Source organism: Theropithecus gelada, chromosome X (genome assembly GCF_003255815.1).
Source record: "Theropithecus gelada isolate Dixy chromosome X, Tgel_1.0, whole genome shotgun sequence".
Taxonomy (NCBI): domain Eukaryota; kingdom Metazoa; phylum Chordata; class Mammalia; order Primates; family Cercopithecidae; genus Theropithecus; species Theropithecus gelada.
The window spans coordinates 29,468,373-29,540,461 of NC_037689.1; the positions used below are offsets into that span (position 1 = coordinate 29,468,373).

Genomic DNA, 72,089 nt, shown 5'->3' on the forward strand with positions numbered 1-72,089 from the left:
TATTTGTCACATTTTGAAAACCAAGGTTCTGAGTGCAATTGACATTTGTAAAATTTGTGGTTTATATATGGGTACTCAACACCAATATACAATGTAATTTTCCCATTCAGCAACATAATATGTCTGGTATCACATAAGCAGATTTAATGTGCAGAGTTTTTGTATGTATCTTGCACATTTTCTGTGTGTTGCCATTTTTTCGCTATTGTGATTGCATTTTTCTACTGTTAAAATTTCTGCTGATATAAAGTATTATTAATTTCAATATATTCTTACAGACATTTGAATGAATCCTTTAACTTCTCATATTACTTTTTCAATTGATTATACTGAAATATTTAGGCATTCAGTTATTTATTTATTCCTCAATTATTGAGGACCAGTGGTGTGTTAGGTCATGTGCATGATGCTAGAGACAATTTACAATTTACAAATATAATTGTTAGGTTTTGAAGGGAAGCTGAGGGTTAAAAAAAAGACACACACACAGAAAGAGGGTGGCTCAACAGCAAATGCAGGGTTTGTGTCCAGTATAAAACCTAAAGAAGTGGGGGACCAGCTTAATGCCAGAGCCCACCGCTGCTTACAGGCTGGGGGTACTTATAGGTATGGGCGGGAGGGGTTTGGGCAGTATGGCTTGCTGCCCGGTGGGACATTGATAAGATGTTCCCACAATGAGGGGGTTCTGGTCCTTGTTCTGGCGGGATGTCATCGTGGTGTTCCTTGTATCTTTGCCCAGCAAGATATGATAGGGACGTTTCTTTAGTTGGGGCTTTGTCTGCCCTGTGATCAGGGCAGGATGTTTCTCATGGCCCGAACCCCGCGAAATGTTTCACTTTGATCAAGGTCAGCATAATAGCGGGGAGCTTACATAAAGGTGCAGTTTGGACTCACATTCTTGCAAGGTTTGCAAAATTGCGGGGAGCTTACAAAATGGTGCAATTTCGACCAACAGTAATGATTCCGGTATTTTGTTCATTTTATTAGTTTTTCTTTTTCTTTGTTGCTGCATTTTCTAAAGTCTTGCAGAACGGTATGTGGAATAGCAGAGATGTCAGGCACACGAGCCTTATCCCTGATTTAATGGAAATGCTCCCATGCTTCATGACCCAGAACGAGGCTTGCCATTTGATTGTGAGTTTTTAAAAGGTATTTTATTGAAACTTCTTTTTATTCTTGAGTATAGCTATTTTATTAATCTATCATGCATATTGAAAGAAGAGCATTTTCAAAAGGATGGTCTGCTTTGACTGAATAAAACCAGAAAAGGGCAGTGTTGTGTCTCCAAAAGAACTGTATGGGGATGATGCCAATCTCTCTGATATAACACCTGGAGCATTACAAACAGTCCTCACAACATCAAAAAAGACTTTTAAAATTTACTATTATTTTTATTATTATCTATGATTTTACATTATTTGTGCCAAAAGCATATTAAACTAATCCAAAAGGAAAGGTTTCTAAAGATCAGTCCCGATAGCACTAGCACCATCAGACAAAACAAAACTACTGTGAGCTAATATCTGCAACAATGTCTTCAAAACAGCAGCTGGGCCATCATGGCACAATCCTGTAATCCCAGTACTTTGGGAGGCCAAGGTGGGAGGATCCCTTGAATCCCTCCAGGAGTTCAAGGCCAACCTGGAAAACACAGCAACACCCCATCTCTACCAAAAAAAAAAAAATTCTTTCTTTCTTTCTTTTTTTTTTTTTATTAGTTGCGTGTAGTGGCATGCACCTATAATCCCAGCTACTCAGAAGGCTGAGGCAGGATAATCATTTGAGCTCAGGAGTTCAAGGTTACAGTGAGCTATGCATTCACTGCATAGTGTCACTGCACTCCAGCCTCAGTGATAGAGCAAGATCCTATTTCTAAAACTTAAAAAAAAAAACAAGAAAAAAGGCAGCTGATTATGATTGAGCAGGTATAATCCATATCAAAGTCATTGAAGATGTGCATTACAATAGTAAAAATACAATAACTTCCCAGCAAATGGCAATAAACCTCTTGAGGAAATAAAGTCATTTTTTGAATTAACGCAAGGATACCACTGGGAGTGAGGATGGCACTGATCCTGCTATGCTTTTTGTGAGGCCATCTTCCCCATTAGTCTATAGCACCATAGACTATTTTATTCTACTTAATTTTGTAATTTAATAAAATCCCCATTTTCAACCTTGTTTATTGACTCATTTACTTGTTACTGCTTTCTCGCCCAGTACAACAAATATTCCCTTAAGTCAGGAACCTGCTTTATTTGTTCACATCTACATATCAAGCATGTAGCACAAATCCTGGCACATAGTAAATTCTCAATAAATATGTATGGAATAGACCAGAAAGCAATGATTAAATACCTTCTTTCTGACCCTTCTAATACATAGAAATACTTTGCAAATCACTGATATTTTGAAATGTACATTAAAACTACATTGGTACCCTCTCAATCTTCCCAGTTATAGTCAATAATTTAATTACACCATTTAAGATGACAAGGAGGCTAACCAGTAAATTGTAGCCACTAAGCAAATGTGATAGATCAATATGGAACATGGATTGAAGAAAGATCTTTATGCAAAGTATTTTACAATGTTGATTGCATATTCTAACTCCATATGCATTCTTTTTTTAACAGTAAGTTAATTATATTTCACTGACAGAGATAGTGAAGGTATTGTAAAACACAAAAATATAATATAGTGTATACTGTTGTTATATAAAATAACAACAAATGAAAATGAAATCAATTGCACTTTTTCATGCTAGTAGCCTGGTGTACTAAATTGTTCAAGGACAATCTAGCCAACTGATTTTATGTTTATTGTTGCAAGGTGACAATGACCTATGTTAGATATAAAGTATTTGCACACTTACAGGTATATTTACTTTATCTTATTGTCCACAATGTGGCTAAAAAATAAGAATACTTTTTGGTTTATATAACTAATTGATTAAAGAATTTCATCATGGAATGACTATCACCATTTAAGTAGCTTTATATAGATGAAATACATAAATTAAGGAATTTTTATTCATAGCACTCATAGAAAATAATCATGCTTTTGAGTAGAAATAATTTCTATGAGATATTCTGTAGCCATAAATTTAAATAAAACATATCTAAGACTTAGGAGAAAGAAAAGGAAATTATTTAAAATAAAGTACTAATTATTTTTGGATGTCATATTTTTTGTAAAATCTTTTAAACGCAAGTTGAGAATTTCAGTGTCTGTGTTGTTCTAAGTTTGCATTAGAATGTTTTCAAACTGCAGACTGTTATCCATTAGTGATTGTGAAATTATTTAAGTGTAGCATGACAATTTTTACAAATAAAAATGGAATAAAAACCTCAAAAAACATTACACATAATAAAAGTGTTTCATAAAAATTATTTTTATTTATGAGTATGTATTTACATATTTATATTTGCATATATATGCCTATATGCATATGGAAATATATGTGTAAAATATGTGCATATATTTATTGGATTACCTTATAAAACAGGTCAGGCCAGGCGCGGTGGCTCACGCCTGTAATCCCAGCACTTTGGGAGGCCAAGGTGGGCAGATCACTTGAGGTTAGGAGTTTGAGACCAGCCCGGCCAACATGGTGAAACCCTGCCTCTACTAAAAATAAAACAGGTCATATTCAAGAAAGATTGGAAGTCATTGAAGAAAATGTTGTACCAAACATTAGAATACATAGGTGGCTATAACATGCAACCAAAATGTATTCAGTTCTTAGTGTGTGAGGAGGATTTTTACAAAGACTGTCAGCTAAAAACAACTTCATGGTGAAATGTAAGGAATGATAATGTGATAAGCCATTTGATCTCCTTCAGCTCCTCCTCTCAGTTTCTGAGCGTTAAGGATGTATTTGAAGGCGAACACTCCTACTCTTTTACCCCACACATAAGTTCTAGTTAAGCACCAGGTGCCTAGTTGGGAGACAGATGACAACCTCTCCTGTTTTAAAGACACATGTCAAAGCTGCGTATCTGTAAATGACAACCTAATCAAAGCCCCTTTATGTTTCCTTTTAATGCTTACTTTAGGAGGAAAGACCTAGGTACCCTAAAACAAGCACAACTGTACTGTCTTACACAGGGATTTTTTAACATAATAAAGTAATAAAGAAATAATTGTTAAGTCCTCATCTGCTTTTTCACCAGTTGTTGGGCAGTTATTTATGTACAGTTCATCTTTGAACAATATGGGGGTTGGGGTGCTGACTTCCCCGTCCACCACTCCTGTGGTCAAAAATTCACATATAATTTTTGACTCTCCCAAAATGTAACTACTAAGAGCCTACTATTGACTGGAAGCTTTACTAATAACATAAACAGTCAATTAAGACATGCCTTGTATGTTATATGAATTATACACTGTATTCTCACAATCAAGCTAGAGAAAAGAAAATATTAAGAAAATCACAAGGAAGATAAAATATATTCACTGTTTACTTAGTGAAAGTAGATCATCATAAGGGTTTTTGTCCTCATCTTCACACTGACTGGGCTGAGGAGGTGGAGGAAGAGGAGGGGTTGGTCTTGTCTCAGGGGTGGCAGAGGCAGAAGACGTAGAGGAAGTGGAAGGGGAGGCAGGCACACTTGGTGTAATTTTTACTGAAAAAATCCACAAGGACCCTCATAGTTCAAACTCGTTTTGTTCAAGGGTCAAGTGTACATCGACTCTAAGTGGGGTCCTTTAGCAGCAAGTAATAGACCCTGGCTGTGTTAAGTCACACAGAGCAGGTACTGGAAGGATATGATATCAACAGTTCCTATTATTGGCAGCTGGTAGGAGAACGGGCTTTTAAAATTCAGCTATTTGACATCAAGTTGGCCATCCTAGGTCACTGTGGTTGCCACTGTTTCTAAGGTGACATTGACTTTCCTCAATCATTCTCTGTTCCATAGTGGCTTCCTTTTCAGGCACAGGTCAGGTGATCAGAGTCCATTTTCCAGTGGCATGACCCAAACCTTAGGTCCTCAGGGATATGTGCCCTTGCTTCTGCCATATAAGGTTGCAATGGTTTCCCACTAACTATTGCACTAGTGCTGGTTGTAGGCTGGATAACTGCAGGGGTTACCCCAATTTCATGCACATTCTTCCCTATCCCCATCACATGGCAGCAAATCCATCTTCCCTTGACAAGTACAATAAGATCATCCATTACCAGGATTCTGTTCAGCCAGTAGAAGGAGCAACCAGAAATGGCAAAGTAGAACAGATCTTTTCCCTCACTGGGAGTGACTGGCACTAGTAACCCCCTTGGATTTGAAATTGTCAAGAAATAGTTCTGACTGAGGTTGATCAGTAGAGCTAAATTGCCTAGTTCCATGACCTTGCCAGGAACCAAGTTTTGTGGTTGATGTGTCCACAGTGTCGATAAGCCCAGTGATCACTCCTTGGACCATTTTACCTTCTTCCTGGAGTAACTTCAGGATTTGAACGCATGTCATCCTGAGCCTTTCCTCCAGGGGGTCCTCTTGTGAGTGATGGGTGCCCAGGTGAGTGGTGGGTGAGGGGTAATAGTGAAGTCCCTGTCTTGGCTAGCAACAGACACCGGCACATCTCACTGTCGGACAAAAGGAGAAGCAGCCACCATAAACCTTCCTCAAGCTTCCTGGCCCTTTCACATTGCTTGTGTGGTCTGAATTATCTCACATGTTTGTTTTCTTGGTTGCTCAGGTGAACTCCGTGAAGGGAGGGATCCACAAAAGTGTCCGGTAGACTCTTTGCATGGCCCAAGTTCAATCTTGCAAGGGACAGTTTATGAATCAGGGACCCACCTGCAGGGTCATGAGCTTGGCCATAGCTGGAAGGTCATGTTGCAAAGCCATTGAACCCATCAAGGGAGGGCTGATATTCTTGGACTGGCTGGAGCTGTGGGGCTTTCCAAAAGAGTAGAGTACCCATATGCACTTTACTAGGTCTGCCCACAAAAGTGGATCTGACTATACAAATGTTAAAGAGCATTTATAAACTCAGTGAAATAGAGCATTACATAAATGCTGTTTCATCTCGGCACAGTTAAAACGCAGCTGCTGTGACATGTTTTAGGTATTGCATATGTACATACATATATATGTGCAAGTATGTTCATATTCATGTTTTTCACAAATTATCTTATTTCAAGATTAAGTTGGATGTGATATTATGACTTGTACATGACTATGTACTCACACATGCTTTCTAAAGTATGAATAAAATTAAATCATATTTTTCCCCTCTAAGTCAGTCAAAATGGGGAAATTATACTGAGTTAGTGGATATGTGCGAGGAAAAATAAACGTGTGTTATCATTAAGTAAGCAGAGCTTCGAGTTGTGCAGTTAGAGAAAAATTGAAGTGCAGAAATAAGCAAATAAATGGTGAATTCTGCCCAAGGAAACTGTCAATTTGCAAATCAGAATCATGATAACTGTCTAAAAATCTGTACACTTTTCATGAACTGCAATAATTGCCTTCCTTCCTACTTTGAGTTATTTAGATAATTACTTCAACTTCTGATTTTATTTTGCTATCATGTAGACAAAATTTAGGCAAGAAAAATCCCAAAACACTGATCTTCCATAGTTAGGCTCCTCAATTGTAAAAGTAATAGACTGGATCCAAAAACTTTTTACAACTAATATCTATAAACATGTTTTTATGTAATTGTATTTCTCTTTTTTAATCCTCAAAAAAATTAAAAGCATAATCACTAATATCTGCGTGTTTTGAGTGCTCATGCTTGTTTAGAATCAAAATTCAATGCCCAGAGTGGTGTGACTGTATCTTTGCAAGCTTCTGGTATACACACCCCGCACCTGATACTGAGAACCCAAAATTAACAGGTTTTTTTCTTTCCTTTTTTAATATACGGCTTGTTCCTTTAGAGCACTGTTTAACTTCAAAACCAAATCTATTTTCTCTAATTGTCAATGGAAGGAGTTGGTTACCATAGTTACAAAATAAAGCGTGTTATTGAAAAGAAGAAAAGGAAGACTAATGACATTTTTAATGACAGATTCCAAGATATAAAGAAATTGCCCCCACAGAGAATTGGGAATGTATCAAGCCGCCAATCACAGCAATTATCCTGCAAACATATCAGTATCTGGGTCAGAAAGTCCTTTCAGATTTTCTACATGCCAGTTCTACAATGCCTCAAAATTTTGATCCCACAAGTAAGGCAGATCCTGTTGTGAATGCCTGTTTTCCATGAGTATGGCTGCATGAGCACACACTCCAGCAAAGATAAGCAGAGTGTGCTTGGGAGCATGCTCACAGGAGAATTGGTGCACCAGCCCCAGAGAGTGCCTAGTGTGTACCAAGTGTGCGTTTCATTACACCGCTGTATTTCTCTCATGCAGGAAAGTTGCTGCAGACTGATATGTCAATGATCTTACAATATTTTTAAAGTACCATCACCTGGGTGATAAATTAATCTTTACAACAAATCACCATGACAGAAGTTTACCTATAACAAACCTGCACACATACCCCTGAACTTAAAATAAAAGTTAAAAAGAAAAGTACCATCCACCCACAGGGTCAAATACATATATAGTCAATACCAGATACTTCAAAAAAGTCTTATACAATGAGATTTGGTTTTGCAGCTTAAATTTCTTCAAGTTAAGGGTACATCAATAAGGAATTTATTGAAATACAGTGTATCATACAAACAGAATATTCACACAAAATGATCAAAGGAAGGGGTAAGGATAAAAGTATTAAAACTGAAAATTTACCTAGTGAATAAGTGGACATAACAATTGAGAATCTATCCACTTCATGTCACTTATGGAAACAACACATTAAGATTAAACCTCATGTTAGCTAGAGTAGGAGAAACTACATACTACAGGGACCATCATTATTCTAGAGTGGGTCTGTGCAGAACTCCTCAAAAAGAGGCCATCTTTGGTGTTTATGTGCTAAAAAATTGTGTATTTTGCCTTCTGAGAACCATAAAATTGACTCAAAAATAGTTTCAAAGGGTAAAAGGAAAAATGCATGACAATTGAAGACATGGAATTAAATTGGTTTGTCTCTAACTGCCTCGTAGTAATCAAGGGTTCATACTTGGCAAAATCTCATAAAAACAGATTTAGGATTTAAGACAGTGTGAGTAAATTAGTACAAGCCCATACACAAGTCCTCAAAGTGATGGAGAACTACTCAGAAAGTAAAAGACCTGGGATCAGTATATGATTTAAAAATGAGAAGTGAATGATTATTCTGGATTTAATTCTTATTTACTAGGCTACCTGGTTCTTTGTGTTTAGTAGTATTTTATCTATTTAAGTTCCCACAATAGATATATCCAATATATAGAACAATAGCTAAATACTCAGAGAGGTATGGCCTTGGAGAGACAGAGAGAGAATGAATGACAACCAGCCTGATAATCTCCTAAACTGGGGGGGGGGGGTGGTTTAGGGGAGGAAGATGAGAGGGGATAAGCCTCTTCAAAATCTCCTAGGTTTCTGGATATCTGCCCTTAACTGCACTGGGAGCAACTGCACACACCTGTGGAAAGCAAACTGCTATGGTTTGGCTGTGTTCCCACCCAAATCTCATGTTGAAGTGTAGCTCCCACAATTCCCACATGTTGTGGGGGGGACCCAGTGGGAGGTAATTAAATCATGGAGGCAGGTCTTTCCCATGTTATTTTCATGATAGTGAATAAGTCTCAAGAGATCTGGTGGTTTTATAAAGGGGAGTTTCCCTGCACAAGTTTTCTTCTCTTGTCTGCTGTCATGTGAGACATGCCTTTCACCTTTCACCATGATTGTGAGGCCTCCCCAGTTATGTGGAACTGTGAGTCCATTAAACCTCTTTCTTTTGTAAATTGCCCAGTCTCAGGTATGTCTTTCTCAGCAGTGTGAAAATGGACTAATACACAAACCTTTGTTTCTCCAGTCCTGATCAAAGGTCTTTAACCATGAGTCACCTATTTCTCAAATCCTTCCTCTCCTACCCTGTGGCCTGGGTCAGCCTGAGAGCCTAGTTCCTTCAGTTCCAGAGCTACAGGGATACAGCTAAGTCATGGAAACACCCATGCTTCATGTCAAGATCATGCCACACATTCTCCATGGCACCTAAGTGGTGGCCCTCCATTTTCCATGTTCCTCAATTTACCCAAAGAGCCTATCCTCCTCCATTTTTTAAAGGACATGACAATTCACCAAAAATGATTCCTTATCACCTAAGTGTATCCTTCTTAATGACATTGTCAAATTCTAATAAAGTGCCTCTTACATCCTTGCACTAGGTAATAATTCAAATATTAAAAATAAACACAAATATTACAAGGAGTAATAATACAATTGAGAGTCTTGATAGATTTTCTAAAAAGGATTTGATTAGAAACTTCCATCAAAAACTATCTGAAACATGTTTTGCATTATAAGCTTTTAAGCATTTTATTCAAACCAATTTTCTTTAAGTAAAAACTTAATAGTGTCATCAAAACCACATTGATACAGAGATTCCATTTTCCTCTTGCTTGGGGGAAAAAGGGCTTGGTTGAGTCTCACCAGGTTTGCCAGGGACAACTAGAATAAAAAGACTGAAATTTAAGCTGTAGGATATTGCAGTACAGGAAAATATACACTATTTTTATAATCTAGGTTTTCTTATCACAGATACAATTAGCAGTAACAAAAAAATCAGTAGGAAAAATTCAAATTTCAGAAGTTACCTCCACTGATACAGTAAAGGAGGGTTTCTCAGCCTTGGTACTGCTGACATTTGGGGCCGCGATGTCTTAACTGTGTGATGGTCATGTGCACTGTAGGACGTTTAACACCATTCCTGGCCTCTACCCACCAGATGCCAGGGGCACAACTGGGACATGATAACCAAAAATGTCTGGGTATGATATCATCCCACGTGGAAAACTATTAGACTAGATTAAGGCAATCAGTATTTTTATGTCAATTATTCATTTGGGTCCCTAAGTTTTTCTCGACTATTTTTATATATTTCATTACTTCCATCTTTCTAAGCAAATAAATGGTTTTATTTAAAATTGCTCTGGGCCAGGCGTGGTGGCTGAGGCCTGTAATCCCAGCACTTTGAGAGGCCAAGGCAGGCGGATCACTTGAGCCCAGGAGTTTGGGACCAGCCTAGGCAACACAGTGAGACTTTGTCTCTGCAAATAATTTTTTAAAAAGGTAGTCGGGTGTGGTGGCACGTGCCTGCAGTCCCAAGTACTTGGGAGGCTGAGGCGGCAAGATTACCTGGGCCTGGGTGGTCGAGGCTGCAGTGAGACATGATCTTGCCACTGTACTCCAGCCTAGGGGACAGAGCAACATCCTGTCTCAAAGAAGAAAAAAATTGCTCTGATATCCTACCAAGTTTATTGATGTGAAAAAGAAGTGACAGTTAATAAGCAGCAAAAACGGGTGGGCATGGTGCATGTCTGTAATCCTTTGGGAGGCCAAGATGGAAGAATCACTTGAGTCAGGGAGTTTGAGACCAGCCTGGGCAACCTAGTGAAACCCTGTCTCTACAAAAGATAAAAAAAAAAAAAATTAGCCCCACGAGATGGTGCACATCTATAGTCCCAGCTACATGGCAGGCTAAGGTAGGAGGGGTGCTAAAAATAAAATAAAAATAAATAAAAATAAAAGCAGCAAAAAGACTTAATGCTGACAGTCCATAAGAACCCAAGTTCCTATGCCTGATACATGTTGTAAAGTATTAAACAATACACTAAAGAGAAGATGCAACCCCTACCTACAATTATCAATGAGCTTCCAGTGCTTGGGAAACACGTTGAAATCTGTGGAAATTTTTAGTAGATCAGGACTCTTCATATATCACTGAACATAATTACTCACCATGATATCCTGCTTGGCGATATTAACATACAGATCCAGCTGCCCTTTGTCCTGCGGGGAGATGTCCAGTCGTCCACTGAAGGGGGAGATGGTCACAGTCCGGCCGACGGGCAGGATGGGAAGAGCGTTGGTGAGGCCTCCGTCCACCCACTTCTGTGGAAAGAAACATCTCACGTCAGCACATGTCAACAACACATCCCGCACAAAGAAAAGCAGATTCTAATAGTATGTGTGCTTTGGATATGCTTTTAAATTGCTATTTTTGAGGACTAATCCCATTGGGGATCTGTTTTGGGGGTAAAACAAATCTTGGTACACATATCACTTACCAATATAAGAACAACTCTGGACAGAATTTAACTAGATTATTGTCTGTAAGACTTGAATTCTTACTGATTAGAGTGCATGCCTAAGAAGTCATGTGTAATTAGATTGGGGCTCATTATTCAATCAAACTAAAAAGTCAAATTTACCGTGGATGCTGAACAAAACATCCACCACCAGAGGAGGTTCCATTTTTATTATAAGAATTGGAAACTGGCATTTTCTGTGGCAAACTTAAAAAGTAAATACAGCAACTAGAAATGCTTCTAATTCCAAAGTGGTTCTTGTGCTCTTGAAGCAAGGGGCATGTCCTGAAGCCATAAGGAGTGGGAGTGCTGCATCAAAGCATACATTCCTCAGTAGGCACTCAGTGCTCTCAAGCCCACCTCAAAGGGGAGTGAGTGATGGAGAAGGCGGAGGACAGAAGCCTCCCAAGGAAGAAAATGAAACAGTCTTGGGGCAATGAGGACGGACAATGAGGTGCTCAAGGTATGTGCAGCCTCAGTCCCTAGCTCTACAGAAGTGCACGATGAGGAATGGTGACAGAAGAATCACACAGACAATATTCCTTCTGCTGTCTATTCCAAGGCCAAACAGTCTCAATGCAGCCATGATCTGATGTATTCACATGATCAGCCATAGCAATCAATAAACACAACACACATGGAAATAACGTCCAAATTGTCTAAGTTTATCTGTTATTAAAAATAGCCTTCAGATAATATACAAAAAAAACAAAAAGTCTGGTAACACTTGAAAGTCCTGTATGCAGGAATCTTCAGTGAAGTTTGTAAATTGAGTTGTGCTTGAATGTGTAAAATGAAATGCAGATAAAACAAATCTTTGTTATTCAACATAAAGATGGCAAGAGGAGGGAGAAAACAGGCCAAAATAAAATGTTCTCAACTCACTTAAAACCATGCATTCATTTCTTCCAATGTGTCTTTTTCATGTCCTTCTTAATTGTGTTTATTTATTTATTTCATTTTTTTTTTTTTTTTTTTTTTTTTTTTGAGACAGAGTCTCGCTCTGTGGCCCAGGCTGAACTGCAGTGGCGCCATCTTGGCTCACTGCAAGCTCCGCCTCCCGGGTTCACGCCATTCTCCTGCCTCAGCCTCCCAAGTAGCTGGGACTACAGGTGCCCGCCACCACGCCTGGCTAATTTTTTGTATTTTTAGTAGAGATGGGGTTTCACCATGTTAGCCAGGGTGGTCTCAATCTCCTGACATCGTGATCTGCCCACCTTGGCCTCCTGAAGTGCTGGGACTACAGGCATGAGTCACTGTACCCGGTCAATTGTGTTTATTTCTAAAGCTGGTGACAAAATGAGTGGTATTACATTATTTACAAAGGCCCTAGCAAGCCACGAACTCCTCCAAAGGAAATAAAAGTAAATAAATAAAAGATAAAAATGGGTTGAAAATTCCTTTTGAGAGAATTGCATTTTGGTGGAGGAGAGAGTATAAGTAGATTGGATTAAAATAAAACTGACCTGTATAATTTGCATATTGTCATTATGTTTAAAAGAATATGAAGATTATGATATGTGTATTACACATACTTATTCGTATGTGTATGTGTATATGCATGTATATATGTGTTTGTGTATGTGTGTTTATATATGTATGTATATGTACACATAAAATATAGCTGGTTATATAACTGTATTATCTAAAAGGGAGGTTTGCAAAAAAAGGCTCGAAAATATCTGATTCTGTCCCAGAACTTGCTTTTTTCCCTGATTGCTTTAGGTGTAAATATCAAATTCTGGAATAGGATAATACCCAGAAGGGAAAAGAAAGACAGCTTCCAAAATTATTTCATATTGTCAACAGAAGCTGTCATCAATGATGTAAAAATTCATATAGGTTTCATCAAGAAAAATTAAAGATATGAAACTTTAAGTAACAGCTCTTCTGATTTATTCAACTTAATGAAAAGAAGGGCAATCTGGCTCATTAAATTGGAAAGTGTTCTAATTTACTGTGGGGTTAATGACTGCTGTTTCAGGGAATTGAAAATCCTTTTTCCAAATTTTGTTCACTCTTGTTAGCTTATTCTGATTAGATAAATGACAAGGGAAAATGTACAGCAGCTTATCAAACTACTTGATTAAACTTGCAATGATATCAGCTCCTTCTATAACCCTTGATGCTATAGCCCCACTACTCAGATATGCTAAATGTGGTACTTCTTACTCCTGATTTATGCTCTCATGAGCTGTATCACTCAGGACAATCACACATTCATTCAGGCATGCAGATTCCAGCAAAGTTTCTGGAAACAACTGTCACAACAACAAATATTCTTCAACCTCCAAATTAAAAGTAGAAACATTTTATATCTTGTGCTCTACTGATAGTTTAAAATCTTGCATAGTAAACACTTCTGTCCATGAATTCTCTGGCTGTTCACAACATATGGCTGTGAGTCATTCCCATCTTCTTGCTTCACGGGCAGCATTCTACATGCTGATAGCTACTTCTATGAGCTTCTGTGACTCCAAAATTGTCCTTAAGAAAAATAGCTGCTGGTCTAAAGTTTTCCTGTACGTGTGTCAGTTTTCATCACATAGCACCATCATCCTCAAAGGAAAAGGTAGAGCAAGTACATAAAAATTCCAGAGCAAAATAGTTTCAAAATCATACTCGTTACAGGCTGTACAGTGACCACCTCTCGGTCCCACTGCTAGACCTACTATTCTTTTCTCTAATCTTTGGCCATATTCTAAGTGTGTTCCACATTCAAGTCAATGCCTGAGTCCTAAGACATAGAAATAAGCAACTGCTCAATAGAAAAACAGAAACAAAACAAAAAACTCATGCCCAATTGTGGGGCAGACATCTACTGTGATTGTTCTCTGAAAGTTACAGCATTGAAAACTACAATTAGTGGAATCACTTCTAAAGAGATAAGGCTACCTGTTACACCTAAACAGGCTAGAATATTCATCTGGCAGTACTTGTTAAACTTTGCTTTATACATTGGTGTGTTATGGGTACCTATTGAGAACATGCCTTATGAATTCAAGAAACTGCTATTATGTAATGTAGGTGGAAAACTTAAAAAAAGGACTTGATGAGTTAATATCCACTGAAAGGGCCAGTTTATTCATTCAGTAAGTGATCCCTGAGCATCCAGTGTGTGTCTGGATGTGTGGTAGATGCTGGGGATATGTTTGTGATAGAACTTCAATGAAGGGCTCCATTTTCTTAAGGTATATTTCATTCAAAAAAACAAGTGAATAAAAAATACTTTTCTGGAAGAATGAATAAGATGTTGCTATCTATAATTACTATAAATACCATGGCACAGGGCCTAATAGTGCAAAAGTGATTTCACATGTATAATTTAATATGCTCTTTACAAGAACCCTATAAGGCAGAAAGGTCATGCTCGTATATTCAGTTACCTCATGTTAAAGAAGAAGAAACTGAGGCTTGCAGGTTTCCTTGCTATAGTTCACGGGGTGGCAAAGTACGGCCCATCATCTGCTTCAGTAAATAAAATTTTATTGGCACATGACCAAGACCTTTTGTTGAGATATCGCCTGCGACTGCTTCCCTCTACAACAGCACAGTTGAGTAGGTGTGTTGACAGAGACAATGCTGAGGGTATTTACTGTCTGATACTTTACAGAGAATGAAACATCTATTGCTACCGAATATACAGGCAAGAAGGGATAGAGTTGTCTTTTCACTTCAGGTTTTTTTTCTCAGACACTGTAAAATTCAGGGATGCTCTATGGGGCAGGGCAAATTAGAATTGATTTCTGAGGGGTGAGAGAGAAGAACATGTGCTTTGAACAATAATTTCATATTTGCAAACATGTCTGCATTGCTTTCATGAGACAGCCTACAGATAGCAATGCCCAACAATGCTCTTGATTAGCAATTCCTAAAATAAAAGGGAGAGGGAAAGAGACAAAGAGATACCCACCTCCTTGGACACAGGTGAGAATCTCCCAAATATGGTGAGAAGAAGACAGATAAGATTTTTTAATCAAAGAAAGACAAGTAAAAATACAATTCTAAAAGAGAGGTTGAGAAACCTGCCATACTAACCTCTACTAAGTATTGATTCTTGGTGCATTGCTTTCTTGGTTTTTGCATGTGTGAAGGATGATTAAAAATGATGACTCCAGATACCTACTTTTGAGAAGGCTCTAAAGGGTTATTTAACAGTTGACCATCTATAAACACCATATAGAAAATTTTCCCTAGAGGACTAACATGTTGTTTCAAAAATTAAACAGACAAACCAAAAAAATCTAAAAAGTCACTGAGGAATAATAGCGTCTATTTCAGAATAACTAGAAATTGATATCCAGGTTTCCATCCAGCCAAATCTAGCTGGTGACAAGGCCAGCTACCACTGTTTGTTATGACAGTGACAGAGCTGCATTTCTATGTTAAAAGTCTAAGCCATGAGGAAACAGGAGCCTAAGGACCACAGTATCAACCTCATATAAAAGCACAGTTACATGGAGTATTCCACAATTCTGTTTCCGACAGAAGTGTCAAGAATGAAAGAATAAATGACCCATAAGGCCAAATTCGCATGGACTAGGATAATACAATGGTGCATTTTCATGTTCCTGTAATAGTATACACTTAATCTTAGCCAAAAGGCCAAGAAGTGATCGTGTAATACTACAGAGTCAAAATATTACTTGAATTCCAACTCAGATGAAAGGAAACAACGCAAAATCCTACAGCCTTTCTTTTCTTTTCTTTTTTTTTTTTTTTCCAGACAGAGTTTCACTCTTGTTGCCCAAGCTGGAGTGCAATGGCGTGATCTCTGCTCACTGCAACCTCTGCCTCCTGTATTCAAGAAATTCTCCTGCTTCAGCCTCCCGAGTAGCTGGGATTACAGGCGTGTGCCACCACGCCCAGCTAATTTTTTGTATTTTTAGTAGAAACAGGGTTTCACCATGTTAGCCAGGCTGGTCTCGAACTCCTGATCTCAGGTGATCCGCCCGCCTTAGCCTCCCAAAGTGCTAGGATTACAGGTGGGAGCCACCGTGCCCAGTCAATCCTACAGCTTTTCTTCTGATCTGAATCTGCCAGTTCTGGAGATGATTTTATTCTGATATTTTAGTCACCTGCCAATGCTAATTCTCTTTTAAAACAAATCAGTTAAGAATTCCTCTTGAAAATTTTCATTCTTATTCCAAATTGACAAGAATCTGTGAAAACATGGCCTAAATGTGTGAACATTCCTGTGGATTTATTCTACCATTGGAAAGAGTTCATATGTAGTAAAGAAAAATCATTAGTCAAAAATATAGGACTAAACTTCAATTTATTTCCATTCATTCACTGACACATCTATTAATGAGTATGTACTATAAGTAAGGTACTAAAATAGTCATAAGATGAAGCCAGAGAAAACTACAGAACTTTTTTAAATAATATTTTTTAAAAAGCAGTTTTTTCTTTTTCTTTTCTTTTTTTTTTTTTGAAACAGGGTTTTGCTCTGTTGCCCAGGCTGGAGTATGGTGGTGTGATCATAGCTCACTGCACCCTCAACCTCCTCAGGTTCAGGTGATCCTCCCACCTCAGCTTCCAAAGCAGCTGGGACTATAGGCACATGCCACTATGCCTGGCTAATTTTTGTATTTTTTCGTAGGAACAGGGTTTTGCCATGTTTCCCAAGTTAAAAAGAAAAAGTAATTTTCAAAGACATCATTCCACTTTAAACCACTGGTAGAGGGTTTTGAAAGGACTCATACTGGTGTTTGCTCTAGTTGAAATTAATCTTATGTATTATTAAGGTATGATTCTTCTAAGCGATTAATAAAAACATTTTAATGCACATATTGGATCCACAAATATATCTTAATAAAATCCAGCAATACCTGCAATGTAGAAATGAGGAGGTCTGTGTATTTAACAAAAGTCACAAGTGGAGAGAATAGACTCTGCCCCTGTTTCCCGAGTCCCACTTTGTCTGCCTTTCCTGACTCAATGCCACAAACATAAGTAACACTAAGTCTCTTTTTCCCCTTCTGCCACCTCCACTTTCGTCACTTCAGAAAAACAACCAAAGACAACAAATACATCAAAACCTGAGCTCTATGAAAACATGAAAATCTAGAAAACGAGAGGTGCATTCAGCATGACTGAAATGTTTAAGTAATTTAAATCACATAAAAAGCTTATACTAACATTAAAACACTGCATTTAAAGCAACCTTCACACTTCCCTGAAAACGGAAAGGAAAGATTCTAGAAAACAACTCGGCATGGAAACCCTATTAGAATGTGGGAGGTGATCAGGCTTAAGGAGAGTTAGTGTTAAGCAGAGAATGGTACTTCTAAATTGTCGCTTTCTGGTGTTATAAACAATGCGAGGCCGCTGTGGCTCTCTTATCAATCATGTGCGTGAGGCCCCCTTATTGCAGACTCCATTAAACAACAGAGGAAAACTGAATGCTTTCAGGAGACATAAGGTTCAACTCTACAAGTATTTATAATGTGCCTCCTATGCACAGAAACCACATGATCAGCAAGACACTGTCCTGGGACATTGCCCAGGGTCAAGGGGCTTGGGTGGGTCGCTTTCCATCTTCCTCACAGTTCTGGGCCTGTGCGTTCCCTGCTGTTTAATTGTGGCTGTCACTCTATGTTCATGTCCAAAGTACTCAATCAAATCATGGAAAGTTCACTAGAAACTCTGATTCCTCACTCATGCCCTTTTAAACATTGCTAGTCTTCCTGTCACACACCCACGACATGGCACTGGGGCTGGACAGGAAGAAAACAAGGAATGCATTGTTTGAAAAGAACTAAAGGGCAAAGCAGAGTAAGAGGCACAGCAAAGAGAGAAACATTAAGGACTATCTTGGGGAAGTTGCCCCCTTCTAAGCTCAGAGACTTCAGTGAAATAGACTGACGTCTTTACATCTCAATTTCCTCACATGTAAAATTGGAAGTAAGAATCCCTACAGCAGATAGCACTGGATTCTGGTGTATACAATAATAACAAAAGTTTTAGGCTGGGCACGGTGGCTCACGCCTGTAATCCCAGCACTTTCGGAAGCCAAGGCGGGCGGATCATGAGGTCAGGAGATAGAGACCATCCTGGCTAACACGGTGAAACCCCATCTCTACTAAAAATACAAAAAATTAGCCGGGCATGGTGGCAGGCGCCTGTAGTCCCAGCTACTCAGGAGGCTAAGTAAGGAGAATGGCGTGAATCTGGGAGGTGGAACTTGCAGTAAGCTGAGATTGCACCACTGCACTCCAGCATGAGTGACAGAGCAAGACTCCATCTCAAAAAAAAAAAAAAAAAAGTTTTACTTCTTTTTTTCTGGTAACAGGAATATCGAGGGCAGGATGGTAAGGCAGACTCCTCAAATCATTTAGGACCTGGGTATTTCCAATTCACTGTTTGGCCATCTTCAGGGTGTGATCCTTGACCTCATGATGAACAATAGCTGCTGGAGCTCCAGTAATCATATCTAAGTTCTGGGCAACAGGAAAAATGGAAAGGTATACAACTTTCCTTGTACTGTAAGTCCCACAGTTATTCGGCTCACATGTCATTGCCCAACAATAAAACAAACGGCCACACCTAACTGCAAGGGAAGCTGGGATATATAACCTAGCTGCACAGCCATAGGTTCAGATATAAATTGGGATTCTGTTACTAAGGAAGAAGAAGAAAGTGTATATTGGAAGAGAACCTGGAGCCTCTACCACCTGCCTCTCCTTCTAAGATAGAAACACTTAATTTGTAAGTGAGAGACTGGCATAATAGGGACATAGAGGAAAAATATTCTAATTACTAAGTGGCAAAGTAATTTTACTTGTCAATTCGACATTTCATTAGGTATTTCAAATGACAGCATCCGAATATGTGGAATTTTACCACTCACTCTCAACCCATTACCTTCTGCTCTATCAAAACATACATTCTCCATATTAACTGAAGCCTATTATGATTTGCACGAGAGAAAAGAAAAATTCCAAAGTTCAGCAAAGCTCAAGGAAAGACACTGATGAGGACCAATGAGATCAGAACAGAGACACTGCCTCGATCCTATTAGCCAAAGGGTTTGTAAAACTCAGTTCTTTTGTTGAGAGACCATCAATTCCTTGAGCACAGGCCTGGTGCTGGGCCCTCAAAGTGAGTGAATGAATGAATGAATGATGGTTAAAGCACTTTGTATGTACTCTTTTATTAATAAATAAATATATATTACATATATATAAAACAAATGTAATTTATTCATCCTGAATGTATGCCTGATCTGATATATGCTAAATACTTTATTAGATATATGCTAAATACTTTCATTATAAAATATGTATCTCTGATATGTATTAAATATCTACACTATTTGATTATAAAACATATATCTCTGGCATGTGTTAAATAGGTACTATATTTGATTAAAAAATACATATCTCTGGTACATGTTAGACAGATACTCTGATTATAAAATACATATCTCTGGTATGTGCTAAACAGATACCCTATTTGATTATAAAATACATATCTCTGGTATGTGTTAGATATCTACTCTAATTATAAAATATATATCTCTGGAATGTGTTAAATAGGTATAATATTTGATTAAAAGATATATATCTCTAGTACGTGTTAGATAACTCTGATTATAAAATACATATCTCTGGTATATGTGCTAAACAGATACTCTATTTGATTAGAAAATATATATCTCTGGCATGTGTTAAATAGCTATTCTATTTGATTATAAGATGCATATTTCTGGTATGTGTTAAATAGATACTGCATTTGATTATAAAATGCATATCTCTGGTATGTGCTAAACAGATACTCTATTTGATTAGAAAATACATATCTCTGGTGTCTGTAAAATAGCTATTGTATTAATTATAAAATGTATGTTTCCATCATATGTTAAATAAACACATTAAACCAAATACTACATTTGGTTATAAAATATATATCTGTGACATGTGTGAAACAGACACCATATTTGAGAATAAAATGCTCATATTGAACCTGTGTCCACGCAATGGGGGAGCTGCCTCGGATAGAATGGTGAATACTTAAAACAAACTCTGTGTAGATCACAGAAGGAAGCTGGGTCACACTCAGCGCAGACTTTAGGTGCATGCCCATGTCTAAATTTCCCTAAAAGAACTGGCATCCTGTCTTAAGTGCCAGCTCCAAGAGAGGAGCACTCTCCTCAAACAAAACGGGTTTTGGCCTTACAGTGATCAATGTGTCTGGGTAAGTAGAGACCCTTGGAAGGGAGTGGGTCATCCCCTAGCAGAGGGGCTGAGGGCAGGCTGGAAGGAACCCATGCTGCATTGTCTGGGGGAGGACAAGGTGTGGAGCCCTGAAGCCTTTTCTCACCCTGATGGTGGCACAACTCTGCTTAGAAGGGGCTGTGAGTAGGACTTTACTATGTGGGGAAAAAAAATCATTCACTGCCAATAACAACAGCAACAACAGAACATATATATATATACATACACACACATATATATATGATGAAAATAAGAGCATCACAGTCAATCATTCCCATTCACGAGATCTTGATGATAAGTTATCACTGGCCCTGTATTTTTTTTCCTCTTAAAGAGAAACAAAGCTATTTATGAGGAAAAAAACATATAAACTGATTTGAAGCCACCAGAACAATTATAAAATTGGATGTTTCAAAAGAAACATATTAATATGGGGAGGAAGGTAATTCCTCAGTTATAACAAGCTTACCTGCCCTTTGTATTCCACTGGCTTCAGTCCTGCATAAATGGGCACAAAACTGCTGGCTAGGAGGACCTAGATGGATAAAATAAAGCAGCTCATGACTACATGCATGAACATTCAGACAATACAGTTGATGTAGTATTGACTAGCAAAATCTCAATAAATAAGCCCCACAGACTTCAAGTGCAGCACTGCACATAATTACATAAAAGATAACACTTTTAATAACAGAAAAGACTCTAAACAGATAGGTACAAGTTGACACACTCAGAATCAATCAACTTCACCTGGGTAAAAATCAGCATTTTTATAGTAGACACACAAGTTATTATAAACCAAAATTTAAGGTAAGTCTAAGTTCCTGAGTATGTAAAGGTACAGAGAAATTATTTGTAATGTTCTATCATATACTGTAAAAACCATGTTACAGTTGCACTCCTACTTTCTGGAGGAACAACGCCCTCTGATTACGACAGGAGAGGTTAGTCCACAGCTCAGAGATGTTCTCATTTATGTCACCAGGATTTGCAAAGGGAATGACATATTTTATGTTCCAATGACGTGGTCAGGATATGTAATGGAACCCTGGCAAGCAGTGACATCAATTATGCTTTAGCTCCCATTTAAAAAGTTGAAAAAGATTGTCATTTAGGCAATTACCATTCCATACGTCATAAGAAGTTGGGCTCTGATAGCTTTTCTGAAATGTAAATGTTTTATTTTGCTGTGTAGTTTCCAAATCACTAGTATTCTATTTGAAAACATACAGCATTAGATACTGAATATTTTTTAAGCTATAATCTTTCAACTGATAAGTGAAAGACTCTGGCTGTTTGTTGTCAAAGATTTCATGAGACTTTTTTTTTCATCATACATTATTCAGAAATGGATTATGGCTCAAATGCTGACTTGCAGATCATCCATTTACAATTATTTAGAACTCAAAAGGCATTTCCTCTAAAAATCAATGTTATAGGTATGGTTTTTGGGTCAGCTCTCAAAAGCCTATTTATTCTGAACGGCAACTAAATTACCAATTCAGTCAGCAGCATAACAATTTCCATAGGAAAATCCTCTTTTGAGCTGCAACCCGACACAGCTGGAACCTACTCTTGCCATTTTTATTTCTGCACCATGTACAGGGAACTTCCATAGCTTTCTTATGCAGTGGTTCTTCCTTGGACATGTCTCCTGTTTCCTCATTACCAAAAACCCCACTGAAAGCACAGGGACTTGTGTCTCTCCTGGTATGTCCAGCCCTTGGCAGAGCTCGTACTCAACAAACATCTGTTGGGTATTTCTCTCCCTTCTCTGTGATGTGAATGGACCCAACACTCCTCCACCTACCTCAATAGTGGGACTAAAGAAGGTTGCCCAGTGCTGTTGGTGGCATGCTGGTTGCAAAGGCACAGGCCTGGTTGTAACAGCTCCTATAGCAACAGGCTCCTGACAAATGCCCAGAGAAGTTTCTGGGGCCTCAGGTTTCAGCAGTGGCAAATTCAAGGATAACAGCACAACACAGGGACTCCAGCAGGAAAGAAGGTAAGAAATAGCCATGTGTGAAAGGGTTCTGTTGCACCATGCTGGCACTAGGTGCCAGAACCAGCTATATAATTTCTGGGTCCTGTCCAAAATAAAATAAATGCAGGGCCCCTTGTTCATAAAGTATGGAGAATATTGAGATGTTGGCAGCAGAGCATTAAACCAACGGTGAGGCCCTTTGGATAGTGGAGCCATGTGCAAATGCACAGGTCATACACTCATGAAGTAGACTTTGCCTCAAATATACTGTCTAATTTAATTATTTCTTGGCCCTGTCTCAAAAAGATAAAGTTGCTCAAAGATCTCTCTGCTAATACATGGTTGAGACTGCCCCCGGCATCAATTTATTTTAATATAAAATGTATATTTTACCAGAGCCAACATAAACATTTCAGATTTCTCACAATGAGTCTTTTTTTCATCTTTTGGTCAATTTTATACACATCTATCTCAATCGCTTGTTTATTGAAATAGTGAAAGCACGCTAGTTTGCAGCACTGTTTCTCAAAGGAAAGTAGGCACTTGTATTTATTTTTTATGTGCTTGTTTATTTATTGATTACAAGGCATAATAATAACCTCACACAAGGTCTGTCAACCTTCTACAAAATATCATTGCGGACATGCCCGCATCACAACATTCTTCTCAAAATCTCAACTTTAAATGGCCCACATAATGCAATACTGTGACATTACAGCAATCATGCTTCTTTCACAAAGAGGCAAAGCAGGAGTGAGTAGCACCTTGGGTGATTTGGTGAAGATCACTTAATAAATCAATAGGAGAGAGAGGACAGAAAGCAGGCATCTTCAACTCCAACCTTCTCAGCCCACTGGTAGCAATAACATCATTGGCTTCAGAGAAAGGTTGTTTACGGTTAAGGTAACTGCATTCACCCTAACTAAACCCAGCCTTATCAGCAATTGGCTACACTTTTAAAAAAATAATCACAGACCCTAGGTATGTTTTGCAAGCACAATGTAGCTATTTAATGAACTTATTCAGCAAATGCCACACCACAAAGCAATAACTAGAGCAATTTGTGGATAGCACACATATTGTGAAATTACAGTACTTAGAGGTCTTTAAAGAACCAAAAACACTCCATAAATATAATGATTTATTTCATTATTCTGCAGAGAGACATGTGAACTGCAAAAAAATCACTAACCTTAGAATTACGGTTTGTTTTATTTTCTTTTCCCTCGTGTCAAAGTAAAATGTAGAGTTCACAAGTTAATGCTTGGAACTATTTTGAGATATTTTGATGAAAAATGCTATCCAATTACTTTCCTACAGATAATAACAGTAAGAATCCTCCTGAATGATATGAAAAGTGCAGTGAACTGGAAAATACTTGTCACTCCTCCAAATAAATGTATTTGTTTTTGTCATAGCTGACTCTCCCTTTATATGGACTGATGATTTGTATATCAAACCAAGTTTAGTGGGGAAATTAGCTTTAGATAGTTAAGAGCTAAGTAACTTTTCTTATTTGTAGTCAGCTTACTGCCATTTTATTGCAGGCAAATAGGATTTCCTAAGAAAGGAGATAAAGACTGACATTCTAAGGTCATATAATAAAATATTATGCCTAAACATATGCTTTTAGTGTATTTCACCTCACAATATTCCCAGTGAAATTCACCTTGCCAATGAACTTCAACACGTCTACGGCACTTGTTCTCAGCTGGGGGTGATTTTACCTCCAGGAACGTTTATCAATGTGTCTGTCATAACCTGGGGTAGAGGGTGGGGGGCGGCGGTGTCCTACTGGCATCTACTGAACAGAGACCAGGGATGCTGCTCAAATTCTTACAAAGGATAGACAGCTGTCACAAGAAATAACTATCTGGGGGGCCGGGCGCGGTGGCTCAAGCCTGTAATCCCAGCACTTTGGGAGGCCGAGACGGGCGGATCACGAGGTCAGGAGATCGAGACCATCCTGGCTAACATGGTGAAACCCCGTCTCTACTAAAAATACAAAAAAAATTAGCCGGGCGAGGTGGCGGGCGCCTGTACTCCCAGCTACTCGGGAGGCTGAGGCAGGAGAATGGCGTGAACCCAGGAGGCGGGGCTTGCAGTGAGCTGAGATCCGGCCACTGCACTCCAGCCTGGGCAACAGAGCCAGACTCCGTCTCAAAAAAAAAAAAAAAGAAATAACTATCTGGGGAATAATCTGGGTCCCTACTGCCAGGAGTGCAGTGTTTGTGGCTGAGAACGCTGATGTGGAAAGCAGGGGTGTAGTTTTCACACCCTATCACTTGGTACAGCACTTTAAATGTTGGACATATGTGAAACCACTGATTTGTGTTCTTACTAAATACACAATGATAAAAATGAGAGCTAGTGTCTTCCTATAGCAACAGTATAAAACACTGCCAGGTGCGCATTCTCGACACGTTCTGATTGACTCTCTTCATTTTGCATTTTATAGAAAAGAGGTGTTTAGAAAATTATGTGGCCTAGCTTCCTTAGGGATTAAATTCTCAACAAGTTTCATTTATGCTTAAAGTTTACTGTGGACTTTAATGAGAATCTAACTGTTTATACAGAACCTGCTGGTATAGTTGAAATTCAAAGACAGATTCAAATTTATCTTCCTCAGTTTTTCCAAGATAATGACCAATCTCAAATTCAGTTCTTATTTCACCTTCACAAGGCTAAATGTGAGAGGATCTTGTTAAGAGCATTCTCACACATGCGAAGAAATTCAGGACATCACTGCAATAGAGACAGGGCAGAATTTTCTCAAGATGGCCAGGGACACTACTGTGCAGGAAAGGCTTCCTGGGTACCTCTATCCTACAGCATTCACACGTGTCAAAAGACCCTTTTGGAAAACACTTGTGTATCAGTCTTAAACATGAAGAATTCAATGATTCGTACCAATTCAGGGAAGTAGTGGAACTCTACCACGTCACTGCACTGTTAATTTTTTTTTTACACATCATTTTAGCTCAGCCATGGAGGTTGCATATTACTTTCTTTTAACCTAGGGGCTCACCTCCCTAGTTATGCTTTGCTGAAGGCTAACATTAAAATGTGTTTGGATTTCCTAGTTGCATGCATGCTTCTAAAGAAAAACAGCCCACAACAAAATCTGGAACTCGAAATGAATGCGTTGGTATGCAAAATGCGCACACTTGACACTCGGGGGATACTCTGTAGAGCGGCACACCAGGAGAGGAATCAGGAAGGAATCATGCAAAATAATGAACAGTATGAAGAGATGGATGTCTGGAGAGTGGAGGCACTTGAAGGTGACCATGCACATCTGGTATGTACTTAAGAGTTGATGAAATACTTTCATACATACTTCATTTGGCCTTGTTCTGAAGGTATCCATCTTAAAGATGAAGAAACCAAGGCTCCAAGAAGTTGAGACTCACCAAAGGTCCCAGAGCCCACCAATGACAGGGTTAGGTGGATGTGTACCACCCCTCCATGACTCTTTTCCATCCCCTAAATTATCTGCATTTGCAGGAACTGATCTCATCTTGGTTTTGATGTGTTGGTGACCCACAGACATAAAGGGTCATCCTTGGAGGGAACATTTTTCTGGGTGTGGCACCCGGAAATCAATCTCTCAGATGGGAAATAAAGATATGATTTTGGAGGGGGGCCTCCTGGGGCTCTGGTTAACTCTATAAAGGGGTCTCCCCTCTGCAGGCTGCCTTTAAGTAGTTGAGCAGCAGACACCATCTGTGTTTGCCTTTGTTAGTACAGTCACTATAAGGGAGGAGCGGAATGGTTGACACCAATAAATTCTGAACAAAGGAATGCCTTAAGGCCTGCATCTGTCTTATAACGGTTTATAAAGTAGAAAAGACAGTTAAATCCTCATGAACATAAGATTCAAAATTCTGTGGAAATTCAACTCTAAATAAAATGAAGAGTTGGACCACACAGTCCGCAAGGGTTCCAGGAAAACAATCAACTAGCATTGCAGCTTTCAAACGAGTGATTTTCCATGCCACTACAGGTGAAGCTCACTAAGATAAATTAAGTATGAATCATCATACAAAATTATTTATTTTAAAAAAGAAGGCTTATGATGATGAGCTGTAAAATCAAATGCCTAAAGGTGGCAAGAACTCAGCAGCAACCATTTCCTGAAGTATTACAGATATCAATTAGCACATTGTTCATGAAGACAGGTGATAAGTAAGGGGTTAAAGAGTAACATTGATAAGAAAAAGTAAGTCCTATTCAACCTGAAGAAAAGAAAGTTGTGACTGAACATGGCTTTAAAATATCATGACAGATTCAGACAAGGGCGCTGAGCAGGGGTGTGTATGGGTTATTATTTGTTCATTATTTATGAAATATTGGCTCCATTCAGCATGCATAAAGGGCTTTACCATTTAAAACACACTTTCACATGCTTTATCTTATTTATTCTGCACAGTAACACTAGTTAGTATTACTGTGCGAATTATTCTATTTCAGAGATGAGAAAACTGAGACTCAAAAATAATCAGTCCAAGAGGACGACGTCAGGAAACGACAGGCCTAGACATGATCACCAGGACACTCATAAAACAAGTAACCATCCTTGAGGAGATTCAAAAAGACCTCAAAATACACACACACACACACACACACACACACACACACACACACACACTCACTCTCTCTCTCTCTCACACACATTCTAAGCTACAGGTTTCTAGTTGGATTTTCAGGTATGTAGGCACACTGTCTGTAACAAACAGCATCAGTCAGCTAGTGGATAATGAAAAACTAGGCATTTTAAAAAAATTCAACTATTAAGTAGCAGAACAAATGAGTTAATGATAAAAACAGACAGAAAATACAACATGGAGCAAAGTTTAAAGGAGGTGAAAATCATCAGTGTTTAGTATTTCATGCTCTCCCATGCTCTTTTCTCTAACTTGAGTTTTAATCAACCTCTCTCTTTCTCTCTGTCTCCCATCCCCTCCATCTAAAGAATATCCAGATACTGGGAAGTAGACTTGTATTAGTTCATTTTCACACTGCTGATAAAGACATACCCGATACTGGGTAAATTATAAAGAAAAAGAGGTTTAATGGCCTTACAATTCCATGTGGCTGGGGAGGCCTCACAATCATGGTGGAAGGTGAAAGGCAGATGTTGTGAGACTTATTCACTACCAGGAGAACAGTATGGGATGGGGAAAACCATCCCCATAATTCAATTATCTCCCACTGGGTCCCTCCCACAATACATAGGAATTATGGGAACTACAATTCAAGGTGAGATTTGGGGGGGGGGCGGGCACAGACAAACCATATCAAGACCCCAGGCTGTGTATTCAGAGCCAGGTGTACCAAGCCCTGGGAGACCTGCAGCTACCCATCATCGAGCTGCTTCAACGCATGGCTTCAGAGCCTCCTGTCTCCACCTAAAGGGAGTGGGGTGACCTTCAGGCAGCCTTCCCAATCCCAACCAAAAAGGTCAGAAGCACCATCCTCCCATGGCACCACCTCAGACAACATTCTCCCACCATCCTCTTCTTTCACCGGAACATATATACTTGATCATGTCCCTACCTGGCAGGGGGGTTACTTTACTTCCTCTTCACGCTTATTCCTTTCCTACATCATCCCTAGTCTTCCCGCACTGTCACTCTTTTCTGCTAAATTCTTCCTGAGTATTTCAGGCATAGGTTTCACAGTTTAACAGTCACCATCTGCTATCATGGAACTATTCATCCTTCCTTCTTTTTAATTCTGAAAAAGGTTAAAACATCCTCCTAAACACGTAGAATGTTTCTTGTAGAACCCAGAATAAATGTCAATTATTCGATTTTCTCCTTACAAGTATTACACATTTGTGTCAACAATTTCTCTTCTGTTCAATGAACTCAACTAATTACACGAATTCTCTGAATAGTTATTATCCAAAACAAAGGAACTAGAAAACCATCATGTTTTCTTAACAGCAACAGTTTGCTATTGCCGTTATAACAAATTACTACAAATGTAACTGCTTCAAACAAGACACATGTATTGTCATACAGTCTGAGGGTCCAAAGTCTGGTATGGGTCTCACTGGGAAAATCCAGGTGTCAGCAGGGCTGCGTCTCTTTCTGGAGGCTCTGGGGGAGAATGTGTCTCCTTGTACATTCAGGTGTTAGGAGAATTCAGTTCCACAGGTTACAGGGCAGATGTCCCCTTTTCTTTGCTGGCTGACAGTGGGGAACTGCTTCCTTAGAAGTCTCTGTGCTCCCCTGGCATGTGGCTCTTACATCTCCAAACCAGCCATGGTACACAGAATCCAGGAAAGGTGTCCATTTTTCAAGATTCAGGTACTTAGTTTGGGTCCACTTGGATAATACAGGATCATCCTCCTATCTCAGACCTTAAACTTAATCACATCTACAGAATCCCTTTTGACAGGTAAGGTTACATCTGGACAGGTTCTGGGGATTAGGGTAAGGGCAGCTTTGGGTGTCATTCTTCTGTCTGCCACATAAAAGAGATGGATAGGGAGGATGAGCATTTTATCCAGCATGGGGTAGAGTTAGGTAAGAATGCTAGACGCGTGGACCACAGTCACAGCTGAGCCCCAGCCAGCTATGTGATTTTGCCCGGGTCATAGAGTACGGAGGGCCCAGTTTCTTTCTTTTCTTTTGTTTTACATCAAGCCAGTGTAACAGATACAACCTTGGTTCATATCCATTCATTTCACACATATTACAGAGTGCCTACACAATGGCTGGCAGTGTGGCAGGTACTGGGCTGTAGCAGTGAGCAAACCAGAGAAAGCCCTGCCTCTTGGAGCTTACACTCTGGTGAAGGAGGATGGACAATAAAAGCTAAACAGGACAGCAGTAAAGAGGTATCATGCTAAAGAGTGATACGTAAATCAGGAGGGATGTAGGGAGATCAGGGGTTGAGAGTTCTGTCATTGTAGACAGAGAAGCCAGGGATGGACTCTGTGAGAAAGAGAGATCTGGGGGCAGAATCCCTCTCATTTTATGTCACAAGAGCACATAGTCTGTTCCTAGATAAACACGAAGATGCATGTCTGCCCACCGCAAGCCTTATCTGTCTGTATTGGACATTGATGACTTAGGACCACTTAGCATGGGTTGCCCAGCTCTTCCCTTTACACTGTCAAATCTACATAATACTGTAATGAGATTATAGAATAATGTCTTCTTATAAGATAGAAAGACTCTTAACTTGTAAGTGACAGACTGACGTAACAGGGATATTGAGGAAAAATATTCTAACCTATTAAGTGGCCAAGTAGTTTTACTTGTCAATTCAACATTTCATTAAGTATTTCAAATGACAGCATCCAAGTATATGGAATTTTACCACTTACTCTCAACCCATTACCTTCCGCTGTATGAAAACATACATTCTCCCTATTACCTGAAGCTTGTTATGATTTGCACTAGAGGGAAAAACAAGAAAAAATTCCAAAAGAAATACACCCTTTCCACCCTACAAATATTCAGTGTATTACCACAGCAGGCACACTGGTATTTGGAAATCAATCAGCTGAAGTATTTCCCAGAGATAATGAATTCTCAACCAACCAACTTTCAAATGTGTTTGGACAGAAAGACATCAGAACAAAATGGAAGAAACAAAACGGAATATTAGATTGAAAAGTTAAGAGACCTGGGTACCAGAATTGGCTCCCACTGCCACGCAGGATAATCTTGGGTACATTGGTACATACATCACATAAAATATTTTCATTCACTTCTCTGTTAAAAACATAAAAGGGATCAGGTGCGGTGGCTCACGCCTGTAATTCCAGCACTTTGGGGGGCCGAGGCAGGCAGATCATTTGAGGTCAGTAGTTCAAGACTGGCCTGGCCAACATGGTGAAACCCTGTCTCTACTAAAAATACAAAAAGTAGGTGGACATGGTGGTACATGCCTGTAATCCCAGCTACTCAGGAGGCTGAGGCAGGAGAATTGCTTGAACCTAGGAGACAGAGGTTGCAATGAGCCAAAAGTGCACCACTGCACTCCAGCCTGGGCAACAGAGCGAGACTCCCTCTCAAAACAAAAACAAAAACAAAAACATAAAAGGGTCACAATAACACCTATCCTACCTGATTTACAGAAGGACTTGAAGGACTGAATAAGAGAGTACATGTTAAAAACCCTACATACACTCCAAAGTATTAGCCACATAGATTTCGGGAATTATTGCTACTAAATTGCATCAGCGACTTGCTTCACATAATCAATGTGAGATCTGAACATTGCAGGAAGACACTGAACAAGTACAGGGAGCTTTTGGATGACAGTGCATCACGAGGTGGCCTCAGGAGGGATCCTGGTGAATACTTTCATCAAACATGTAATTTACTGAGCACTCAACCATCTATCGGGCCTGATAAGAGATACAGGATCTAAAGAACATGGTAATGCTCATTACTTTTATATAAAGTATTGAAATCAGCACCTGCTGATTTCTTCAAATAGGAAACATGGCTTTATTACCTTAATGAGGTCCTCCCTGGAGGAAAAAGTGGAGACTAAGTGATTTTCTCTGGTTCTGGTGTTGGTGATGGATACGTGCAGTCGGTTCTGGGCCAGCTCGTGAGCGTTGGGAGGAAGAATCGACTCTATTCCACTTCTAAAGAAAAAGCAATCTGCATCATTCACCTTTAATTACTGAACGCCCTGTAAATATTTTACAAGAGAGAATGCTGAGCTTGCCACAGTTTGTACAGAGAGTCGTCAACATTCTGTCTTCATGTACTTTTGGGCAAAATGTACTCTGTATACCTTAGTTGGGCCATGATGTCATAACCGGGTGTTACTGCCCCAAAAGACTGCCTTCTGATTTCTTCGGCAAACTTGTAGGTAAACTGGTTACATTCCTAAAAAAAGAAAATTAAGAAGTGACCCTATGTGTCATCAAAGGTGTGCAAATTCTCCACCTGGCTGGGGCCTCACCCACCACTCTCAGGCCCTTTGCAAGGTATACACTCTCAAAATCCTAATCTTTTTTGTTTTTTCCTTTGTAAAGCACCTTAAATGGCATTTGCCCCGTCTGAAAAATCCTTGAAGGCTCAATCTGAATTTTAATTGAGCACATTCTTCAGAAGGTTTCCTCAGCGCAATTAACCTTCTCTCCCACACCTATTTTGTGGTCTCAGCAGCAGTTTGATTACAACCCTGCAATAAAGCTGATTACAAATGACAGCACCAGTGACAGAAATAGGAGTGGTGACGTCTATGGTTTGCACAGACTGAACCAGTCTTCGGAGATTCATCTTGGGCACTGGTATTTTATAAAGTCTTTCAGGGATGCTCTGTCTACCCTGGACTGGGATCCACAGAGGTGACACTGTCAGTTCATCTTCACATCATCCTGCAAGGTGGGTATAACCATCCAACTTGACAGATAAGAAAACAGAGGATTGGAGAGTTCAAGTACCTATCCCAATATCTCACTAAAAATGAGACTCAGAGCCAGGATTTACACCCAAGTCTGTTTTGTATTAAATAATGAATTAATTTGGCAACTAACTGGACACCACGTACTTGGCTAGGCACTGGGACTTGGACAGGACAAGATACAAAGAAACTGTGCTCATGACATTCATAAGTGCCTCCAAGAGCAGGTGACAGAGGGCTATGAGAGCCCCCACGAGGGTGTGTTTGGCTCTCATTTAGTGCAAAAAATAAATAATAACAGGTAAACTAATTTGAGAATATGAGGACATCAAGTCTCAAATTCAGGTAAATTATTCAATGTCTTAACATTGCAGAATTTCAGTTAAGTGGCTATATTATTGCAGTGGTCTCTCCTCTCCCCACAAAGATATCCACATTCTAGTCCCTGGAACCTGTGACTAGGAGATCTTTGTTAAAAGGGACTTTGTAGAGCCAATTAAGGACCTTGAGATGAGGAGATAATCCTGGATGACCTGGGTAGGACCAATGTCATCGAAAAGGTTCTTGTAAGGGAAGGAGGGAGGTAGGAGAGGCAGAGTTGGAGAGATTTGAAGATGCTGTGCTTATGGCTTTAGAAATCAAGGAAGGGGTCAGGAGCCAAGGAGTCTGGGCACCCTTCAGAAACTGAAAAAGGTAAGGAAATGGATTCTCTCCTGGAGCCTCTGGAGAGAGTGAGCAAGGACATTTTGATTTTAGCTCAGTGAGACCCTTTTAGACTTAAGACCTCCAGAGTTGGAAGATGATAAACACATGCTGTTTTAAGCCACTAAGTTGAAGGTCCTTTGTCAAAGCAGCAACAGGAAATGAATACGGTGTGTGTCAACCTCCAACCTCGTGGGTTGCCAAAGGTTTCCCTCCAATTTGACACCCAGGCTGGGACTTAAACATAAACAGGAATTGGGCAGGGGATGAAGGTGAAAGCAGAGGATAGTAAAAACAACAGCAAGAACAACTCTGAGAGGGGCACAGAGCTGAAATGCGTCCCTATGGCGAGCCACAAGTAGGGCTAAGTCACATAGCGCCTTGTGATACAAGCTGAGAAACGTGGGCCACATTATCCTAAGTCAACAGACAGCCTCTGCCCCGGGGGTAATGAGGTGATCAGATATACCTTTGGGTGACATCACTCTAAGTGCTATGAGGTAGGTGGATTGTAGGGAGCTGGAATGGATATAGGCTGCAGGAAGCTCCTGGGTGAGAAATGGGGATAGCCCCACCAAATGTATGTTCATTCTACTGAGCTAGACTACCCATCTAGCCTATTTCTTTGTACTAATTTTAGTTATATTCAATACTCTCCATAGCCCGGACCAGACTGTAAACTTATTAAAGATGGACTTATTCATCTTTGAGTTCCCCACTGAGTCTAGCATCATGCCTTCCTCGTAAATTGTGAGGGCAGAGGAAAGACTTGCAGCATTGAGCTCTTCCATATCAACGTCTAAATTTGCCTACCACTTAAAACATGCCCTGTATCAGGTGCTCCTCTTAATTATTCATGCATAAGCTCAGAACAAGATTAATTACACACGTATTTGTCACAACAGTAAAAAGCTTGAGGAACTTACATCATCAGCAAGAACCAAGTGAACACGAATCTGAGTAGGTAGAAACATTTGCTAAAAAACACTCAAGGCTATCCTACAGGTGGATTATTTCAGATGCTAAATATAAAGTAACTAAAATAACCTTAAGTCAAAGGGTTACTTTGGCTGAAAAATTATTTTGAACAAGAACAAATGAGGATGCCCTAAGGAAACTAAGAAAATTATTTTCTACCTTCCCATGGGAGCACCAGATAAAGACATCTTTTCGTCATACCAGCACCATCAGACAACACAACCCAGTCTCTCATTTAGTGCAAAAAATAAATAACAACAGGTAAACTAATCTGAGAAGATGATGGCATCAACTCTCCAATTCAGGTAAATTATCCAATGTCTTAACATGGCAGAATTTCAGTTAAGTATAAGTGGCTGTACTATTGCAGTATTTCCAAATCAGGTTAATTCTAAATCATATAATACATTGTTTAATTTGCTGAGAATTGGAAACCAAGTCTACATAACTCCAAAGCTTAGGATTTGCCAGAGCTCAAGAAAAGACTGCAGTAAAAAGGAAGAAGTAACACCCTGAGAGTCCTCTGCTTCAAAAATGAAACACAGTTATGGGAAGGAGGTAGCTTGTAATTCAAAGCATATGAATCTGCTAGTTTAGGGGGAATTTTCCCACCTCATTTATACCTTGCATGGCTTACGGTTCTCATCCTGTTTAACCTCTGCAGTTTTTAAATCACTTTTCTAGTTCCCTGTAAATCAACCATACAAACACAGGAAGATAAGTGGATTTCTGAATGATTGGCCTCAAATCTAGCTTCCCTTTGATAAGCAGCTCACAAAAGTTCTGAAGTGAGATTTTGATGATTAAAATTGCATAGTTTTAGAATTTTAAATGTGACTGAAATTCATTCTTGGTCATGAGGGTGTTAAATTATTATTTCATTATTGTTCAAAGCTGCTAAAGTATGTAATGATTAACAAATATAATATCCTCCAACTACAGAATCCAGCTCTCACAGTCAGCAAATGTTTGATCACTGTCTAGATAGCAGAAAACAGATTTTTAAAACATAGATTGCATTAAATAAAATACTGAATGAAGACTTATTTGTATTACTTCTGGATAAATTGCTTGGAACTCAGAGCTTCCTTTCACTGTGAGAATTAAAAAAGAATTAAATTCCTATACCATCCCACTTAATAGAAACTGCTTGCCCACATTTTAATTTATATGTCTATTTCTACGTAGCAGTGAGTAGAGACTTGTTGCCCACATGTTCAAGGCCTTGAAAACAGGCCCCATGCTCTTCTCATCATAGAAAGAGGAAATATCCTTTGCTTGAAAGGAACAGAGCTGGAATCTTAAGGATAAATAAAAACTCAAGAGTAATATGTCATTTTATTTCCTTATTTCACTATCACGCAAAATAATCTTTTCCACAACCAGAGCACAGATCCCTAATAATTACATCTTAAAAGAAAAGTCCTAATCCTTTCTGTTTCCAAGCAAAGGATTAATTCTCTGCCGTGTTAACTTAGTAGAGTCAATGCTCATGTTTGCCTTTGGGTCTTAATTTCTTGATGAGCAACACAGTCTAAGTTACTACTTAATTACCTCTATTTTTTCTGGTGCTGTTAGCAGAACAGAAGCAACCAAGGATCCCGCAGACGCCCCAGCGAAAGCTTTGACATCCTTCAGAAGTTTTTTGCCATGTCTGCAAAGTGCGGATGCTGCCCCCAAGTGGTAAATGCCCAGAAATCCACACGCTGCAAATGACAGGTTGATGTGCTTCATTCTAGCTGCAGCACTGGCAATACAAAAAGCAAAAATGCTGTAAGTTGGAAGAGTTTATCCCACGTACTGTGTAGTCTTATGTTGATCATCGTTCCAAGGCTTTCTTCTAACATCATTCTCTGTTTTAAACACAGTGGTTTCAATTAATTCTAATTAAACACAAGAATATTTCAAGGAAATCTTTTCTTTCCCTCCTCACCTTGACCCAAGTCTTATACATTAAAAACAAACAAACAAAAAAAACCCCCAACATTCCACATTTATTCGGTACATAGATTATGCAATCTACGATTTAATTACTTGGCAAGAAACAGATGTATACATTCCAATTGGCAAGGGCATTTGGTATTTTCTCTTGACCCTTTGAAACGTTTTGCAGGGTGGGGGCGGCACTACCATTATGAAACAGAAAATTATTAGAGACCGTATCAAATTCCAAATGAACGATACATTTGTTCTTGGTAAGTGTATCAGAAAAGTTTAAATATAGTTCCCTACTCCCCTTCCCCATTTCTATTGAGCACCCATATTTTTATGAACGCCAATACAATCACTGAGTAACGCAATAAGCACTCACTCAACAATGCAATACATTTCTTTGCCAAGTATCTCAAGACTAACTGAGGTCATGACTGGCGAAGGCAATTTAAGGCTCCATGAAATGTCAGCCACGCCACTTTATACTTGGAACACATCTAAATAGAAAATTATGTTTTCCTATGCCTCAGTGCGCACTACTTGCCCACGTGAATGCAATTGTGCCTCCACAAGGCTGTCCATTCTGAAGGCCTCAGGGTTTCCTTGGGGGCCCAAGGGCCCCATTCAGGGACCCCAAGATGAGGCACACTGCAGGGCCTCGAATTTAGGGACCTAAGACCGCCTGTTCCTGATGCACCCGGCCAGGCCCTGTGAGGGCAGGAGGCTCGGCCGCCGCAGGCTGCGCTGGCGTCCGCGTAGACTGAATCCCAGTCAATGATCCGGGGGCGAGCCCCAGTTTTGATTCCACTTCTGCAAATGGGGACCGGAAGGGGTTTGGGTGCTCAGCATTCAGGCGGCCAGGCCCAGCCAGCACAGGCACAGTGCCCTCCGGCGGCTTAGAGGCCGGCGGGGCCGGGGTGGTCCCCGCATCAGTCCCGCAGGAGCACACCCTTGCTGGGCCCCAGGGCTCCGTACCAATGCAGCCCCGGGACACTTCCGTGTTGAACGAGTCCCTTTAAGTAGATGGCAGGGCCCGACCGTCATTCAACGCCGCTACGCTCTACGCAAGCCGGCCCAAGAAAGTCCTGCGGGAGGGGTTGGTACCGCCTCCCGCGCAGACATGTGACGTCTCGCGCCGACGCAGGCGTCCGCTCGGCCCCGCCTGCTCTATTTAAACTTCTGGATTCAAGATGGCCGCTAGACCGGAGAGTCCTCCCGCGCAGGCAAGACTTACTCGTTTAGAGTCATGTTATCTTCGAGTATCTAGAGAGACATTTTAACCTACACCCTAGAGAGGCGTTGTAATCCCTGCATATCTTTTAACGCTACTTGGCCCTCACCTGCGAATCTACTGTTCTTTAATAATCCTCATTTTCTGTGCCCCGGAAATGCCTTCCTCTCTTCGCGTCTGTTTTCCGGAAGTGGTTCCTCTCCCTCTCCACCCTTGCGCGCGCTTGGGCGGTCCAGCTGCCCCTAGGGCCGACTCCAGGGGCTACTTGGCGGCTGAACATCCCGCATTTTTTCAAGGCGTGCCTTTGGTTTTTTTTAAGAAGTGCTATCTAAAGGAAAGGCTGGACTATGGCTCTGGGGAACTTTCATATCCTCAGTTGACCTTAGGCTGTGTGACCTTGAGCAGGTAGCATAACCTGAGTTTCCCGCGTGACCTATGTGCAGATTGAGATGATAAAATGAGAGAGCTAAACCGGAAAGCTCTTCCAACATAGCGGGCCGTGAGCAGGTGGCCGTTTTGTCCTCTGGCACCACTGGCTCAGACTTAAGCAGCCTCACTGACCGCCAAGATTGCATGCCATGCCCACCAAGATTTAAAGGACTCTGATAATTCTTTCTCTCCCCAAACAGTGTTTTCCCTATCTAATCTTAATAAGCAAGCCTGACTTGTGAGTGAAGGCTCTCCAGGTGCCCTGGTTTAAGGGCAGAGATTTATTTTCTCTGAGGCTACGCAGGAGCATCTGGGAGATGCGAGAATTCTTCTACCTTTGGCAAAACAGGGAGGAGGGTTGGAGCTCTCCAAGTTGCCTCTGGTTTGAGCTTTTTCTTTCTCTTTTGGTGTGTCGTCTCTGGCCAGTAACACCTGTGAGTCCTGGATTTGGCAATTAGGGAAGATGTTTTTAGTTCACATAACTATTCTTTAGAGAAAATTGATCCTGAAAACACCTTATTGCCTGATCATAGAATGACTGCATTACTCAGAATTCTTTACCTCCACTGGAATTTAGTGAAGGGAAGGCCCAACGTACATTAGGAAAATACAGGCACACTTCAGTCCTTAAACCTTCCACAATCCTCTAACTCTTTAAGGTCGAGTGTGATCCTCCCCAGAACTGCATCTTCCAGGAAGTTCATGAGAAAGGAAGGATCCCAGGTCCCATCCCTGATCTCCTGAATCGGCATCTGCATTTTAACAGAATCCTGAAGCAGTGGTCTAACTCCTTTGGTTGTGGTATGGTTTGAATGTATACCTCCAAAATTCACATATTGAAATACTAACCCCCAAGGTGATAGTATTAGGAGGTGGGGCCTTTGGGAGTTAAGTAATGAGGGTGTAGCCCTCATGAATGGGATTAGTACTCTTAGAAAAGGGACCCCAGAGAGGTCTCTTTCCACCATGTAAGGATAAAAGTACAAGGAGAAGATGGTAGTCTGCAAACTGGAAAAGGGCCCTCCTCAGAACCTGACCATCTTGGCACCTTGATCTCAGACTTCCATCTTCCAGAACTGTGGGAAATAAATTTCTTTTATAAACACTCAGTCAATGCTACTTTATTATAGCAGCCTGAATGGATTAAGACAGGTGGTCTGGTTTAAAGTGATGTGTTGGCATCAGAAGTTTAAGGAAAGACTGGATTCACAGAACCAGAATCTGGGATGCTGTTTACAGAGCAAGTATTTCCTGCATGTGGACACTGTCGGCAGGTCGATTCAGGAGACAGACGAAAACTTTATCACCGGGCAGCCTGGATGAACACCACAACTTTGAGATCTTTCACTTAAAGGAAAGATAAGGGCATCCACTATTTCTACACCTGGCTGGCAGAGTGAGAACTCACCAAGGGTAAGTCTCTTTGGAGCAGCAAAATGCTCCATAATTTAACTCTTAAAATTTTAAACTAGTATTTCTTCCTTACTCCTTTCTGTCTCGTATTGTATCTCCATGTAACTAGTTAAAAGTTGAGCTCCCAGCTGGGTGAGGTGGCATGTGCCTGTAGTCTCAGCCACTCAGGAAGCTGAGGTGGGAGGATTGCTTGAACCTAGGAATTCATCTTCAGCCAGGGCAGTGTAGTGAGACCTCATCTCTAAAGAAAAAACAAAAGACGAAAAAAGTTCAGCTTTCTAATGTAAGGAAGAATATCATATTCATTCACATTTGTCTTTGTCATCTCATCACCAAGCCTAGCACTTGGCATATAGTATATGATCAATAAATATTTGTTTTGGATGTTGGATTTATGTAAATTACCATTGTGATCTGAATATATAGTAATTTAATTGCCCTTTAAGACGTTTTTTTCTGTAATTAATTTGCTTATTTTTGCTCATCTGTTTTCCTTAGTAATTTAGTTTCAAACAGGTTTATTTAGCCATTTATCATATAATTATTAAGCATCTGTTGTATAGCAAGTGTTACATTGATACAGGTCTTACATAGTTGAAAGAATTCAGCCCTTATCAGGGATGCAGAGTCCAGTGGGTAGGGAGACATCTGATGTGTAATTACAGAAGTGTGATGATGTGGTATTGCAAAGCCATACACAGATGCTCTGGTTGTGCACACCAGCTACGGAGTAGGAAACCTTTAGCTCCGGGAGGTGCCTGCAGTAGCACCCAGCACAGAAACAAAATGCCCCACCTTTCCTCTCCAGTGCTCCCTCCCAGGAGGTTTTATTCTGTATCCCATACGGGAGGAGAAATGGACATGGATAAGGGATGCTTGTCCACAGCTCTGCTCCAGGGAAAGGACCATATCTCAGAATCTTTGAGTCTGATCAGTTCTTTCAGTCTACTCTCCTTGTCGTGTTATTTCATTTTCCAGTCTTGGCTTTTTTTTTTTCCTGTTTTGTTTTTTTTTTTTTTTGAGACAGAGTTTTGCTCTTGCTGCCCAGGCTAGAGTGCAATGGCACCATCTTGGCTCACCGCAACCTTTGCCTTCTGGGTTTAAGCGATTCTCCTGCCTCACTTTCCTGAGTAGCTGGGATTACAGGCATGTACCACCACGCCCTGCTAACTTTGTATTTTTAGAAGCGACATGTTGGTCAGGCTGGTCTCGAACTCCCGACCTCAGGTGATCTGCCCGCCTCGGTCTCCCATAGTGCTGGAATTACAGGCATGAGCCACCGTGCTGGCCGGCATCTTAACACCTTAATACCTCTTGTTGATCAACGTTACAAGTGATTTGGTTTTTTTTTTTTAAAAAAAAAAAACAACAAATCTCTTGTCATGTGTATTCAATATGCTTAGTTTATTCTGCCTCCTGGTTGATAACTGCTCTTCTTTGTCACTTCCTCCCCATATCTTGCAAACTGATCCCAATGAACTGTGCAGCTTAGATACGTGCACTTTAATTTCAGGGGAGTGTGACCACACTGCTGGAGCACTGCCCTTTCCATGGGGGCTTCACAGTAATAACTCAAGATAACATGCCCTCTCTGCTTAGTTTAAGCAATATCTTGTCTTGAGACCACCGTGGAGTTCAGAGAAAGGAACTTTTGCAATCTTGGAGTAGAACTCCCCATCCGAAACCATGGAAAGAGGGGCTACGTCTTTCCCATAGATCACCATCTCTAGAAACACAGTGAGGGAATAGATGAAAAAGGTCAGTGTTAATGCCACTATGTGGAGGGAGCCAGCCTGACGACAGAGGCAGCTTAGCTGGATCCAGAGCTGAGAATGAGGTAGAGAGAGACACACAGAGAGAGAAAGAGAGAGAGAGAGAGAGAGAGACAGAGACAGACAGGCACCTAGGTATGGTTGCAACTCTTGAACCTGTGGATGCAAATGTAATATTATACATTGAACTGAAAAATAGAGATGGTAAGGATTTCCTGAGTATTTCTGTTATTGTATTAGAATTCGTTAATTACAGTGCTTGTAACTGGTATTCTAGATAAGTATAAGATACAGCAGATAAGCTTTCAAAGGTTTCATGCATAAACAATACATTTTATATTCCTGACTCGCTTTCCCCACTACACCTACGCTTTTATATTTGTTTCATTAGCATTGAGTTTGTAAAGCTTGCAAACCAAACCATTCTTACTAATATAAGTGCTTTTTACATTTCACATGGCTGTTTTCCATTAGAAATATGCTATAAAAACTGACTGCTTAAAGGAACAGTGGGTAAATTCTTTCTAAATGTGATGATATATTTTCAAAAAATAGGAATTTTATATATATACTATATTATATATATATTACATTATTACATATTTCTGTTATACATATGTTTAGATATTCATATAAAACAAAATAAGAGTTTTCTTTGATAACATTTGTGTTTTAGTCTGTTCAGACTGCTATAACAAAATACCCAAAACTGGGTGGCTTATAAACAATAGAAATGTGTTACTCACAGTTCTAGAAGATGAATGTTCCAAGATAAGTCACTAGCAGATGGTGTGTGTTGAGTCCCTATTTCCTAGTTCATAGATGACACCTTTTTGCCCTGTCCTCACATAGTGGAAGGGGCAAGGGAGCTCTCTGTGACCACTTTGATAAGGGCACTAAACCCATTCATGAGGCTCCACCCTCAGGACCTCCTCCCCTCCCAAACACCCCACATCCGAACACCATCACCGTGGGGGATAGGATTCAACAAATACATTTTTGGGATGGGACACAAACATTCAGACCGTAACAATCTGAAAACATAATTCAAAATAGCCATCCTTTAGAAGTATAATTTATTTATGACTCAGTATATCTGATAATGTATGATAATCTTTAGGTCTTTTAACATGATATTGAAACTAAGTATCAAACTATTTCTATTAAAGAGTAACATTTTAAAAATGTGACATTTATTTTATAAGCTTCATTTTAATTTAATATGTAAAGGGTTCGAAATGTAATATTATGCATTGAGCTGAAAAACAGAGATAGTAAAGCAGGTGAACTTTCAGAGTTTTCATACTTAAATGATATATTTTATAGAAAACAGGTTCAGATCCTTGATAGCCAGGTGGTGAGTATGTGGTAACAAATGTACACATAATCCTAAATAATTTTTAAAATCCCAATCAAAGAAAACCTGCATTCTCTGCTCTGTGTACTTCATTGCAAAGCAACTGTACAGTGAACATGGCTGCTAGGGGTCCACCAATTGTGCAGACATAAATACTCCTTTCTAGCCTTCAAATATTTTTGTTATCATGGAGCTGATTATTAAGGAAATAATATCAATGTCAAATAAGTAACATTGTTGGGTGACAGGTGGACAACTTCAGTGCCTTATGCTCCATCAAATTCACCAAAATGCTGTGTTTTAATTTGGACTACAAGATCTAGTCATTATTGGTGCTATTATCAAAATAAACACCCTAACTACTAAAACATTTAATTATCTAATCACCTCATTTCAAAGAGACAAAATAAGGATTTTGGTCTATTCTTTGTTAGTAAAATGCCTTGCTTTCCTGAGCATCCACTCCTATTACTAGAATCTTATTAATATTTACTACACTTATTGCTGCCCACTCCTTGCCAGTCCTTTGTAAACACTGTCTCATATCACTTGTACAATGTCGAAAGATAGAAATATATGGGCCAGGCGCGGTGGCTCACGGTTGTAATCCTAGCACTTTGGGAGGCCGAGGCAGGTGAATCACCTGAGGTTGGGAATTCGAGACCAGCCTGACCAACATGGAGAAACCCCGTCTCTACTAAAAATACAAAATTAGCCGGGCATGGTGGCATGTGTCTATAATCCCAGCTACTCAGGAGGCTGAGGCAGGAGAATCTCTTGAACCCGGGAAGTGGAGCTTGTGGTGAGCCGAGATGGCACCATTGCTCTCTAGCCTGGGCAACAAGAGTGAAACTCTGTCTCCAAAAAAAAAAAAAAAAAGGTAGAAATATATAATAGATGACCCCCCAAAAAAGAGAAATATATAATAGATTAAAGGTAGCCTTTCTTTATCTTTACAGAGGTTATAAAGCCAGGTTGCCCTGCTCTAAAGCCTGTGCACAAATTAGTGAAATACTAAGCTCTTATTATGTGCCAAGCTTTGTGTTACTCGGCTACTATGAGTCTCAGAATCTTTCTTCCTTTAATTCTTTCTAGGGTCAGAATTTGTGATTGGTATTCATATTTGGATATTTATAATTTGAAAATGGTAAAAGTCTTAATAGATGTTATATATGAGTTTATTTATAGCATTTAAAGAACTTGTTCACGTCTTGAAAAGAAAAGTATAGCAAGCCTAGCAATTAATTAAAACTACCCTTCTCTATTGGTCATTTGCAGCAGTAACTCTTTTTTATGTCTCCTTTTCCTGGAAGCTATGTCATAAAGTAAGTGATTGTAAAACAAACATAATTTCCATTAGGAGCAATGTTATAAAAGGGGATTATGTTATTGGCTAAGGTCTTAACTACAAATAAATTATGTATCTATTCATTTGTCTTCATGCCTTTGCTGTCATTAGATAAACTTTTTGTCTAATATATGAAAAGAGCTGGACTAGGCATTAAAAATATATTTTAAAAGAATCTTAAGATAAACTGTTCCTTTAGTTCACTGTATTTTCTTGCTCAAATGTCCTTTCACACTTCTGTGTCCCACTAAGCCCTAGTTTTTCTTCAAGGCCTAAATCAAACTCTACTTGTGGAGTTACAACCACCTCTGTTAATCTTTGCCATACCCTCATCTTTGTTACTATGTGTACATTATCGCTGTAGCATCTCTGACCGTTTATTTCAGTTACAAATATGCTTGCCACTGCTCTTTAGGTTCAGAGTTCATTTGGAGCAGGGACTATGACTTGTACTTTTTGGCTTTCTCCGGCACACAGAAGTTAGCTAAAGCATAGTAAATGAGTAAATGTTTATAATAAGAATCTTTAAACTGGGCTGGGCACAGTGGCTCATGCCTGTGATCCCAGCACTTCGAGAGGCCAAGGTGGGCAGATCACCTGAGGTCAGGAGTTCAAGACCAGCCTGGACAACATGGTGAAACTGCATCTCTACTTAAAATACAAAAATTAGCCAGGCGTGGTGGCAGTTTCCTGTCATCCCAGCTTCTCGGGAGGCTGAGGCAGGAGAATTGCTAGAATCTGGGAGGTGGAGGTTGCAGTGAGCCGAGATTGCACCGTTGCACTCCAGCCTGGGTGACAGAGTGAGACTCCATCTTAAAAAAAAAAAAAAATCTTTAAACTGCATGTTTCAGATATCTAACTAGCTTTAGCAGAGGAAAATATGCTACTTGGAATAATCAAGGAGCTGGAGGTAGTGCTAACTGCAGATATGGCTCGGTCAGGCACTCAGTGAATGCTGCTAGGGCCATGTATTAGTCTGTTCTCACGCTGCTATAAAGAAATACCTGAGACTGGGTAATTTATAACGGAAAGAGGTTTAATTGACTCACAGTTCCACATGGCTGGAAGGCCTCAGAAAACTTATAATCATGGCAGAAGGGGAAGCAGGCACCTTCTTCACAAGGCAGCAGGAGAGAGAGGAGTGAGTGAAGGGGGAAGAGGTCCTTATAAAACCATCAGATCTCTTGGGAACTCAGTTATTATCATGAGGACAGCATGGGGGAAACTGCCGCTATGATCCAATCACCTCCCTTCCTTGACACATGGGGATTGTGGGTCCCTCCCTCAACAGGTGGGAATTACAATTTGAGATAAGATTTGAGTGGGAACATAGAGCCAAACCATATCAGGTCACCATTTTGCCACTTCCTCTCTATGTTTCTCTTCTTAGTCTCATTCTTCAGGCAGCCCCACATCTTCTTAGCTTATCAGAAGTGGAAAAGTCCTTTTATCATTATCTCCCTCCCAAATTTAGAAAAAGACTCCTGTTGATTCTGTTTTTATTACATGCATGTCCTTGCAATAATCAATGTGAACAGCAAATTATGATACATGATGGTTTGAGCCCATGAAGAGATGAGCATGGACTGTGCAGACAGTGGGTAAGTATGAATGGATGCACTGCAAGTCCAGAGACAGTTGGGTGGGGAAGCCCTCCTAGGAAGAGGCCTGGCGGACTCGATCCACCTGCCCACTGCAGTATTTGATAAATATTTGTTGAATTCAGTGAAAGCAAAAAGGCAACTGTAATCTCATAAAATGGGACAATTTGCTTTACTCCTTTTGATATATAAAACTATATGGTACATATCTAATTGGCACACATTCCTTCAAGAATAGGAACACAAGTATGATGTTTACTACAATGAAAAGTTAGTTGCAATATTAGATATATTCAAATTAACAGCATGTTACTTGGCATCAATGTTGTCCAGCATTGAATTAACTATAGGGTTACTTGGGTTCTTTGAATTTCATGGGCTATTTTGGATGTGAGAGGGGGCATAAGACTAGCTCACCAAGTCAGTGTAAATGGATGATGTTTCACTGTGATAAATTTCCCCATATGGAGCTGTGTTACTTAGAGTGCTGGCAAGAATCTTATTTTACACATAGGATGAAAGTAGATGCTAAGTAAATGTTTGTTTTTGACATCAGTGACAATAATGATAATGCTTTTCTGCCAAAAATTTTTGAGGAGTAGGAGGAGATCCCAAGGTTCTCTCCATCATCTCTTACTTTAGAACATAGCATCATAAGGCATTTTGAAAAAGAGAATAGTCACCATTTAGTGGACATCTTTTAAGGTATCATATTTTGTGTTAGAGCCATAAATAAATATGCTATTGACATAAACTTTCAAAAATGTTCTTTACAACAACTTCACTAAATTTCTAACAAAAGTAACATAATATCCCAAACTATACAGATACATTCCCTATTCCGAAGACTACAAAAAGAATAGGTAAAATGGATCAGGCGTCTGAGCTAGAAGTTACAATGAAATTCCAAAAGGGCCCTGGCTGACATGTAGAAGGTGGCTCTGGTTTCAAGCTCTCTTATTATGACTTGAATTCTCAGAAAACCAGCAGAGAAGTAGGGGGATAATAGAACCCAATAACATGTGGGATAATATTTGTTGAATTGTATGAATTGATTCTATCATTCCTGGGGAAAAAATTCCCAAGTTCTAATGAACTGTCATTGATTCCTGTAAGCAGCTAAATTTAAAATAATGAAAACACAGAATTCACACTCTGTGAAGGAAAGAGATGGCAAGTTCAAAGTCATTCCAACAGTATTAATTACATGGGAAAGCCTATCCCCAAGTATACCCACCTAAGATATGTTTTGCATTTTTAAAATTCCCAGATGGAAGCTGGAGAGTCCTATTTATATTGTCCTTTTAAGCACCAAGCTTTCTTTCCTATATTTTATTCTCTCTCCTCATCTTGAGGGAGCATGATCCCACTCTTACGATGCATTAGAAATGTCATATTAAGACAGTAAACCTTTTATAATATAAACATTTGAGTAGCCACATAGCACCTTCACATCTCACTTAAAAAGCAACAGTAGAAGCCGGGCACCGTGGCTCACGCCTGTAATCGCAGCACTTTGGAAGGCTGAGGCGGGCAGATCACTTGAGATCAGGAGTTCAAGACCAGCCTGGCCATCATGGTGAAACCCCATCTCTACTAAAAATACAAAAAAATTAGGTGGGCATAGTGGCAGGTGCCCGTAATCCCAGCTACTTGGGAGGCTGAGGCAGGAGAATCGCTTGAACCCGGGAGGTGGAGGTTGCAGTGAGCCGAGATCGCTCCTCTGCACTTCAGCCCGAGCGACAGAGTGAGACTCCGTCTCAAAAACAAAACAAAACAAGACAAAAAACAAAAAGCAACTGTGAGAAGCAGAACACACCATAAATATACCATAAGGTTAAGGTTCTTCTAAAGGCTCTTTATCATTCTGGAATTTGGTTTTCCTGTATCTTCATGTGTATCTACACCAAACTTTAGAAAATTCACTGAGCACCAAAGATGAGGACATTTTTCTAGTTTTATCAGATAAAATAATTCAGATTCTGTAGGGTATAGAAACATTTATAAGATAATATTTTAAAGAGGACTGAGCTTCATTTCACCATTCTGTGAACCTAGGCAAAAGTTACATTCACTTCTGTTGGAAAAGAAACTGAAATGACATTTTTGCTTAATTGTTAAAAGAGAAATACCTTCTGTTAATGCGGACAAACACATTGGTTCAATGACCCCAATTTTACTTATACTTAACATCCACCCAAACTATATTTTCATTAACTGTTGGTGTGATTGTTGAAACTGAAGGTCATTTTCCATCACTTACATGTTTTCAAATATCTTTTCTTGTTTTACTTTCTATACTCATTTTGTTTTTTACTTTGTATACTAGAATGGCAAATTATTATGCTGTATGCAACACAAAACCTCTCTGTATGTACTTTTAATTTCTATTTTATGTTTTTAGAGGAAAGAGTGTTAAGTTTATGGTTTTTTAAATTTACGTCACACACACTTGCATGGTGTTTACTGTGTGTGTCTTCTAACCACCTTACAGATATCAATGCATTTAATCATCTTAATAATGCTGTGAGGTGCGTACTGCACTGGCACTAGCATTTTGAGGGTGGCTACATGATCTACAAAGAGACTAAGTTACTTTCTCAAGATCACACATTTGATCAGTAGCAGAGCCAGGATTCATTTCTTTACGATTTTGCCATGGTGCCTCCCCAGTGCCAAAGTCAAAAGTCGAAAAGTAGACCCATATTCACAGGTTGTTTACGGCAGGCATTCTCATAGAGACATTGATAAGTGAATTGAGAAATGAGGCTGTCCGGCTGTACCCCAGCAGCATCTTGAGAGGCTCATCCTCCTCTACCAAGCTATTGAATGTTGAGTTATCAAGACTTACACTTGGGGTCTATTTCCTTGTGCCAACTAGGGGACACCATTCCTGCCCAAAGCTTTGGTGCGGTCTCTCGGCCTACGGCCTCCACATCAGGTAGTGTGATAACATGAGGACTCCTAATTTGGACTGCCTACTTATGCATAGGGACCAACTCAGGATATAACTCAGGGAAAGCCCCTGCCTAGGTGAAGGGGGAAAGCCCATCCTGCCCACTAGCACAGTCGAGGTGTGGGAGAAGGAAAAAGGGGTACCAAGGTAGAAAATTAATGTGCTTCTTCCCCCACCTTCATGGTTCCATGTTGGGAGTGCTCTTGTAGACACACACAGGAAGGTAAAGGGCATGCCTGTTTTCCCACACATGGCCTTGGGGAGCTATAATACTCTAGTACAGTGGTTCTCAATTCTGCTGCTTTTGATGAGTTTAGGATGGAGCCCAGGCATCAATATGATTTTGGTGGTGGGGAGTCGGTGGGGTGGGGGTGGGGGGGTGGAGTTGAGGGGACCTCTTGGGTGAATCTAATGTATAGCTAGGGTTGAGAACCACTATTCTTAGAGAAGTTCTCTGGTTGGTCAACATGGCACCAGGGCTGTAATGCAGGTTTGGTAGAGGGATATGCCTAGATCCTGAGCTGACATAAGCAGCCTGGTGATCAAGGGATCTGGAAGATTCTGCACACCCTGATGAAGAGTGACAGAATGGCGGAGTGAATCCAGGCTGGCCTGAGATGGGGATGCAGTCTTGGGGGTAAAGAGTACAGAGTCAAGACCAGGGCCATGGAGTCCGGCATCAGGAACATAGCTGGTGCCACACGTGCCAGGTGCAGCCTCAGGGAATGCCAGTCCAGGAACCACCCAGACCAGCAGAGATAGCACAGAGCCTTCTGATACTTGATCAGACCTCCCGTTTCTTCCCCACAAAGTCCTAGGGACAGTGCTGGATATACCATTTGCAGGGTCCAGTGCAAAAGGGAAATGAAGAACCTGTGCACAAAAAGCAGGAAAAAAATTGCCATTACGAGGTTTTTCCTTACGTCTGTGGCCTATCTCCCTCAATTTGTTAAAGAGTTTTAAATTTGCTATTTAATGTCTAAGTAAAGAAAAAATTGTAAATAATTAACATGAAACTTCACCACTCATGTTTATATTGCATGATGCCAGTTTTAAAGACAAATATCAGAGCATTTACATAGGATGTGGGATTATCACAATCACACAACCCATGTTTTGTAGCCTGCACATGCATATGCATTTCATTCTGGCCTGAATAGTGAGGATGCTTTGCAAAACTAGCCCAACTTTTCTGATTCCACTTCCTGATATGCACACATTGCATCAACACTTTCCACCTGCTGAGTGAGGAAGGCCTGAAAGGAAAAGAACATGGGCTTCTCTATCTTTTGCTTTCCTCTGTGTCATCATTTTGAGCTTAAGTGGCTGGCCAATCCAGAAGATGACATGGGTAGGTAGGAAAGGTTATAACAGGCTTCCCTGGTCACATGTGTTTCTTAGTATACATTTGCTTTCTCTCTGCTTTCGAAGAAAGTTCTGGTTCAAATGGAAAAATGTGGCATCTGAGGCTGGCAGCGTTTCTTCTAACTCAGCCATGAGTATAGCACTGTCCTTTTGTACTTGCTTTGAGACCATGGGATCTCCCATGCATTGTGGGTCTGTTGTTCTTCTGTGCTCATGAAGCATCACAGACCCTATGTGTACGAAGCAGGCGACTGAGAACAGCAGACTTGCACATTGCCAGTATCTGCTTTGCTCATGTTTATACATCAGTGTCCCATCAGATGTCCCTTAGAAAACACAAGTTCAAATATAAAATTACTACAGATTTCAAGACGGACACAGTGGAGCATTAATCCAAGTATGGGGTCCTTCTGAGCATGGTGTCCTTCTGAGCATGGCATCCTTCTGAGCATGGGCTGTGTCTGACTGTGCCAGCTACCTCCCCATGAACCTGGTCCTGCTCAGGGATGCTTTCCAGTATTCTCAGTTAACATCTCACAGAAAATGGGGAGAGAAGAAGCTTTCTGCTCTGCGTGAAATGAGACTGTTGTGATTATTAGATACTAGTCATAACATGAAAGAACAAAATAATTAACTCTTGGCTATTTGTTTAAAGTTTCCGTTCCTGAGATTCATTTTCTTAGCTAAGACTGCTTTGGTTGCTGAGAGAAAAAGCAGAAATTATATGTGGATAAAGAAAATTACTGTTAGAATATACTTGCTAAAAAAGTAGATTTTAAGTGTTCTTCTCACAAAAAAATGATAAGTATAGAGATAAGACATGTTAATTAAGTTGATGTGGCATTCCACAATGTAAACATATTTCAAAGCATATTATACGTGATAGTTATGTACAATTTTTCTTTGTCAATTTAAAAAATAATACAGAACCCGGGGAAGGGGGAATGTCTAGGGGATTGGCACTAGGAAGTGGAAAGCCACCAGAAACCATGTGTCCTCTTTGTACTTCCAGGGTCTTGTGGATTCTCACTTAGCATCTCTTACTTCCGTTCCAGGAGATCCACTTTCTCTGCTTCTCAGTGTACACACCATGACCAAACGTGGCAGCCCTCAGCTCTGGAGTTTACACAACCTCAGCTCAGTCTAACGGCACAGACAGTGTAGAGTCTCATTTTTCCTAGTCCATATTTCTGGCAGAGAGAATGTGATTGGACAAATGTCCCTGGTCCTAGCAGTGATGAATGGTGAGGACTGGGGGACCCGGACTTGGAAGCTCATGGGCTGGACAACATTCCGGAAGTTTTCTACTGCACCCTTCGTACTTGGTTAAATGTCCTGGTCATAAGTTAACTTTCTAATAGATAAATCATACATCTAGATATCTGGTTTTTCTCTTACTATTGTTTACTTTTTTTTTTTTTTTTTGGTAACTGGATCAATATAGAAGATGAGCCCAACATTTTATAAATGAAAGATAATGAAAATAATCTGGGAGCAGTTGCAGAGCCCACGCTGTGTGCCAGTATCTTTGCTCATCGTGTTGTATTCGTTATGTCAGTGTCTGCAATAAGCACCCTGGAGCTGGGTAGAGGCACTCACCCTAAAACTCCAAGGCACTTTCCCAGGGGCATGCACAGGAAGGAAGCAGAGCCAGAAAAGAAATCCAGATTCAAATCAGTGCTCAGAGCCTGCACTCTTTTTACTAGAAAATAATAAACACGAGCTGGCTTGATTATATACTCTGTTGAGAAACTGTCATCATCATTATAGCCCTCGCTTTCTCCCTGGTGATTCATTGACTGCTGTCAGAGTTCAGAAAACTTCTGATGCTTGATTTTTTTCAAGGAACTCAATTAAAAAGATAGTAGCAATTAAGCACAGGAGATTGTCAGAAATGTTTGCCCTTAGTTAATGAGTGACTTTCAGAATAGCACTAGTGTGTCCTCCAAGATTACATGCATAATCCCACAAAAATTGATGCCAGGTGGGCCTGACCTGCGTGGGAAAGTAGATTTCTTGTGTCTTCAAGATGTTTTTCTATAACTGTTTCCAGTCTGCCCCCTGCTGGCTGATGAGAATTGGGTATTGCAAATCACAGACCCAGGCAAGTAAATGCCAGAGAGAAGCGACACTTCCCTGGGTTGAAAGAGCCAAGGAGGTCTCAATTTCACAAGGCCTTAGTCCATTCAGAAACCAGCTGACTCTCCCACTACCTGTATTTTACCCTTTCCCAAACCAGCTCCAGGGAGGCGTCAGAAACTTTTCAGATCAATTTTATCATCTGCTTGCATCTACCTGTGCTGCATGGCAAAGACTGCTTTATGTTACTTATCTGAGTCATGATTGAAATCTCAGTGCAAAATTAAATTGATATTGAAAAGAGAATAACTTAGATTAGTGTTCGTCATTTTTGTGTCTCTTGTTTCATGCATCCTTTACCTTGACTCTGCAGAGCTCTTACTGATTTTAAACATAGATGAATTTGATTTTGTCCAGAATTTAAAAATCAGTCATAGAGCATAGCTACTTGTTTAGACTGTTTTTAATTTTAATTTTTATTTAAAATGTTCACTAGATTACCAGATAATCATTACTTTATTAAGCCTACTTTGTGGATTCATTTTATTTTTTTAGTGAAGCAAACTAAAAGTTAAAAATGAACATAAAACAATTTCTACATTAAGTAGCATAATTATTCATTAGATCTTAAAATTAAAACTACTGCTAATGTAACCTTTAGGATATGAAGATAGGCTTTAGAATTATGTTTGTGCGTGGATACACACACTCAATGGGGACTATTTCACAAAATAAATATATGTTATTTCTATTCTTGTTGGAATTTAGTTTTTTAAAAAATTTTTTTTTCTGATTTGCAAAGAAATACATCTTCATCATAGAAAATTTAAACAATACAAACAGGAATTAAAAGACTACCTATATAAAATTATATGTATGATATATTCACACACGTATAGGTAAAAACATTTTGTAATTTACTTTGTAGAAATTTCTATCTCAAATTTTAATATAAAACATTGTATCAGAACCTACCAATATAAGTTATAACCTAATAAAAGAGCTGCCAGTACTTTAAGTTCTTACATAGTAAGTTACCTAATATTATGAAATACACATGACTCCTTTTTACATATTTTGTTTTCAGACATCTTATCAATAGCCTAGACTCATGAATATCATTTTTGCACATAATAGTTATGGATAGATCAAAGATTATATTAGATGTTGGTGTCTGATTATTTACTAGGCTTTTTCACCACTGAAATGACCGCTCACCCACTGTTTTTAACAACCATGCTGGTGGAATTTGTGTCCTAATAAATTTATAAATTATGACATACCAGGGGCCTCAATACTAGAAACATTAAATGCACAAATGGCAAGGATGTCTATAAAGTAATAGGACATATTTTTTTAACACATGTATCCGTACTCATACTTTCGAGCAAGTGTTTTCGTCAACATAGATTAAGAGCTTACCAGCTGTTTCCATAATTGATGAATGTGTTTCCATGAATGTATTTATTCATCAATATCAACTGAGAGTGCTCTGTGTGTTGGCATTTTCATAGGTACTGTGGACGTAATAACGAATGAATGACACAGGTAGTCCGCAGTCTAAGGAGGGGGAAAGATGATAGCTATTGCAATATAGGAATCTAAGCCATAAGTGGAAGGTGGTACAAGACAATGTGGGATCTTACCCACTCCAGTCCCAGGGGTCAGGTCACATGTGAAAACAACATGATTCCTATGCTCAATCTTGGCCATTGGAATTCCAGGGCATGGCTGAACAGTTGAGAAGTTACCTTAATCAGGATTGTATCATAGTCCCAGGAAAAGGAGAGCGCTCTTCTGGAATTGCCTTCAAAGGTTGAGGGTATTTTGTTGAATAGCCTATAGGGAAGTAAGTGATAACATTTGATGTAATTTGTATTCTTATTCTCTAAGCTAAAGTCTAACATGTAATACCTGCTGCTGGGTCAGTGTAGTATTAGAGTAACATTGACCTTTTAATAGCTCCAGGGTTTAACAGAGGGACAAGCATGCAGTAGATGCTCAGTGGATGCTTATCAATAACTGACTACAAGAAAGCTGACAAAATGATTGAAGCACAACTGGAAAATTCTAGTCTAAAACCAGATAGGTGTGAGTGCTGAGAGAGATTTGCTTGTATAGCTTGCTAATTGATTATATTGCTTCCAGGAACTCTCCTGTAGTAAGAGACTCACTTGAACAAGTGAGGGCAGGTTGCCAATTCGAGTATTGGCAGCCTGAATATGCCTTGACTATTCAAGTTGAGTACTTTGACGAGGGCTATAAGCATTTGGATTTTAATGTTCTGATACATTTTAAATCAAACAATTAAATATATATATATATACACACACACATATATATATAAAGTTCACTTTAAAATTACTCAGTTTGCAAGTGTGTTGATACCTTTACATATGTACACACATTCACAGACTGCAAGTTTAATTGGTGTGACTTCAGATAAGTCAGCATTTGCTTTTCTTGATTCATGCAGATTACCTGGTTCAAATCCAGGTTCCACCATCTATGGCTATGTTACCTTGGGAAGGTTACTTAACCTCTCTGTGCCTCAGTTTCTTTCTTTGCAAAATTTTTTTTTATTTTCAATTTTTGTGGATACATAGTAGGCATATATATTTATGGGGTACCTGAGATGTTTTCATACAGGCATGTAATGTGTAATAAGCATACCAGGAAGAATGGGGGTATCCATCCCCTCAAGCACTTATCCATTGAGTTGTAAACAATCCAATTACACTCTTTATTTTAAAATGTATGGTTATTATTGACTGTAGTCACCCTCTTGTGCCATCAAATAGTAGGTCTTATTCGTTCTATTGTTTTGTACCCATTAACCATCCCCACCTGGCCCCCACCCCACCCCCGCTAACCTTCCCAGCCTCTGGTAACCATCCTTCTACTCTCTATCTCCATGAATTCAATGGCTTTGATTTTTAGATCCACAAATAAGTGAGAACATGTGATGTTTCTGTGCCTGGCTTATTTCACTTAACATAATTATCTCTATTTCCATCCATGTTGTTGCATATAACTGAATCTCATTCTTTTTTATGGCTGAACAGTACTCCATTGTGTATATGTACTACATTTTCTTTATTCATTCATCAGCTGGTGTTGGTGGACACTTAGGTACTTCCAAATGTTAGCTATTGTAAACAGTGCTGCAACATACGTTGGAGTGCAGATATGTTTTCAATATACTGATTTCCTTTATTTTGGGCATATACCCAGTAGTGGGATTGCTGGATCATACAGTAGCCCAAATTTTAGTTTTTTTTAGAAACCTCCAAACTGTTCCTCATAGTGGTTGTACTAATTTACATTCCTGCCAATAGTGTACAAGGGTTCCCTTTTCTCCACATCCTCACCAGCATTTCTTATTGCCTGTTTTGTGAATATAAGCTATGTTAATTGGTGTGAGATGATATCTAATTTAGTTTTAATTTGCATTTCTTTGATGATCTGTGATGTTGAGCACCTTTTCATATGCCTGTTTGCATTTGTATGTCTTCTTTTGGGAAATGTCTATTCAAATTTTTGGCCCACCTTTTGATTGGATTATTAATTTTTTTTTCTGGAGAGTTATTTGAGCTCCTTATCTATTCTGGTTATTAATCTCTTGTCAGATGGATAGTTTGCAAGTATTTTCTCCCATTCTGTGGGTTGTCTCTTCACTTTGTTGATTGTATCCTTTGCTGGGCAGAAGGTTTTAAACTTGATGTGATCCCATTTGTTCATTTTTGCTTTTTTGCCTCTGCTTGTGGGGTATTCTTCAAAAAATTTTTGCCCAGACCGTTGTCCTGGAGATGTTCCTTAACATTTTCTTGTAGTAGTTTCATGATTTGAGGTCTTAGGTTTAAGTGTTTAATCCATTTTGATTTGATTTTTATATATGGTAAGAGATAGGGGTCTAGTTTTATTCTTTTAAATACGGATATCCAGATTTCCCAGCAACATTTATTGAAGAGACTTTTCCCCAGTGTATATGCCTGGCACCTTTGTCAAAAATGAGTTCACTGTAGGTGTATGGATTTGTTTCTGGGTTCTCTATTCTGTTCCACTGGTCTGTGTGTCCACTTTTATGCCAGTACTATGCTGTTTGGGTTACCATAGCTGTGTAGTATAATTTGAAGTCAGGTAATGTGATTCCTCCAGTTTTGTTCTTTTTGCTTACTATAGCTTTGGCTATGCTGGGTCTTTTGTGGTTCCATATAAATTATAGGATTGTTTTTTTCTATTTTTGAGAAGAATGTCATTGGCATATTGGTAGGAATTGCACTGAATCTGTAGGTTGCTTTGGATAGTATGAACTTTTTAACAATATTAATTCTTCCAACCCATATACGTGGAATATTTTTCCATTTTTTTGTGTCCTGTTCAATTTCTTTAATCAGTGTTTTATAGTTTTTATTATAGAGATCTTTCACTTGTTTCATTAATTCCTAGGTATTATATTTTATGTGTGGCTATTTTAAATTGGATTACTTCTTAAATTTCTTTTCCACCTTGTTCACTGTTGGCATATGGAAATGCTACTGATTTTTGTAGGTTGATTTTGTATCCTGCAACTTTACTGAATTTGTTTATCAGTTCTAATAGTTCTTTTGTACAGTCTTTAGGTTTTTCTAAATATAAGATTGTATTATCTGCAAATAAGGATAATTTGACTTCTTCCTTTCTAATTTGGATGCCCATTGTATCTTTCTCTTGTCTGATTGCTCTAGCTAGGACTTCCAGTATTATGTTGAATTAACGGTGGTGACAGTGGTCTGATTTTCTTTTCTGCTGTAATAGAACAGCACTGAGTTCAGTGCTACTGCTGTGAGGCATGGGGTGGATGGCGTTGGTGATTCAGGACTGTTTTTTCTCTCTCTTTAGTGCCTCTTTCAGTGATATGAAGTTAAAACCAGGTCCTATGAGTGCTCATCTGATTTTTAGTTCTTATGAAGGTGTTTTTTGTGTGTGTGTGTGTAAATATTTGTTAACTTGGTGTCCTTGCTGGGGGACAATCTGTAGAGCTTTCTGTTCTGCCCTCTTGTTCTACCTTGTGGAGTCCTGATAAGTAAGCAACAACAAGGAAGGGGCTCCAGGTGGGGGAGGGTCCCAGATGAGGGAGGGCCCCTAGCAAGGGTGAGCAGTGAATTTGTATTGAGAGACAGCCAATCACAAACAACCCACTGATACAACTACCTCCCTGCGCAGATAACCCCAACAGCATGACCTCATTTCACCCATAGCCCCTTCCAGCAGAACCCTGTAAGACTTCCCTCCACCCCCTGCCTCTTGGCAGACAGCCCCTTCTCTGCTGTGCTGCGTGTTGCACCCTTGCAATATATTTTCATACTTTCTCTAATAAATCTGCCTTTCTTTGCCTACAACTGTCTTGGTAAATTCCTTTACCTCACACAACACTGGCCCCAGCCTGTCGCACCTGCGACATGCCTCCCTCAGTTTCTTAATCTATGGATTGTGGATAATGATTATGCCTAAATTATAGAATGTTTATGAGGCTAAATGACCTAGTATATGTAAGGAGCATTGGATGCTGTTTGTCAAGTGTTCAGAACAGTTTATTGTTATCCTAAATCATGACAAGGTTAACATTAAAAACTTTTCACTTACTAGATCAGAATAATCAATAAAATGTGTGTTAAGAGGGTGATGATTATACTTAAACTTTAAAATGTGTCTAAGGCTAAATGAGTCAATATATGCAAAGAGTATAGACTACTGTTTGTCACACAGCAACTATTTTGTTAACGTTAAAAATATTTATATTAAAAACATTTGGATTACCAGATCAAACTAATATTTTGAAATACTGTACTATTTTTATTTAGTATGAAGCTTTTTGAGTATCTTTAATGTTTTAAATATGTTGAAAAAAAAATTACTAAAACAAGAATGAAATTCAGTGGTTAACATGAGCAGTAATTTAGAACACCTTTTCTCTCTCCAGATGAAAAATATATCTTCAAGTAATACAATTCCTCGGAACTAAATACATTTCGAAATTCTAATTCACTTTCCTACAATTTATAGATCTAGCATTATATTAAAATATTCATATCTTTGAGTTAATGTGGCTTAACAAATTTAATTTGCAAAACAAAGATGACATGAAAAGAGCATGATCCATAATCACTTTTTTCCTAAGCCATATGTGGTAGACACTCCATTAAAAAGACAAGCCAGTCAACTTTATAACTCCGTAGAACTGTCAAAATAAATAAACTATTAGAAAACCAGGAAAATAACATAATTTTGGAACAAAGTGTTTCCCTAGAATTTTTTTTTCATTATTTCTCAAATAAGTAGAGTACAACCTTGGATAGGGTTGTTTAAGATGTGTGGAGATGTTTGAGGCTGTTATTTTGCACCTGGGGGGCTTTTGACCATGGTGCAGTCTGAAACCTATGAAGGGAAGTGGGAGTGGAGGAAGATTGGATAGGAAGATCCTCAGGTGTCATTGCATCTCTGAGGAAGGTTCAGCCAGCCCAGGGGTCTCCAGTGCAAAGATCATTCATAGGGTAGTAACACAGAAGACAGAAATGGGCATACCCTAGTGTTGGTCACCATACTCCACCTTGGCTAGGAGCTCTCACAAGAAGAGTGTGACTTCCACATAAACACAGCAGCTGATCTTGAGGCATTGCAGCTGGAGGCTGCCAGCCAACTGTAGTCCCTGAAGCTAGTCAATGACTTCTTTTCCAAAGAGAGCTTCTGGTGGCACATCTCCAAGGCTGCCAGTCACCTGTGTTTCTAAATCCATTCGAGTATCTATATATAGTCTGTTCCTGTGCTATAAATGCCAAGGATTGCCAGAGTTCGGTATTGCTACATTTCTGGGTGTTTGTTTCTCTACAGTATCTTACTTGGAGACTGTTCATGTGTGTTTTGTTTTATTTAAGAGTGTGTGGGAGGAGGGTAAAGATGAGCACAAAGGGCTTCCTTGTAATTAAGCTTGTTTAGTTGAAGGGACACTTATTGATACTGTTTGTCTTTGTGTCCCCACGCAAATCTCATGTCAAATTTTAATCCCCAGGTATTAAGGGAGGGACCTGGTGGGAGGTGATTGGATCATGGGGGTGGTTTCCCTCATGCTGTTCTCATGATAGTGAGTGAGTTCTTAAGAGATGTGATGGTTTTATAAGGGGCTCTTCCCCCTTCACTCTCTTTCTCTTTCCCGCCGCCTTGTCAAGAAGATACTCGCTGCTGCTTCTCCTATTGCTGTGATTGTAAGTTTCCTGAGGCCTCCCCAACCATGCAGAGCTGTGAGTCAATTAAACCCTTTCTTTATAAATTACCCAGTCTTTCTTTCTTTCTTTTTTTTTGGAGACAGAGTCTTGCTGTGTCACCCAGGCTGGAGAGCAGTGGCGTGATCTCGGCTCACTGTAACCTACGCCTCCTGGGTTTAAGCAATTCTCATGCCTCAGCCTCTCAAGTAGCTGGGACTACAGGTGTGCGCCACTATGCCTGGCTAATTTTTGTATTTTTAGTAGAGATGGAGTTTTGCCATGTTGGTCAGGCTGGGCTGGTCTCGAGCTCCTGGACTTAGGTGATCTGCCTACCTTGGCTTCCCAAAGTGCTGGGATTTCAGGCATCAGGTACTTATAGCAGTGTGAAAATGGACTAATACACTTATTCTGCCTATAGTACTGTCTTAGTATGTTCAAACTGCTATAACAAAATATCATAAACTAGGTAGCTTATAAACAACAAAAATGTATTTTTTTTTTTTTTTTGGAGCTTTGGCGGCTGGAAGTCCAAGATTAAGGAGCCAGCAGATTTGGTGTCTGGTGAGGGCCTATTGCTTAGTTCTGAGACAGCACTTTCTTGCTGTGTCCTCACATGGTGGATGAGACAAGAGAGCTCTCTGAGGTCCCTTTTATAAAGACATCCATGCCATTTGTGAGGCCCAATCCTCATTATCTCATCACCTCCCAAAGACCCCACCTCATAATACCATCACCTTGGTAGTGAGTATTTCAACATAGGAATTTAGAAGGAGTAGGGACACAAACATTCAGACCATAGCAAACAGGGATTATATTATGAGTTCTATTAGTAGTAGTAATGATAGTAGTATAGTAATTACAGTGGTAAAAGGAGGGAGAAAGAGTGGAGGAAGAGTAGCAATAGCACTAATAGCAGTGATTGTTAATATTTATTGGACATAGTACTAAGACCTTTCATGTAATACCTCATGAAATACTGGCATCACTGTGTAGCAAGGATTAATATTATTGTGACTTTAGAGATAATGTTTAGGCTAAATGACTTGAACTAATTTATTGAGCTAATAGAGACAGAAGTAGAATTCAAACCCATGCAGGAAGAGGGCCAGGCACCTTCTCTTATCTGACACCATTTAGAATCAAGACATGGGCTTGATTATTCCATTTGCTCTTTGTATAATATAAATCTGTACATTTACACTTTGTAAGCAACGATTTCCTCTCCTACAAAAGTTGATGATGATAAACCAACCTGACTTTCTCACAGGGTTAAGGTTAGAACCTAAAAAAAAAAAAAGGATGACACTGAGAAAGTGTTTTTGCAAACTGCAAAATGCTATTGTGGTAAACTGCAAACTCTTCCTAAATGAATACTGGTTGTTATCTTCCTGGTATTCAGCAGTTATGTGTTCTAAATATGATAATAGTTTGCAGTTACACAACTTTGCCAATAGCAAGTGCCATAAATTTATGCTCAGAAACTATGATCCCTGAATTTGAAAGCCAGGAAAGGTTTTAGAGATGATCCAGTTCTGTGTGTGTGTGTGTGTGTGTGCATGTATTCTCCCAAGATGATTCTAATATATAGTCGGGGGACAAAAATGACTGAATTGGACCAACACACTTCTTTCTGATAATTAGGGTAACTGTGTATTTACGTAGGGCAGTTACAGTTGACACTTGTTGCTTAGTGTCCCGTCTGACGGTCCTGCCCTCTTTCACTCTCAGGTATCACAGTTTGGATGATAAATTGTGTAGTCCCTCTGCTGATAAGGAACTGAGGCTTAGAGAGACTGTTTCCCTTCTAAAAAGGAACTAAGTATAGTGTTTGACCTGGGCTTTCAGAGACTACCTTGGAGTCATGTTGAACACCATGTGGGTATGCAGGATGCTTCTTGGTATTCTTAAGGTGAGAGAATTTCTTAATTTTTCTGTGACAATAAAACTGTTCAAAATAGAAGTATGCTGTGTTTCCCTGTCACTCAACTAGGTAATGCAATACTGAGGTCTGTTATCTGACCTAATTCATTTATGAGGACATTTGATTATTGCTTACAATTGCTGGAAAAATCTTCTCATGCATGCTGTCAATTGTTCTCTAGGAAATTCTGTTTAGAAAACAAATCAAGAGCTTTATTAACTGCCTTGACACTGGTTTTCTGAACATCATCATGGATAGCAATGTGGATCCTGCTGTATGTGACATGTCTAATGACGACATTTAATGAAACCTCTAATCAAAAGACTTGAACACACAATTTGGACGTGGTGATGCAGTCTTCTTGGCTGAGACTTTTGCAGCCAATGTCAAATTTAATTTTAGCATTTAGGTCATCAGAATCCCTTATGTGCATTTCTCAGAATAATGAAGATACTTTTAAGCTAGTATACAGGAAGTTTGTATTCTGTACACATCAAAATCTATTGATATGGGCACATTTCTAGAGTAATAGTAAGTGTTTCTTTTTACCATTGGGCATATTGTTCCAGTTTGACCCAATCAGAAATGTAGATCTTGAAAAGTGAAGGTTTGCCTCCAGAGGTGTTGCCATTGAAATCCATCAGAATGAAACGAAGGACAGAATAAATTCTTGTCACCCAGCATTAATGACTTGACCTACTTGGGGAATCCAGGGATTTTGTGATATTCCAAGGATCCCATATACATCACCCTGCTGGAGACTATTCACCCATCTTGCTCATCGATGATTGTGGGTGAATGTCAGAAACTGATTGGGTAGCAGAGATTCTTTGTATTACAAAGTCTCAAGAAAGCCTTTGCAAACTGCACTGGGATTTCCTTTTATGTAAACAGTTCCATGGCCTCACTATGGGTGTTGGGACCTGTGTTATAGCTGTGCATATGGCCCCTCAACAAACTCTTGTTATTTGCAAAGTGTATTTTCTAATATTGAGATTTAGAGTCTAGGAAATCTATATTCTTATAATTACCTAATTTAAAAAAGAAAGACTAACAGATTTCCCTAGACATAGAGGAAATGGGACACTTGAAAGTGTTTCCTGGTTCATTCAAGCCTTGTTGAGTGCTGCTTCTCTGTGTTTCTAGTGCAGCATGCACATTCGTTTATCATGATTCATAGCACATGTACTGTAATTATTTGTTTGTGAGTCTTTCTCTATTACTAGACTGGAGAGCAGAAATCAGGTCAGATGTATTTGTATCCCCCGCACTTAGCAACAAAAGTGGAACACAATGGATATTCAAAAACTTTTGAGTGAATTAATAACTGCCCACAAAATGAAGAGCACCTTGAGTATCCAGTCAAGCTGTGTGACCTCAGGGTCCTCCCACACACACTCAGGGAGCTATAATATTTAGGTTGAAGCCAAAATGCTAAAATGAAATTTCCTATGAATGAGAAAGTTAAACTCATTTAATGTCTAGAGAGAATCACTGTCTTACTATACCTGCTTGGAAGAGCAAGGGAAGTAAGAAGGGCTTATCAAAATCTGTTTTTGCTCAAATAGATCAATTCATTTTAATGACTCTTCTGAGGATGCTGAAACAGTCATGCCCATGAAAGTTCATTTTGAGTTAATCCAGTCTGTGTGGAATGTCTTTCAACATGGAGATGCCCAAAGCTTCATTAATATACTTTCTAGAGCAATGTGATTATGAGATCAACCGAAGACGACCTAATGGGAAGATTTTAAGAAGGCCCAGAAAATTCTGACTCACCATGTGAGTGAAAATCACTGCATATATCAGAAACAAGGCTGGACACGGTGGCTCGTGCCTGTAATCCCAACACTTTTGGAGGCTGAGGCAGGCAGATTGCTTGAGCCCAGGAGCTTGAGACCAGCCTGAGCAACATGGTGAAAGCCTGTCTCTACCAAGAAAAAAATACAAACATTGGCCAGTCATGGTGGCACGAGCCTGTAGTCCCAGCTACTCAGGAGGAAGAGGTGGGAGGATCACTTGAACCCGGGAGGGAGGCGGAGGTTGCAGTGACCCAAAATCACACCACTGCACTCTATCCTGATGGAGTGAGACCAGTCTCTGTCTCAAGAAAAGTAACAAAAGTATGTTACTAATCCTACTATCACCTGCCTCATCAGTGACAGCCCTTTCTAAAGAGGTGGTTCAGCTGTCAGCTCCAAAAATGTAAGAGATCTGAGTCTGTTAGACTTTTGACGTGTTTTTCTTACGTAACGGTGCCACCTTTGAGCCACTGCATCCCCTACATGGTAAAGAAAAAATTTTAAAAAGTATGGAGAGTTGGATTCCTGAACAGAAGGTGCTTTTTGTAATGTCAAGCAGTTACTGATTTCCAAGTATGTATTCAAAAGAGTATAAACCACCTGGCTGAGTTCAGTTGTGCCTATCCATAAAATGCCAGATGGCCCTGAGACACCAGTTTTGCTTACTAATCAAAAGCAATGTCATGTATATACCAGCGTAATGTGTAGATTGATAAAGTTGTGCAATTCTCATGGGAGTAGGGGAGTTTTATAACCAAACCAGCTTCTACACCTTCACAATTTGTAATGTTTACAGGCTGCTTTGGGAATTTTTCTCTGAGGATGAATCAATCCCTTTAATCTCGTTACCATCTATATACATCACTGAGGTATTTTGCTCTGTGCTTTTGCCGGTTTGCAGGATGATGGGAACTCTTCCTTCTGGATGCCAAACCAGCATATGTAAGGAACTACTGGGCAACCTCAGACTACTGGGAGCCCCCTCACACACAGAGGTCTCTAATCCCCAACCCACCAACATTACAAAATGAATTAACAGGGATTTGGAACTGTATTGCTGTCCAGAAAACAGATTTAGAGAAAAATTTCCCTGAAATTAGCCCTAGCAGAGGTGGCAGAGTTGACTAATTCATCTCTCCTTTCTTCAAGTGTCCTTTGTTTGCCTGTTTGGGAAGGGTAGTTGATATTTACTGCTAACCACCATCTGCCTTAAAGAAATTCTGCAAAATAATTAAGTTCACAATTTACTGATGGCAGAAACTATTTCATGTGACTTGGATAAAAGTGATTATGTTTCTATTTTTCTAAAAAACCAGGAGAGATGTTAAATTGTAATAACCTTGGACAGCAGTATCACTTTTAACAGGAATATATTATACCTAAGCTGCAGTAAAAGAATAATTACCTCATATGTTCATATGAATATTGTTTGTCTCATTTCTATGTATCAGTTCTTCTTCATTTTTTTAATCCAATGAAATCATATATTTTAGAACTAGGAGACTGTAGTTCTAATTTTCAGGACAGACATTTCTGAAGATTATAAAAAATATTTTTTGACTTTTTCATAAGCAATTGAATTACTCTTCCCGGGAATAAAACTTTTTTTCATAAAATCTGCACTCTGTAGTCGTAAGAGTATTAATTCCAGTTTTCAAAATGATGAGGAAATCAGCATACTCAATTAATTTCTAAAGGTGTTGCCTGCCACTGTATTAATTCTAACTGTGTGAACTCTTTCTGCAGTGGAGGTTAGATTCCATTTTTAAAATGGCTTGATAAGGGATCTAGGGTGAATGCAAGACCCAGAAATCCATTTATATTTTCAGCCTTTTAATACAGTTTTAGTAGAGAGATGCAGCTTCTCAGTCCTAGAGAACTAGCTGTAAATGACCCACAATGCTTGTGTCTGCTTCATGCTCTTTCTTGCAATAATCATGAATATCCTTTTGTATTTTATAGACCTGCCTGCTCTGCTTAGTTTAATATTTCAGACAGTGCCTAATAAAACTTTTTGCAGTATTTGGTGACTCACTGGGGCTACTGGCTTGTCCTTGTCCAAACTGTCAGGAAACCATCAGTGCCTCTTCAGATCAGAGCGTTTCTGCCCATGCTCCATGCAGGTGATGGCAATTCCTGTCTGAGGTGGAGTCTAACTAGATTGCCACCCTTGTCTGAGCAGGTGATCTGTCTGCTCTCAAATCTCATGAAGCCCAACATCCTAAGGAGAGCAAAATTCTGTAACTGCAAACACAGCTTCTTATCTCTCAAATATATCCAGATATTTATGTTAAGCTGCAAGGAATCTCCATCAGTTAAAACCAGCAATTACATTCCAATGTAACATGACTGATGATTTCAAGAGATCAGGGCCTTACTTGATTGCATCTAAATGCGACTTAATTCTCTTCTTGTTCAAATATCCTGTGTTCTCTATCTTATTTTATTGCATAGTTTCTTTGCAGAAATTCTGACTCAAAGCCCTTATTTGATGTGTTATTTTGTGAATCCACTCTGTATCCTAGGTCCAGACCCCTTTCTGTATGCTGGCATAGGGCAGTTATCTACAAGATGCCCTACCTTGCAGGCACCTATTTGAACTGATATTCCAGAATCCACTAGAACCCATATTTCTCTGTTTTGATCCAAATGTGTGGAGTTTTAATAATTTTCTAAGTACCCACTATGTGGCAGGTATACACACTAGACATTTTATCATTTATTCTACCCAAGAGCCTGAGTGAAAGATAGGCAGTCATTTGATCCCCATTTTAAGTTCAGGCACTTAAAGTTTACTGAAGTTAAATGACTTTCTTAAGGTGACATAGCTAGTGATTTGACCAACCAGAATCAAAAAGCTGTATGATTCCAAAGTCCATACCCTTCACATCCACAATGCCTCCTGATTAAGAACTTTGCTTCCATCACTTACTTTCTACCAGGTCTAATGAGATCTGATTGGCTGGGGCACCCGGCCACATTTTCAGCAGTACCCAGTGCCTCTCTCTCTCTCTGTGTGTCCTACATTTCAGTCAGGGTTGTGTTTTTCATGCATTCCTTCTATGCACACACAGCTCCCTGTGTTTTCCTGCCAGTTTCCCTCTGCCCTGCCCGTTTTGCTAACTCCTTCTCACCTGCATCACCCACTTAAGTATTACCTACTGTGTATCACTTTCTTGACTTCCCTCCCGGCTTCCTCATTCTAAGCTCTGTGGCATCCCTCCATATATTGAATTGTGGTGGCTTGGGGTGTGTATCTCTCTGTTCTACCATGAATTCCTTAAAAAACAGTATCAGGTTTTAATCATCTTTGTGTTCTCAAGATCTCATACAGTGGTAAGACCGTAATAATGATGGAATATATACTTACTTATTTCATTTGAATTAACATTTACTGCCACTTTGCTCCTACAGCCCTGTTCTGACTCTGATTTTTAGTCACATTACCACAGGGTTTTACCAGCTAAGAGCATGCTTCCACTCTATCTTCTTCACTCTCTTAAAATGGACCCATCAACATCTCATCCCTTCTGACGTGGGGTGTGGGCATGTTAAGAACAATCTGACCTCGAAGTCTTGTTCACCTGATTTTCTTTGTCTAGAAACTCTTGCCCTCCCACTTCACCCAGCTCTATCAAATTCCATGTGTCCTACTTTTCCATCCATGTCTACCTTGACCTCATGTTTGCGTTTTGCTTCCCTGGGAATGGTTCTCAGTGATGCTTATGACTCTGCATGGTTAGTTTACTTGCATGAATGTAAGGCCTTATTATGCTTGACTTTCTGCTTTCCCAGAGGGATACAGGAGCTTTAAGAACAGAAACACCTGTGTGTTTTTCACCTCTTGATGGAAGTCTCTATGGGGAATAATTATGTTCCCCATGTCACTCCTCAGTAAGCCCCAATAACTGTGTATTCAGCACCTGGTAAGTTATTGTCAGATCTCTGTAATTCATCCTCTCTCCTTCTCTCCATCTCTGAGTCTCTTTCTCATCTCTATATCTCTCTTTCTCCTTCTGTCTCTTTATCTCTCTTCCCCCATTCTTTCTTCTCTCTTTCCTCATTTTTCATTTTAAATGTTGATCTTACACCTTCAAATTAAGAGAAATGAGGAGGAGGTGGAGCAGGAGGCGTTGCTGAGCACTTATGAGAAGAGCTCCTTTTTAATGCCCCTCTCTGACTCTAGCACCATCTCTCTTCACCTGCCACCCTCCCATATGTCAAGTGCCTAATCAACCTATGTTCTCAATTTGCAAGTATCACAAGTTTTCTTGTGCCTCTCTGCCTTTGCACCTCATTGAGGATGCCCTCGTATTAGTCTGTTCTCATGTTTCTGATAAAGATATACCTGAGAGTGGGTAATTTATAAAGAAAAAGACATTTAATGGACTCACACACAGTTCCATGTGGCTGGGGAGGCCTCACAATCATGGTGGAAGGTGAAAGGCATGTCTTAAATGGTGACAGGCAAGAGAGAATAAGAGTCAAGTGAAAGAGAAACCCCTTATAAAACCATCAGATCTCACGAGACTTATTCACTACCACGAGAACAGTATGGAGGAAACTGCCCCCATGATTCAGTTATCTCCTACTGGGTCCCTCCCACAACATGTGGGAATTATGGGAGCTACAATTCAAGATGTGATTTGGATGGGGATCCAGCCAAAGCATATCCCTGTCCCTTCTCCCCTGTCTTGTTTGTTTGCCCAAAATCTCCCTACTGGTCCTTTGGACCAGCTAAATTTCCCTTTATTTGAGCTGGCATTTCAAATTATGTCCTTCCTAGATGAGGGAGAAATAGAAGTCTCCTTGATATTCTATTATAATGCTTATCAATTGGTTCGTTACTGGTTATTTTCATATACATGATATTTATGTAAGTCACTGCTGATTTACATACATGAACCTGCCCAGATTTTGGATTTTATTGTGTTCCTCCTTGTGTCCTAATAGCATGCAGTGTACCTGGTACATCCTAACCACAAAATAATGACTGAAAACACTTCCACTGCAGGCAGACTTCAGGGACTTGACTATGTATTCAGCCTTTGGCTTCCTTTTGATTCAAAGGAGGTGACCTTCCTTCATGAACAATAAGCACAGACATCAGCATCAATAATTTTTATTTTAAGAATTGAATTGCTTGTTTTTAAAATACATCCTATTTTTATGAGCTTGTCATATCTTGTAAACAAGCTAGTGGCTCTCATCCAGACTACCATAAAGCACTGGTAATTTTCTTTAGGTGTGCTTTGGTAGCATTTCATTAGGATGGAGTTACACTGCTCTTTAAAAAGCAAGTATTATGAATGTGGAGTGCTGTTGAGGGTCCTATTCTGAGCAGTTTCAGAGGGCCAAGGTTTAGTGGAATCAGATTAGGCTAGTTTTGGGGCAACTGAAGTTGGAATCTCAGTTTTGTCTTTAACCTGATGTATAACCTGGTCATGTCCCTTGAATGTATAGTTCCCTCATTTGTATAATATAGTATCTCATGCCAGAATTTTACAAGAAATAATTTGAAAATGCTTAAGCATAAAGCAGAATAGAAACATAAGGGTTTAATATCGGGAGGCAGAGGTTGCAGTGAGCCAAGATCGTGTCACTGCACTCCAGCCTGGGCAACAGAGCAAGACTGCATCTCCAAAACAAAACAAAACAAAACAAAAAACAAACAAAAACAAAACAAAGAAACGTAAGAGTTTAATAATGTGGAGTTACTTAAATTTATTTCACTGTATTTTCCTATATATATACCTCTTCTGCTTATTATTATTGTCATCTTATTTTGGTTTCTTCTTCCTATTTCTTTTCACCACCTCCTCCTCTTCCCTCTTTTCTCTTCCTCTTCTCCTTCTCCTCCTCCTTTCTCTCTTCCTCCTTCTTCTCCTTGTCCTTCTCTCATTTCTTTTCATTTCTTTCTTCTTCCTTCTTCTCCTCTCCATCTTCTTTTTTTTCTCCTTTTCCTTCTTCTCTTTCTCCTCCTCCTTCTCCTCTTGTCATTTAAGGTGATGCCTTCTATTGACCTATGCTCCCTTGGATAGGAGGTTTTTGTTTGACAGCTCAGTAGGATGCTCCCTGCAGTAAAGAACTTTAGGAATTTTTGTTTGAATACATTTTTCCCTAGAAAGGAAAAACAAAAGATAAAATAAAAAGGGAAACAATATTGATGGGACAACAGTATGTCCCAGACACTGTTCCTGCTGCTTTCCACAGTGATTCATTCGATTCTGTCAATAGCCCTTATGGTAGACACAACCAGCTTCCTTTTATAGGAAGTTATATAACCATCCAGCGATGGGACAGGGTTTCCCCTATGCCTGTAAAACCCAGAGCCTGTGCAAAAGACTTTAATAGATGCTTTTGATACACTTAACCATAGAGAGGTACTCAGAGAGTAGTTTGGGGGTCCTAGTTAAAGAAAACAAAATAAGACAGAACTCAGTCTGCACTTCTAACATCTGTACTTGGGATCTGTACCAATATATGACCTAGACGCACCCCTGGCTCTGCTCTATAATATTGGGTCCCAGTAATTTGTTCTGGCTGTCCATCTTGCCACCCCTGATAAGCTTAGTATTTAGTTAAAAGAAAATTCCTACCAAGAAATGTATTACTGACAGTGGGTCTACTCATTTGTGTTCTTTCCTTTGTAATATCTTTGTTTTACTTTGACTGACATTTTCATGTGAAATATTCTTTTGTCTAAAGTAAAATATCTCTATTTAATTTCCTTCAAGATATTGAATTCTTTACAAGGAAATGCTGTTTTCTTTGGGGCCTTTTTTCTATTACTTTACCTTGCTGCTGCTTTGTAATTTATTTACAGTTCTGTTCTTTGTTTGAGAACATTGCTTTGCCATATGTTTCTGACTTTGTTTTTCCTGCAGATGGCTTTTTTCCCTTCTGTTTAATTTCTCTGAGACAGTCGTGTCCTATATATTTTCACATGCACCTCATTGTTATTTCGTGGCACTTCATAAACCATGATTCATGTCACACTGAGCAGAATCACTAGATGAATTTTCTAAATCTGTTTCTTGCATCACAAATGTGTGCATCCACGTGGGAATTCTGTGGAATGTGTGATACTGATAAAGTTGGTTGACATTTCAACAACACTGCTTTTCAATTTTTTCCCTAAATGTTTACAAAAACTCATAAAAACAATCACTCATAGCATAATATATTTTTATTTTTCTCCTTAAAAAGATCGTCTCATTTATTGGATGTGACATGTACCCTCATGAGTCAATTCCCTACGTTTAGGTCTTCTGCAGCATTTGTTTTGAAAACAAAATCTACAAACTTTCAAAGATATTTAGTTGGGAAATAAAACAGAGATATTGTGAAAATATGAGTATTTTAGCTATTGCAGATACTCAGCTACAAAGAGTAGTGGTTCTAAATTTTACCACTTTGCTGATGCCCTGTTTTTCTCTGACTTCAAACTTTATCCGTGCACCTCATTCTTTCCTAAGGGCAGTCAATAAAGTGGGCAACTTTGAAAAAGTATTTCTTTTCAGCTAGGAGGTGGGAAATACACACACATGCACATACATGCACATATACATACTCATGCACATATGCACACACACACATCCACAGATGAATGTGTCTGTGTATATGCAAACATATATGTAGGATGGTAATGCATGGTTTGGCTGCAACTTGACTAATTTAGTTGACAGTAGGATCTGTGCAGAAGCAAAGAGGAACAGAAGAGCAGAAAAGTGAAGAAGCCTCTATCACCCCAGTTTTTGGCTAATTTGAGGGCAGGGCCGAGCATGAACCTAGGGTGTGGGGCAGTGTGTAATAAGAGCTTTTTGGTACCCTCAGTGGATAGAAGTTGCCATTGAAGGTTAGAGATTTCTATCAAGGTTTAGGCAGGAGACTAGAAATCAAGTCCCTCTGGGAGGTGGGAATAATGCTAGCGGGATGAGTCCCCATGGTTTCCTTGCCAGAGCCATCTAGCCTGAAATTTGAGCTTATTTCCTATTTCCAATAAGGAACTAAGTTGGAAAGCAGAAATTAAGGCAGAGCACAGCAGGAAGGCCCATTGTAAGTGGCCCATAGCTCAGCAGTTTCTGAACTTTCTTGCAATCAAGGCAGTGCATATTCACTGAGAAAAACACATTTCTAAACAGATAATGAAATGGAAAATAAGTAACACTCAAGTAATTACCAAGATTTACATTCAAGTTTTATTCTTTCATTTATTAGAGACAAGTGGACATATTCTCTTTGGGGTAATTTATAGATGTGCCATGTCAGAAAATCAGGGTTGTGTACCATTGAGGGAGAGCTCATTGGGCTACAGGATGCGGATGGACTGAGACCCAGGGGACCAGCGCAACATCAGCTAAAGTGTTTGGACTGGGCTTGTGAGCAGCAGGAGACATGTCACATGCATGAGGAAGGTGGGAATGAGGAAGGTGGGAATGAGGAGAGCTGAAATGGTAAAATGGTAATTGTGTGTGGAGGTGTCAAGGATTGTGTGAAGCAAAAGTACAGGGAGCTGACAAGTTAGCCAGTAGTTTGGGTCAGGGAGAGTTAAAAGCACCTGAACTAGAAAGGTGAAGGTAGACAAGAAGAGAAGAGAAGGATTTGAGAGCTCTCAGGAAGTAGAATGCAGGTAACGTGGCACCTGATGAGAACTGTTGGGTGAAGAAGGACAGACATTGCGAGAAATGAAGTTCTGTGTCCCATTGGCCAAAATGAGTAGAAGCTGAGTTCTTACATGGATTTGGCAGGGAGGCAATCATAGGCCTCAGTTTTGGGCATTCAGGGGAATGGAGAAGACATGGGAATAGGCTGTGGCAGGCTAAAGAACTGACTTTGGAAATGGCTTCAAGGAAGGTGGCCCATAATATATTTCTATTGTTCATACAGGTACCATCGTTTATTTCATTTCTACCTACTCCTTATGATCAAAAATCAAGGCACAATGTCAAAATAACAACCTGGTTAATGAGATCTGTATTTTCACAGCTTTTCAGATTCCTTTGCCATCTTTCTTGGGTTCCGCATTCTTAGAGCAGTGTTCAGAAGTCTCAGGTTGGTCATTCCAGTTCATCAGGGAAAGCTGGCATTACATTCACACTCCAGTCCAAGGAAGATGCTAGAGTTGAAAACTATTATAAGAGAGTCACAAAATGTCAAGAGGAACAGATCAGTGTGCTTAAGTACAACATTAAGATACATTCTGCATGGTGTTTCCAAGCAGCTGTTGGAAGTAACAGATGGCTTCTATAAGAAAATGACATAAGAAAAGTACCTAAGTCATTTTCAGCTTTGGAATGTGGGGATTTTTGAGTCACTAAATATAAATTCTATTACACTATGACAGATTATAATCTCTAACATCAAGCATGATGCTCAAAGGGAATTTGAAAGACGGTCCTCCATTTCAACTCTTCTATTTTTAAATCCTACCTTTTACTACAGGATTTCAAAGGAACCTCTTAATTCAACCTGGTCTGTTACACAAGGCACATTGAGAGAGTCATCCCCCAATTATGTGGGGCAATGTAGAAAAGGGTAGATCCTGAAATAACAGTGCTCGTTTGTTGGGTGTTTTATGTTCAGATTACACAGACACTACCCTGAAAACTCATTCACCTCAGCCTTCTCCGTCTTGCGTTATGTTTATAATATCTTTAGTTAGGCAAGCGTGGTAAATAGCCTAAATTTCTAAAGTCTCTGTAGGTGAAGATGAAAAAGTTGGTAACTAGTTATAAAGTAGATTGCAAATATAATCAAGTATAAAATCATTACATCAAGTCCTTATGCTTTTAGCATTAAAATGTAAGTGAACTAGCCATCATTTTTGAAGTTAATTCCAATAAACATTTTACAAATTTTAAAAATGATAGAAAAATGGGTGCAATGATAGAGATAATTTGTCTCATGTATTTTCCACAAGAGAAATTTTTTTGTGAGTTAATTTTTAAATATAATCAAGTACAAAATCATTACATCAAGTCCTTATGCTTTTAGCATTAAAATATAAGTGAACTAGCCATCATTTTTGAAGTTAATTCCAATAAACATTTTACAAATTTTAAAAATGATAGAAAAACAGGTACAATGATGGAGATAATTTGTCTCATGTATTTTCCACAAGAGAAATTTTTTGTAAGTTAATTTTTAAATGCTGGGTGAAAGGGCATAAAATTTTGAA

At 39.4% G+C, this 72,089-nt stretch overlaps 1 protein-coding gene across 2 annotated transcripts; it reads right to left on the reverse strand.

Annotated features, from left to right (window-relative positions):
* Positions 1 to 9,395: 9,395 nt before the first annotated feature.
* Positions 9,396 to 36,508, reverse strand: PNPLA4 (patatin like phospholipase domain containing 4). 2 transcript variants are annotated; one of them, XM_025372468.1, is made up of 7 exons: positions 36,370 to 36,508; positions 35,017 to 35,209; positions 31,168 to 31,262; positions 30,880 to 31,015; positions 20,884 to 20,949; positions 10,844 to 10,996; positions 9,396 to 9,553 (listed from the first exon to the last, which is right to left on the reverse strand). In XM_025372468.1, exons 2-7 carry the CDS (start codon positions 35,194 to 35,196, stop codon positions 9,422 to 9,424), a joined length of 762 nt encoding a protein of 253 aa, XP_025228253.1. In that variant the 5' UTR covers positions 35,197 to 35,209; positions 36,370 to 36,508; the 3' UTR covers positions 9,396 to 9,421. The 2 variants fall into 2 exon arrangements, with proteins under 2 accessions (XP_025228253.1, XP_025228254.1); XM_025372469.1 differs by lacking the exon at positions 35,017 to 35,209 and having other exon boundaries at positions 36,370 to 36,379.
* Positions 36,509 to 72,089: the final 35,581 nt, after the last annotated feature.

What these genes read in the sequence shown, in the direction of transcription:
- PNPLA4 (XM_025372468.1), bottom strand. Translation starts at nt 35,196, where the DNA reads ATGAAGCACATCAACCTGTCATTTGCAGCGTGTGGATTTCTGGGCATT. An exon ending in CAGCACCAGAAAAAATAGAG is followed by an intron (nt 31,263 to 35,016) that starts GTAATTAAGTAG and finishes TTCTTTTTTTAG; the next exon opens with GAATGTAACCAGTTTACCTA. An exon ending in CAGTGGAATACAAAGGGCAG is followed by an intron (nt 10,997 to 20,883) that starts GTAAGCTTGTTA and finishes TTCTTTCCACAG; the next exon opens with AAGTGGGTGGACGGAGGCCT.